Source organism: Lactuca virosa, chromosome 5, assembly GCF_052849685.1.
Source record: "Lactuca virosa cultivar CGN04683 chromosome 5, Lactuca_virosa_CGN04683_v6, whole genome shotgun sequence".
Lineage (NCBI taxonomy): Eukaryota > Viridiplantae > Streptophyta > Magnoliopsida > Asterales > Asteraceae > Lactuca > Lactuca virosa.
The window spans coordinates 162016500-162088588 of record NC_136430.1 but is presented as its reverse complement, the minus strand read 5'-3'; the positions used below and the strand labels follow the sequence as shown (position 1 = coordinate 162088588).

The 72089-nt window shown below is 38.1% G+C and overlaps 1 protein-coding gene across 2 annotated transcripts; it reads left to right on the top strand.

Annotated features, from left to right (window-relative positions):
* Window positions 1–26395: 26395 nt before the first annotated feature.
* LOC145117809 (beta-fructofuranosidase, insoluble isoenzyme CWINV1-like) lies at window positions 26396–58034 on the top strand. 2 transcript variants are annotated; one of them, XM_079054140.1, is made up of 7 exons: window positions 26396–26742; window positions 27762–27770; window positions 27865–28718; window positions 28977–29135; window positions 29210–29448; window positions 30287–30377; window positions 57915–58034. In XM_079054140.1, exons 1-7 carry the CDS (start codon window positions 26577–26579, stop codon window positions 58017–58019), a joined length of 1623 nt encoding a protein of 540 aa, XP_078910266.1. In that variant the 5' UTR covers window positions 26396–26576; the 3' UTR covers window positions 58020–58034. The 2 variants fall into 2 exon arrangements, with proteins under 2 accessions (XP_078910266.1, XP_078910265.1); XM_079054139.1 differs by lacking the exon at window positions 57915–58034 and adding an exon at window positions 35854–36121 and having other exon boundaries at window positions 26397–26742.
* The last annotated feature ends 14055 nt before the right edge of the window (window positions 58035–72089 follow it).

Below are 72089 nucleotides of genomic sequence, written 5' to 3'. Positions count from 1 at the left end.
CATTATGGAGTCTGTCGAGAACCCTTTTGTGTTAGGTGCAACATGAAGGGGCATACCGCTCGCAACTGCAGAACCCCGGTTGAGTTCATTACATCAACCACCAATGTTGGGACCAGTCCAATATGCCACCTATGTGGTGAAATTGGGCACCTCAAAAGGGACTGCCCAACTGAAAGAAATGACAAGGACGCAGGAGGAGTTTAACCCTAATACCTAGGGGAACATCAAGGAGCCCGGTAGAATTTTGGTACGCCTCTCAACCCTAAGTAGCTAATCGAAAACTTTAAATAATCAATTCTAATTGAAATTACTCCCTCGTTAAGGCAAAAGTCGCAGCACTGTTGTAAAAGTTAAAAAAAAAAACCATCAGGTAAAGCTATGATGGCTTAGTAAATACGTTAAGGCCATTTATAATTAGGATTGATAGACCTCGAGTGAGTGACGCGGTCTTATCTCCTGTTCCTTGTTTGGTTGTGGATTTAGGGCGGAGTCGCTCAGTCAAAAGTCCTTTTAATCTTAATTATACATGACTAGTGTATACTAGGCGATTATAGAGAGGCCTCGTGAGAAATCTATTCATGAAAAGTACATCTTTCCAAAGTATCAGGATCCCTAGCGTTCAGATTCAGTCATGTCGGTCCAGGTATTCGCGGTAGTAATACCATGGACGAACCCGAAACGCTAAGAACTTGTGTGCTCTGTTCAGCACATGGTCCTATCAATCTCCATTCTATATCGTGTCGATGTTCGTTAATTTCGACACTACCGTCAGCCATGGTTCGACTTGGTTCGACCATGCGAGGATTCCTAGTGCTGTGTAAAAAGAACTTTCATCTTATCCTAAGCGTCAAATAAAATTCATTTTGAACCTAATAGAAAACCTAATGCGAACCATCGGTCGTCTCTCTCATTCAACCTTCAGAAGTGCTCAGGAAAGGGGTACTACGCGCTGTTAACCAACCCCATTAGAAATTAAAAACCAGAAGCGAAAGGAACTGCAGATGTTCCGGAAGACAATAACCGCCCAAGGCCTACTCAGTAGATCCCCCAGAAAGACCACTTGCACCGCACGATCTAGTTCGTGAATCAAGAGAAAGAACTCATGGGATTAACTTACTACTACTGAGTATATGCATTAGAGTGGTATATAATTTAGGTCGATAAGATTTAAGATGTGTGCTTCCGCCCTACTCCCTGTTCCTAGTTTGGTTGTGGGTTTGGGGTAGGGCCACACATCTGAACATCCTGTCAGTCTTAATTTTACACGACTCATATACACTGGGTAATAGTGTTTGAGCCGAGTATGAGGTCTACCATGAACCTTAAAATAAAACCCTTCATCGTATACCCATAGGGAAGGAGTTGAAGTCAAGAAAACAATTGTGGGTTGAGCTACTAAAATGACTACATATTCGAAATTTGTTGTCATCCAGGTTAAGCCAACATAGTAGCTGACACCCTTAGTTAGGAAAAGTAACTCAAGTCGTGAGAGTCAAAAGCATTGACTACGACCATCCATTCACGCCTGATCCCACAAATTAAGCATCTTAGTAGTGAGCCAAGAAACCTAAAAAGTTGTGACAGGTTAAACTCTGAGAAGAATGGATGAGGAAATTAGAGGTTCTGAGTGGCAGAGTCTTATGCTATCTAGATTTAATCTAGATAGAGAAACTCGGTAACATCGGAAGAGTAGTTGCAAGGGATGCTCGCACTACTCAAGCACTTCGTTCATCCAGATGCAGACGAGAAACGCCTAGGTCGGAAAGAGTTGTGATAAATGCCTCGCCATGTGAGAAAGTTACCGTCGCCCTATAGATGATAGTCTGCATTCACCAAAGTTAATACTAGGATGCAAAGAACCGCATGATTTCCTCCGCGACCAGGAATACTTGAGTATAGTAGGCAGCAAGTTGCGTTAAGCTTTATAACCCAGGTTATAAAGAGATTGTGGACTAGACACCAGTCTAGGTGTTAGTCGACGGGTTATACAAGATCACGCGCTCCCTACAAACTTGAGGAAGCAGACACAATGGAAAAACTAATGGAGCATGTCATAGAGATTGCTAGATTTCTAGGTGTTCCAAGGAATACTATCTCTAAAGAGATAGTAGAACCACCTCCCGAAAAATTCAATCTCTTCAGAAAATATCTAAGGGCGAAGCTAGCCCTGATCAGAGACTGCTATCCATGAAACAGCAAACCGAGTGAGAGAATGACTCCTTCCGATTAGGGATCATACTGTGAAAGCATCTATTAGACGATGATGAAAATTGGAATTATCTAAGCATCCTCTGGTAAAACCCTCTATCATACTGACATTGAGAAATTTCGTTAGAAACACCTCATGAGTCGGAAGTGCAAGTCCTTTCTGCACTAGACTGAGGTAGATACCACGCAACCAATAGATGCCAGCATATATTCAGCACCTTCAATGATCCAGAAAACCTTCAAAAGCCGACCAGTAGGAAATACGAATCCGAAGACGACCTGAGCTTCCTAAGAACCAATCAAAAGGACTACACCTCCAGTAAGACAAAACTTTTGGAACTTCAGAATGGCGATCACGTCAAGTGATGATCTCACCATGGAAGTACGTTATGTTCTAGGTACTGAAACGTTCTATTTTCCCAAGAACTTAGGATCATCAGAAATTCTTGATAAGAATTGGTCCAGCATCCGTCAGACCTCAACTACTTTTGGTATTCCATAAATTCCACCCTAATCTATCCACATCTCAAACTTGAAAAAAAAAAGTGCTTGTCCGACGTGACTCTTGTAATCCCACTCGACGAGATCGAAATCAATGAGAGCCTCAACTTCGTGGAAGAACCTGTAGAGATCATGGATCGAGAGGTCACGCGAACAAAGCAAAGCCGTGTCCCGATAGTGAAGGTTCGCTGGAACGCCAAGCGAGGACCTGAATTCACTTGGGAGCGAGAGGATCAGATGAAACTGAAATATCCTCATCTTTTTGCTTAGTTAATTGTATCTACTTATTTGTTTAAACTCTAATTTCGGGACGAAATTCCCTCTAACGGGGGGATGATGTGACAACTCGAAATTTCTATCTTGTACAACCATTCACCTCATTAGAAGTCAGATTGGTTTTTTTTGCTAACTTTTAAGCCGTTTAGAGTCAGTTTGAGTGTTCTAAAGCCTAATACTTCAAGAGGTAATTATAGGAAGTATACTTTAGAGTTTGTTGTGCATCATTGTGTCTCAAAACTCCAAGAGTTTGGAGTTTACGGCCCCAAACATGGAGTTTACGGCCGTAAACTCTAAAGAGTATAAATATGACACTTAGTCATTTTTGGCTCATTCTTCACCTTCCAAGCTCAAGAACACCCACATTCTCTCTCAAGTATCATAAGATCTTCTTCCAAATTTTCCAAAAATGTAAGTGTTTCTTCTCTAGATTTGTTGATACAACACTTCATCTAGTAGTTATACATGATTTCATCCATGAAATCTTGTCTTTTTCATAGATCTTCAAGTGTTCTTCATTTCACCAAGAACACCAAGAACACATACTAGTGTTTTTGGACCTTAAACACCCTTGCAAGCTTCCTATAAGTAAGTACACCCCGCTTAACTAGTTATGTGCTTAGATTACTTGCTAAACCATTAAAAAACACCAAGAATCTCCAAGAACACATGGGTTTACGGCCAAGGCAATCTCCTTGGACCGTAAACACCATAAGGTGGTGCATATGTGCCACCATTACCTCCTAGGACTTGGATATTGGACTAGAACCTTTCATGCATGAGCTAAAGACCTTAAACCACGAAATGGTAGGAGTTACCATGGGTTTATGGCCGTAAACCCACTTGGACCGTAAACCCAAAACCGTAAACCCTAATAAGGGGGCCATATGAGCCCTAGTCCCTTCTAGAGCCTTGGAACCAAGTCTAGATCACTTCTTTGAGGAGTGTAGCACCTTAAACAAGCAAAAGAAGCAAGCACACATGAGTTTACGGTCGTAAACTCATGGGGTTATGACCATGGGGCGTAAACTCTAAGAGTTGGTGCAAATTGTGCCACTATTACTTCCTAAGGCTTGGACTTGATCATAGGATGCTTAACCTTGACTTGTAAGACCCTAAAACACACAATGGTACTAATTACCATGAGTTTACGGCCGTAAACTCATGGGGGAAATGACTATAAACCGTAAACTCATGTGGTGTTACCATATGGGCAGTAAACTCCAATGTGAGGCCATACTCTCTTTAGATTCAACCCTTTGGTACTCCTAGCACTTGAATCAAAGTGTTTTCCATGTCCTAGGGTGTCCTTACTTGATTAATTAGTTGTTAAATGATTAATTGGATACATATATGTGTCATTACATGTTAAATAGGATCCGTGTGTGTGTTCAAGTCTTCACTTGACACTTAGCATCCTATCCGGCACTTTCATCCAAATCACTCACTTCAGGTGAGTTCATACCCCTTTAATCAACCTTTGAAATGATTTTTAAATGCTTTTATAGGGGGGAATACAAGTTGAACTATTAAGTTATTATATCAATCACATGTGATTAATAACTGTCAACAAATAGATTTTTGCATGATTAACTGTTTTATCCAGCTTAAGGTTTTCATATATTACTTTCAAATCTCTTTTAAAGTGCTATAATCTCTTTTTAAATTACTAAACTTTTATCAAAGTCTTTTAAAACTTATATTCTTATTAGATTCATGTCTATATAGATATAGTTATATAAGTAGGATTTGAAGGACTTAGGACTGATAGCCCGCTTTATTTCTTGTTCCTTGTTTGGTTGTGGACTTAAAGTATCCGGTTATTTGTCCGAGTGTCGTTAAAGTCCTAGTTATATATTATCTATATCTGTTTAGATATTAAAACTCTTACTTCATTTCAGCACCTTTGAGTAGCAAAGGTACCTAGATAACCTCTCAAGTAAACTATAATAGGTATAGCTTAGAAATCTACAATAACTTTTGTGAGGAGAACCTAGCTATATCAATATTCTAAAACTTGTCTTTTAATAAAAAGAAATGTATATAGAAACCAAAACACGAGATACATCCTCATGACGCGGATTTCGCCGTTGTCAAGTTGGTAACCAGAGTCTCCTGGAGGGAGAGCGGGCATTGTGTGTATAGATCTATACGGGACAGACCATCCCACATCCTGACTGCTAGCTACAGTCCCGGCCGACCAAGCCAAGGGGTGACAAATGTCACGTTCATTTCGACGCCAGCAGATCGTCGTGTTTACATCCGTCAATCAGTATGGTTACGAGTATCTTTACATTTACCTTATAATTCATGGCTTTAAGGTAATTAGTATCACGGTAGTTTCTACATATAAAACTACGGTACTATAATATTTTCCCTAATACATTAAAGTTAGAACGTTTTTGATATGAAACGATAATGTAAAACTATATTTTTGATAATGATAGTAACATTGGGAAAAATGCTCTTTAAACACAAAACAGTCGGGTCTTGGTAGAAGATTGCTTTTAGAAGAGAAACTCATTCCTTTAAACACAAAACAGTCGGGTCTTGGTAGAAGACTGCTTTTAGTAGATAAACTCATTCCTTTAAACACAAAATAGTCGGGTCTTGGTAGAAGACTGCTTTCAGTAGAGGAACTCATTCTTTTAAACATGAAACATTTGGGTCTTGGTAGAAGACTACTTTTAGTAGAAAATATAGGATTTTCTGGAAGGAATTCAAATACTCTATAAACTTTTATCACCATCATCTAATGAGATTATTTTAAGGAAAAACAAGTATTTATATCAATGTCATTAAAATACTTATGAACTCACCAGCATTAAAATGTTGATACTCTCTTTCAAAATAACTTGTATTCTCAGGTCGTCAGTAGACAGGTACACTCCGGGAGCTTTTGCGAAGTCAGCCTTGTACCGAGCTGCATCTTATGTTATTCTCTATATCTACTTTTGATGTTATTGCTAAATGTAACCTATGTAAAAACTTATACTATTAATGCAATGGTTGTTGTACTTTGATTTCTATACTACATGTGTTGTGATACTTGACATGACGTCCTCCCATACTTGTTATATTATATTATATGGTTTATGATTCTGAGAACTGCATGCTAGATTAGGGCTAAGGATCTAGGAGGATGCCTGGTATGCCTGATATGTGATTCTGAGAACTGCATGCTAGAATAAGGCTAAGGATCTAGGAAGGGTGCCTTGAATGCCAGTTGTATGAGTTGTATGCTAGGACCGCTTAGCCAGCAGTAGGATAGCCTGATTAGGTTATGCTTAACGCGGTTACTCAATGCACGAATGCTGCTTGCTTTGTGTTATAGGGGTTCTGGCCAAATTTAACTAACTAGTGAGCGGATATGTAACAATATTCGCAAGCTAGTTAGGGGGAGATGGTAAGGACTCCTAATGCAGCTGATGGCGGAGAGTAGGTCGGAGAGTGCCCTAGGAAAGTCTGGGATGAGATTAGTGGAAATGAGTATCAGTAAAGGGACTTGGTGAAGTCGAAGCAATCCTTGAGGAAAGTACGGATAGATGTGGAAGGTAGTATGGGCCCGTACTACTAGAAACAGAGGATCCGTACTCGAGTCGAGGAGGGCCGAGATGGAAGCGGGGAACTTGGAGAGTGTGTGAGGCCTCTCTAGAATGTGTATGATCCTGACGTTTATGTGTTTGTTTCAGTATGGCTATCACGCGACATGGAGCGGGAGGTTCAGGATCTGGGTCAGGATCGGGATCAGGCTCGGGTGCAGGATCCGAGCGGGTTGATGATGGGCTACGCGAGTTCATCGCGTCTGAGATCACGAGAGGCATCCTTGAGGCGACCCCGGTCATTTTCGGTCCGATCAAGGAAGGGATCATTGAGCTGATAGAGGACCGCCTCCGGGCATTCAGGAGTGATCTGGTGTCCAGCCAGACGGGTACGCGCGCACTGTCCTTCAAGGACTTTAGGGGGAGTGGTGCGCCAGACTTTCACGGGGTGAAGGACCCCATTGCCTCCAGGAGATGGATCGCAGACATCGAGTATGCGCAGTTGACGAGCTTCTGCCCGGAAGGGTCGAAGGTCCGTTTTGCCGCGGGATGTTTGAGGGATAGAGCTAGAGATTGGTGGGAGTCAGTTGGTGACTCGCTGGGAGCCCCAGCAATCGAGGCTATGACCTGGTCAGACTTTGTGACCAGATTCAGGGCTGAGTTCGCGCCAGCTATGAAGCTTCAGCAGCTGGCCAGGGAGTTCTTGGATATGAGACAGACTACAGAGACTGTGGCGGAGATCACCGCCAAGTTCCAGGAGAGCGCTTTATTGGTGCCCCAGTACGCAGGAGATGAGGATATGAGGAGGACCCGCTATCACGGCATGTTGAGACCCGATATCAGGGAGCATGTCAGCTTCTCGGCATGTCCAACCCTGGACTCCATGATTGCTAGGGCGCGGGAGAGGGAGATAGATTTGGAGCACCTCAGGAAGAGGAACGCAGGGACTGAGCAGGTTACAGGGGTTTCGGGGAAGAAACCCACACGATTCGACTCTAGGTCGAAGGGCCAGCAGGGTCGGGACCGCTGTGGGAAATGCGGTCGGTCACATTAGGGAGTTTGCCGCACTGGGTCAGGTTCCGGCTGCTATAAGTGCGGCAAGACTGGGCATTTCGACAGGGATTGTACTGCCCATGTTTCCACGGTTCAGGCATCAGACCTGATTTGCTTTCATTGCAATCAGAGGGGCCATAAAAAGGCCAACTGCCCCAGATTGACAGCAGCAGCGGCGCCAACTCAGGCGACTGCGAGGGTTATGGATGGCCGGAAGGCCAAGCCAGAGGCTCCAGTGGTGCGGAGTCGAGCATTTCAGCTGACAGCCGAAGAGGCACGTGTCGCACCCGATGTGGTGACGGGTATGGTTCCTCCTCCTTATTACTTTTTTTATGATTGCTGTGATTTTGATATGTTATATGTATGCTCTGTTTAGGATCGTTCCATGTAAACGGTATCCCAGTTCAGGTATTATTTGATTCCGGCGCCACCCGATCGTTTGTCTCTCTTGCACTTAGCAAGAAGTTCCCTGAGTCTTCGGGCATGTTGGATTGCCCTTTAGAGGTTGAGATTGCCGATGACCGATCAGTGCGAGCATCAGCAGTTTTTAGAGATTGCGTCCTGAGGTTATTCGAGGAGCTCTACTTGGTAGACCTGGTTCCCATACCTTTGCAGGGGAACAAGGTTATTATTGGTATGGATTGGCTAAGCCCCAATGGGGCGGTGATCGACTGCGCGCAGCATTTGGTGTGGATCAGGACCCCAAGTGGGGGAGAGCTGGTGATCCAGGGCGAGAGGCCACAGCGAGGACCAGCTTTATGTTCAGCAGCGAGAGCGAGATGCTACCTACAGCAGGGCTACGCTGGGTATGTCGCCTATGTTATGGATACCCAGGAGGCGGGTACGACGACGGTGAGTGATGTTTCGGTGGTGCGAGACTACGCGGATGTGTTCCCAGAGGAGCTTCCTGGGATACCTCCGGAGCGACAGGTGGAGTTCAGGATCGACCTAGTCCCTGGTGCGGCTCCAATAGCCAAGGCACCATATCGGTTGGCTCCTCCCGAGATGCAGGAGTTGTCTACGCAGCTGCAGGAGCTTCTAGACAAGGAATTCATCAGGCCGAGTAGCTCGCCTTGGGGAGCCCCGATCCTGTTTGTCAAGAAGAAGGACGGGTCGCATCGCATGTGCATAGATTACCGGGAGCTGAACAAGGTAACGGTGAAGAACCGTTACCCACTCCCGAGGATTGATGACCTCTTTGACCAGCTACGGGGAACATCTTGGTTCTCCAAGATTGATTTGCGTTCAGTTTATCATCAGATGAGGGTCAGATAGGAGGATGTGCAGAAGAATGCTTTCCGGACACGTTATGGTCACTACGAGTTCGTGGTGATGCCCTTCGGGCTCACCAATGCTCCTACCGTGTTCATGGATCTTATGAACCGCGTGTGCAGACCGATGCTGGATCGGTTCGTGATAGTTTTCATTGATGATATCTTGGTCTACTCCAAGATGCAGGAGCAGCATGAGGAGCATCTGCGAGAGGTCTTGGACACTCTGAGGAGGGAGAGCTTGTACGCCAAGTTCTCCAAGTGTGAGTTATGGTTGCGCGAGGTGCAGTTTCTTGGGCACCTTGTCAACCAGAACGGTATTCTGGTCGATCCGGCCAAGGTAGAGGCCGTGATGAGATGGGAGGTTCCGAAGTCTCCATCTGAGATTCGGAGTTTCTTGGGGTTAGCCGGCTACTATCAGAGATTTATCCAGGATTTCTCCAAGATAGTCGTACCTTTGACTCGGCTAACGAAGAAGGCCGTAGTCTTTCGTTGGGGGCCTGAGCAGCAGGCAGCTTTCGAGACACTAAGACAGAGATTGTGCGAGGCGCCGATCTTAGCCCTGCCAGAGGGCGTAGAGGATTTTGTAGTGTACTGCGACGCGTCTATTTCGGGTTTGGGCGCAGTATTGATGCAGAAAGGGCATGTCATCGCCTACGCCTCGAGGTAGTTGAAGCCCCACGAGGCGAACTACCCGACGCACGATTTGGAGTTGGGGGCAGTTGTCTTCGCCCTCAAGATTTGGCGACACTATCTCTATGGGGTTCGATGTACCATTTACACGGACCATAAGAGTTTGAGATACCTCATTGATCAGCCGAATCTAAACATGAGGCAGCGTTGGTGGTTAGATGTGGTAAAGGATTATGATTGTGAGATCCTTTACCACCCGGGGAAGGCCAATGTGGTGGTCGATCCGCTTAGCCGTAAGGCAGCTCCGATCAGAGACATTTGCATGCGGATGACAGTAGTGACTCCACTGTTGGAGCAGATCCGAGAGGCCCAGCAGGAGGCTATGAAGGAGGAACATCGGAAGAGCGAGTGTATTCTGGATCAGGTTTCCTCCTTCGACTATGATAGCCGAGGGTTATTGACCCTTCATCGTAGGGTGTGGGTCCCCTATCACAGAGGCGTGCGCCAGATATTGATGGAGGAGGCGCACAAATCTAGGTTTTCTATCCATCCCGGGGCGACGAAGATGTATAGGGATCTTCGTCTTGACTATTGGTGGCCCTGCATGAAGTGGGATGTAGCATGGTATGTGGAGCGGTGCTTGACCTGCAGGAAGGTCAAGGCCGAGCACCAGAGGCCACACGGCAAGATGCAGCCGTTGGATATTCCCATGTGGAAATGGGAAGATATTACCATGGATTTCATCACCAAACTTCCCAGGACCGCGCGGGGAGTGGATTCCATATGGGTCATCGTGGATCGATTGACCAAGAGTGCCCATTTCATACCAATCTAGGAGAGTATATCGGCCGAGAAGCTGGCCGACATCTACATTAGAGAGGTGGTGGCTCGACACGGAGTGCCAGTCTCCGTGATTTGAGATAGGGATGTGCGGTTCACTTCCAGATTCTGGAAGAAATTCCATGACAAGTTGGGTACTCTTCTACACTTTAGCACCGCTTTTCACCCGCAAACGGATGGACAGAGTGAGCGGACCATCCAGAATCTGGAGGATATGTTGTGGTCATGTGTGTTAGACTTCGGTGGAAGTTGGGATACCTATCTCCCATTAGTTGAGTTCTCCTACAACAACAGCTACCACACGAGTATCGATCGTCCCCCCCTTTGAGATGTTATACGGGAGGAAGTGCAGGACCCCGATATGTTGGGGTGAGGTGGGCCAGAGGGTCATGGGGAGCACCGATGTGGTGCTCAAGACTACAGAGAGGATCCAGCAAGTTAGAAGCAGGCTTCAGACTGCACAGAGTCGGCAGAAGAGTTACGCCGACAAGGGCCGATCAGACCTGGAGTTCCAGGTCGGGGATATGGTCCTCCTGAAGGTATCGCCTTGGAAAGGCGTCATCCGATTCAGGAAGGGGGCAAGTTGGGCCCCACGTACATTGGACCTTTCAGGTATGTAGCCCGGGTGGGCAAGGTGGCGTATAGGCTGGACCTGCCAGCCGAACTCAGTCAGATTCACAGCACGTTCCACGTCTCCCAGTTACGGAAGTGCCTGGTGGACGACTCGGCGGTGGTACCTTTGGAGGACATTCAGGTGGATGACAGCCTGAATTACATCGAAGGACCTGGGGAACAAGAGGGTGGAGCTGGTGAAGGTGCAATGGCAGCACCGCAAAGGATCAGAATGGACTTGGGAGCTGGAGGAAGAGATGAGGGAGCACTACCCCGAGCTTTTTCCAGATTGAGCAGCAGACTTCGAGCACGAAGTCTAAAATAAGTGGGGGAGATTTGTAACATCGGGTTTCTGGTATGTATTTTATTTAAGAATTGGATGTATTTTCTCTGGGACTCGACGATTTGATGGCCCAACTCATCGAGTAGAGACGAGATCCACGGGAAGTTTAAGTGACCTACTCGACGAGTCGGAGACTGACTCGGCGAGTAGGCGCTGTTTGGGAAAAACCCTAAATCTGAGGGATTGCACCCTATTTAAATGACTTAATGCAGCCTCCATTGTCCCTTATGCTCCCAGAACACCTCCTACTGAAACCCTAATCGTTTTGTTAGATCTAAGGCCCTTTTTGGTGATTTTGGTGGTTTATAATCACAAGAAAGAAGGAAAAGCTTGAGGAGCGAAGAGGAAACCAGAAGATTTCGAGTTTGTGCAGCATCTACAGTTCCTTAGAGGTATAAAGCTTATACCTTGTTCATTCATGTTCTAGATCCCTTTTTGGAGTGAATTAGGGCATTTAGAAACCACTTTTGGTGACCAATCATGAGTGCAAGCATGGTTGGGGGTTAAGACTCCAGATCCAGGGTCCTTAGGGGACTACATGGAGTAAAGTGGCCAACTTTGTAGCCATAAAGAGCCACATGCACCTTTAGACCTCATTTTTGGGTCCATTAAGCTTACACTCCCATGCATGCACGTTAAGTTCGTAACTTTACGTGCTAGATCGATCTTAGAAGACCAGATCTATCTTTTGGATAAATGTTGTACATCAGAAATCGAGAAATAAGACTTGGACAATATCGACTCGGCGAGTTGTTCTAGGAACTCGACGAGTCCAGGGCTTGAGTCCCCAGTCTGTTGAGGTTCAAAAGGGCCCAGTTGAGCGTTAGAAGGGTCTTAGAGGGGTCCAGGGGAGTGACTCAACATATTAGATTTAACCATGGACCTGGGAATCATAGGACTCGGCGAGTGTATGACCAGACTCGGCGAGTCCAAGGCAATCTCCCAACTTTTGAAGATGAACTCGACGAGTTGTTCATACAACTCGGCGAGTCGCAGACTGGACATGTTCATAGGATGAAGGAGAACTCGACGAGTTGTTCATACAACTCGGCGAGTCGGATGATGGTTCATTCGATGATATTATAGAGGGGAACTCATCGAGTCTTTGCTAAACTCGACGAGTAGAGTCGGGAGGGGGTCAGATGAAAGGAAAGGGACTCGACGAGTTGCCGGCCCAACTCGGCGAGTCAGGTCAACTAGAAGTTGACTTTGACCAAGGCTTTGACCTTGTCCAGGGGTAAATTAGTCACTTTACCCAAAGATTAGTTAGCAGTGTTTGACTAAGTGTCTTTATGGGAATTGCAGCCCGGGAGTTACCGGAGCAGCAGTCAGACATTTCCCGATCAGCATTTCAGCAGTCAACCTTACGAGGTGAGTTACCTTCCAGTAGGGGTGGGTCTACGGCACCAATGTCGGCCCACCAGTAGGTGATTATGGTTGAGATGATTATCTTTGTGATAATTATATGGTTGATATGATCGTGCTGAGATATGTGCTAGTAGTAGTAGGGCGCACTAGTCCCTAGTTACCGGTTGAAAGGTACCGAAGACGGTTACCGGTTGAAAGATACCGAAGGGGTGGACAGAACCCACGCATGTATAGTAGTATGTTTATGATATGTTATTGTATGATTCAGTATGCTTATGTTATGATCATGAAACCAATATGTTTATGCTATGGATTATGTGATAGGGATAAGGGGGGGGGAATAGTCCTCAGATACCGGTTGTTAGATACCGAAGGGGAGGTTAGCTCCCGGGTACCGGTTGGAAGATACCGAAGGGGAGGGTAGCTCTTGGTTACCGGTTGAAAGATACTGAAGGGGAGGATAGTACCCAGTTATCGGTTGAAAGATACCGAAGGGGAGGGTAGCTCCCGGTTACCGGTTGAAAGATACCGAAGATTATGGGCTATGGGTATGATGGGGGAACTCACTAAGCTTCGTGCTTACAGTTTCAGTTTTGGTTTTAGGTACCTCTTCGTCTAAGGGGAAGGAGCCGGCGGTGTAGTAGCGCATCACACACATACATGGTTTCCGCACCGGATTTCTGGGATTGTACTCTGATTTACACTGTTCTTGATTATATGGTTTTGAGACATGACATTATGTTTTCATAAGTAATATGAGATTGATGATGTTTTGGCAAACTGATTTGTGAATTAAGTAATTTAAAAACAAAATTTTTGGCCTCGAAATTTGGGGTGTTACATGTTGCCTCATTGTATATGTCTGGCCAATATATTCCTAGGCGGAGTATTTTTCCCGTGAGTGCTCAATCCCGTTCGTGCGCTGCCGTGTCTCCGGAATGACTTTCCTTTAGGAGCGCCTGTCCTTCTGTCTTAAAGATGCACTTTAGCCATGGGCTTAAATACCCTCTTCGATACAGTTTGTTGTCTCTAATTGCGAAATGTGACGCCCTGAGCTTGACTTTTCTCGCTTATGCCGAGTCGTCTGGGAGTACACCATGGCGCAAGTAATCGACGTATGGTTTGATCCATTATGGGGTAGTCGAGACTATATTAACCTTTTGGTTATCAATGCTTCTCTCTGGGAGCACTTCGACTAACACTTTCTTTGTTAGGTGATCAAAGGAAGTTGAGGCTAGCTTGCTGAGAGCGTCCGCCCTCGCACTTTTTCCATGGGATATTTGCTTTATTGAAAAGTTTTTAAACGTGCTTGTTAAGCTGCAGACTGCATCTAGGTACTTCTGCATCCTTGGATCTTTGGCTTCATATTTTCCATTTATTTGGTTCGTGATGAGTAACGAATCACTGAGAGCTGCTAATCACTTTGCACCAACCTCCCTTGCTAACCTCAGGCCTGCTAGGAGTGCCTCATACTCTTCTTTGTTATCAGATACTTGGAAATCGAATCACAGTACATAAGTGATTTCTTCGCCTTTGGGGATTTGAATGATCAGGCCTGTGCCTAAGCCTTCCTTACTTGCTGCGCCGTTAGTGTATAATTTCCAAAGTTGTTTGCTGGCTTCAGGCTCCAACGGGTCGACAAAGATTGTCGTTGGTGTCCCCATCATAGTATTTGGGATTTCGACCAGGAAATCTGCGAGGGCCTGGGCCTTGATGCTAATCTGGGGGTGGTAATTGATATCGTGTTCGCCTAATTCTATGGCCCACTTGGCCAGGTGTCCAGACTTTTCCAGCCTTAGCAGAACTTGCTTTATCGGGTAGCAGCTGGTTAGGATATCCACCTTGTGAGCTTGGAAATACCGTCGTAGCTGCCTAGAAACGTATACTAGGGAGAGGACCAGTTTCTCTAAGACTGGGTAATTAACCTCTGGCCCTTGCAAGGCCCTACTTACAAAGTGGATGGGGACCTGTTTTCCTTCTCTTTCCACCGCCAATACGGAGGAGATAGCTTCTTCCGATGCTGCTAGGTACATCTGTAGCGTTTCTCCTGGTAGCGGGCAAGCGAGGGCCAGTAGCTGGTGTAAGGCATATTTCATTCGTTGTAATGCTTCGTCTGCTCTTTCTGTCCATTTGAATTGCTTTTTATCTAAGCACCCTTTGAGGGTTTGGTATAGGGGAAGCGCCTTTTCTGCTTATTTGGCAATAAATCTTCCTAATGTCGTTAGCCGACCATTGATCTCTTGTACACCTTTGAGGTTGTGGGGAGTTTTTGACTCGAGGAACTCTTGGATTTTGATGAGGTTGGGCAGAATCCCTTCCTTGAATATCTAATACCCTAGGAATTGACCTTCTTCTACGCAGAAAGTACACTTGGTTGGGTTTAACCTCATCTGCGCTTTAGCTAGCGTTTTAAGAGTCTCTTCCACATCATGGAGTAATGTTTCTTCGTTACGGCTCTTGATTACCATGTCATCAACGTAGACCTCGATGTTCCTACCAAATTGATCAACAGATATCTTGTCTATTAGTCTTTGATATGTAGCACCCGCGTTTTTGAGTCCAAACAACATTTTCTGGTAGCAGAAAGTGCCCTTCTCGGTGTGAAAAGTTGTTTTTTCCTCGTCCTCTCGTTTCATCTGTACTTGATGATAACCTTTGTACGCGTCAAGGAAACATTTGAACAGAAACCCTTCGAGCGATTGGACTTTCTGATCTATCTCTGGAAGGGGTAATGATCCTTTGGACAAGCGTTATTAAGGTCTGAGTAGTCAATGCACATTAGCCATGAACCATTGGATTTCTTTACCATAACGGGATTTGCTATCCATGTCACGAACATTGCTTCCCTAAGTATGTTGGCACTCACTAGGTCAGCTATTTCTGCATTTATAGCCCTGTTCCAGTCTTCTGCCTGGCCCCTCTTCTTTTGTATGATAGGATTGCTTCCGGGCGTGATGTTGAGACTGTGCTCTATAACCTGTCGGTCTACGCCTGTCAGATCTGTTGGCTTCCAGGTGAAAAAAAAACGGAATATTGCTTCATGAGCGCTACCAGTCGTTCCTTGGTCTCACCTGATAGGTGAGCACCGATGCGCACAAGCTGCTTTGGGTATTCTGTGTTTACTTAGTGTTGTTAAGTGGAACAATCCTCCTTCGACTTTTTTGGAGCTCGCACCAACTCAGGAGCAGCTATGATCTGATGGTAGTGTTGCACCCTAGTGTTTGTGGAAATAATTGTTGCTGATCCCTGTCGTGTGCAAAATTTAACTATGCCATGTATCGTTGATGGAACGAATTGTAGTAGGGAGATTGCTGATCGTCCGAGCAGAATATTGTGTTCTGCTGGAAACCGAATCACAGAAAATTCGATTGTTCTTGTGATTCTGTCCCTTTCGTCATGACCGACCAATGTTAAAGGCAGCTGGATAGTGCCTAATGGCCACAAGCTGTGACTGGTGAACTCCACCAATGGTCCTTGTGACAACCCGAACCTTTTTCCGTTACCGTTAGCTGATTTCCGTTAATAAAATTTGAATTTTATTGAGTTCCGTCAAATTCCTTTGGATTAGAAAAATCATTTAGTTATATAATTAAATTTTATATAAGAATCGGAATCAAAATCACGCGAAAAACCCGAGTTTCCTTTGAACAATCTATGGTTTTCGGCCTGAGAGGAGTTCACGGTCGTAAACCCATTTACGGCCGTAAACCCGTTTACGGCTAGTGCCTGGTGGCCCCCACCACCGACCATACCCCCGGCCTATATATACGGGACTCTCACCTTCATTTGAACTTTCCTAGCCGAAAACTCTCTTATTTTCTCTCTCTAACTCTCGACCGTAAACACCAAAACACCCTCTTTTCTTCCGAAAATCATCAAGAATCACCATTAGATGTTGTTCTGAAGCAGCAAAAACGTGTTTTTCATCGAATCCAACACCATTGTTCTTGATTTTACGGTCGTACACCCTTCGAATCTTCAAATCTTCAAGGGCCGCAAACTGTTTACGGCCGTACACCCTTCAAAGATTCATAAATCCTTCAAGAACATAGTTTACGGCCGTAAACCCTTCAAAGGACTGTTCACGGCCGAGAACAGTTCACGGCCGGAAACCCTTCACGGCCGCAAACTCCTTCACACCGTGAACCTTGGCCGTAAACCCGCTTTTCCGATACAATCGAGTCCCGGTAACATTCCTAAACCGAAAGCAAGTGTTATTCCATCACTATAACTAATGGGTTCGCTAATAAAATACATATATGCATTACTTGTTATTAGGATCCCGTTGAGTGCCGCGTACATCAACTCGAGGATCTTCATTCCCAGTTTCATTGTCCAACATTTTCACGCAACTAACAGTGAGTTCATACCCCTACGTTTTTACTATTTTCACGTTGTATGGGGGAATACAAGCGAAACACAAATGATTTTGTGAATTTATACAAAAATAATTCAATACCTTTAAAAATGATGCAATTAATACAATCATACGGTTTCCACATGTTTATAAAATATTTAGATATTTTATCCCATTTGTAACATGCTGAGTACAAGGGACTTTTTCAAACTACAGTCTAAAACTGCATAGTTTTTAGATTGATACATAAACCAAGTACATAACATACAAGCAAACTATAATAGGTATAGTTTGGGTTCTCAATACACAGTCTTACAAATTCAAAGTTTTACATGGAAAAAAACATAAACTATGACATATTTAGTTTATGATATACATTACTACATTTGGATTCCAAGAGTAAAACATTAAATAATTATTTAAGTATAATTATTTCCCTACAAAGTATACATAGGGGTACAAATACAGTTGATCAATACAGAACTACACGTAAACTAGTTAATACAGGATTGTGAGACGACACTTCAATTGTACCCTTCGGAGTACAGGTTAAATCCTATCATAGTATAACCAGAGTCTCCTGGAGGGAGAGCGTGAGATTTGTGAATAGATCTATTCGGGACTGACATCCCACACCTGAACTGCTAGCTACAGTTAGGCAGGCATGCCTGGGGTGACAAATGTCATTTAACCGACACTTGAAGAACGTCGAAAAGGGCACTAGGTCATATCAAGCATGGTTATACGACTCACAATAGTATAAACGAACCATATTGTTTACGGGATTTCATTCTTCTTTAGTTTTACTTTCATTAATAAAAATACTTCATAATACAACTAGAGGATTCCAGGGATTTCAACTCATAGTTTTATTTTAAGTAATGAAACTACTATACATACTGGTGGTAAGCAGGGTTTTCAAACTGAACATTTTATTCATTCCTGGTGATAGCTAGGGTTTTCATTCAAAACAACGATATACAATACAGCTGGTGGGAACCAGGCATACAAACTAATACATTATACACTACTACAGAATACAGTATTCAAACATATATGTTAGAAAATATTGGATTTTCTTGGGAAGCATACAAACATTTTACAGATTCAATGACAGGTTTTCATTACAAAACATGCTTATGAACTCACCAGCTTTATGTTGATACTCTTTTCAAAACCGCTTGTATTCTCAGGAAATCAATAGACATGTACCTCAACAGACTTTTGAGAAGACAGAGCATATAGAGTCTCGTCTTTATTTTTGCTACTTTTGATGTATACAAACTATGTATCAAACAGATGTAAATATTCATATCTTAATGTAATGGTTGTGTTTACTTTGAATACTATGATGCAATTGTTATGATACTACACATGACGTCCTCCATCCCCGAACGTTTCTGCCGTTCCGGTTTGGGGGTGTGACAGTCCTCCAGTTGGGGGCCTTAGCCCCTCCTTCCATGTCTCCGGCAGTTTCCTGAAACAATGCTCGTAGAGTATGTCACACCCCCAAACCGGAACGGCATAAATGTTCAAGGGCAGAGGACATCATGTATAGTATCACAACAATTGTATAATAGGAATCAAAGGAAACACAACCATTACATTGATAAAGTAAAGTATTTGCATCTGTTCAATACATAGTTTGTATGACATCAAAAGGTATATCAAAAGTAAAAAAGAAAAAAAGACGCTACTCTAAAAGCTCCGTCTTCTCAAAAACCTGCGGGTGTACCTGTCTTATCAGTTCCCTGAGAATACAAGTGATTTTGAAAGTGTATCAACATTTAAGTTGGTGAGTTCATAAGCATGTTTGTAATTGAAAGCCATCAATTTGTTTCTTGAAAATGTAAGTGTGTTTTTCCCAAAAAAATCCTATATTTTCTTATGTAAATTGTTGAACTCGAAAAGTGTAAGTGATATAATGCTCTATAATAGTAAAAAGGTAGTTTTAAATTCCACAAAACTATGAATGTATGTTTTATCTGTGCTGGAATAGTCTTTTGTATTCGTACCTTGTTAAAACCCCCTGGATTCACCAATGGTACTTGTAAAATAATGTTTTATAGTCTTATTATTTAAATAAAACTATGTGAAGTGGTTACTTATTCATACACTAATCGTGTTGTTCGATACCAAATTGTGAGTTCTCATAACTATACATAATACAACGGTTGGCCTGACTCGACGTTCTTCTGGTGTCGAAAAATCGCTCATGAAATTTGTCACCCCAGAACTTCCGTTCCAGTTGTAGCTAACAGTCGGGGTACGGGGTTGTCAATCCCGTATAGATCTATACACAAATTCACGCTCTCCCTCCAGGAGACTCTGGTTATTAAGGTCAGGACTTTTGTTGGCACTTAAATAAGTACTTGAAGACGTTATCTCACAAAGTTATCTCGACGGTTCAGTGTAGAATAATTGAAAATCCTTTGAAATGAATAATTGTGTATATATTCCATAAAATATACCTAATATAGTTTATATGTTCGTTACGGTGATAAAACCTGTATTTAGTAAGATAATACTTATGTTTCATAAACTATACCAATTATAGTTTACATATTCGTTTGTTTTGTATCTCGGTATCATGTAAATATGATATCGGTGTTCAATAAGTTATACCTATTATAGTTTATATGTTCGTTCCACTAGAATTATGATTATCCTGAAAATTTACCTTTGCTCAGCATGTTACAAAGGATTAAAGATCTATACTCGTATTTATATATAACATATATATATATATATATATATATATATATATATATATATATATATATATATATATATATATATATATATATATAACATGTTACCGTAAAAATAATGGTCTCAACTGATTGAAACAGTTTAAGGTCATTTGAAATTGTTTGAAACCGTTTGAAATCGTTTGACTGTTTACACAAATTTAATTATGTTGTACTTGTATTCCTCCCCTAAAAACATGGAAAAATATTGAAAACGTAGGGGTATGAACTCACCTTGAATGTGCGTTAACTGAAATTAGCGAGTTGTAGAGACGATCATCGAGTAAGCGTACGCGCGAATAACGTTATCCTAAAAATAATTATATTCGACGTCGTATTTAAATTAATAAAATATTAATTTAAATAATAGGTTAAATAATAATTTAATTATTCAGTTGGAAAATGGGGTTTACGGTTGAACAAAGGAGTTCACGGTTGGATCTTGAGGACTTATGAAGAGTTGAAGATGTTATGAATGTTCTTGGGGAAATGGTTGAAAATTTGAAGATTCTGGACGTAAACTCTTGAAGATTGAGAGAAAATGAGGTTGTTCACGGATGAAGATTGAGAGGATTTTGGAAGGGTGCACGGTTGAGAAATAGGGAAATGAATTAATTTAGGGTGAGAACACATATACATATATAGGGGGTGTTTATGCCCTTAGAGCTTCTAGAAGGGGGTGTTTACGGATTTGAGTAAAAAAGGTGAAGGGTTTTCGGAATTTGGTCAAAGTGAAAAGTGTTTTCGGATTAAAAGCAAGCGAAAAAACCAAATTGGAACAATTTCCAAACCGTAAACCCTCCATGCATTTATTACATTGGGCGTAAACTCCATTTCCTTTAATTACTTTGGGTGAAAACTCATTTAATGGTAATATTTATGTTTTAAACCCTTAGTCTTTTAACCTATGTTCATTTATACTACTCTAAATTAGCTTGGGTTTCAATCCATACTTCAACATGATTTTCCACATAAATTTGTATATAAGTTAAAGGAATCATGCACTCAAGGTATTTAAAGTTCTTATAACCACAAGTTAGGTTGTGAATTTACTTGTACAATGTTGTAGTTTAGACTTTTATTGACTTGAAATAACGGGTTGTCACAGAGTATATCGGAGCTACTACCATTGCCGATGTATATCCGATGGATTTTTGTATGGCGAATGAATCCAAATATGAAGATTGGATCTCGTGGATCCCAGTTCGACGGCCTGGATCGCTACTCGAAAAAGTGATATTGAGTAGATTTCTCGAGAGTACCTCTATCTCATCCTCCGTTTGGTGAGTTGCGTTTCTCTTACGTGATTTAGATATAGTGAGTACCTCGTTGGCATCATACGGAGGTTCCTGCAGCAAATCGAGATGTGTTATCGCCATTTGAGGCAGCAAACCTTCTGACGATAGTTGCCGAAAACTGCTCTTGCGTACTGGCTCTGCTATTTCTGTCGTAATTGGCAGGACCCGCGCCAATAGCACCTGGATTGCGGCTTGTGTTTTATGCTCACGGTGATGTTCCTCGTTTACTATCACCGGTGTTCTGAACAGATTTTCTTCTATCGTCCCGGTTACTGTTGGGTTTAGATCCCCCTTTTGGAGAGAATCAATGTTCTCTATTGGCTGTATCACTCTGAGGATACGTCCAGATGGCGCCAAATGTTGTGACAGGTTCTTCGGGGAATTGGTCGTTTGTTGACGAGTTGGTCTTAGAGGTTTACCTGAGAACACAACGCAGAACAATCGTTAAAGGACGACCGGGGGTTCTCCCAGGACGTCACTCCGACGATTAAGTTAGCTTTATTTCTAAGAGAGATTTAGGTAAAATTGTATAGGGAAGAAGATGATCCCCTTCCTTGGGTAGGGAGGGATCCTTTTATACTTGTTGCTAACGGAATGGGGTGACTCTCCCCATGTGGGAGTGAGACGTGACACTTTCCTACTGGGAGAAGTACGTTCACGCCGTCTAACAGCTAGGTGACGTCAGTTTTGGGCGTCATCAGGCCCTTTGCCATGACCTGATTGGTCATGAGAGAATGAGAGGATCACGAGGAATATTCTTCCTCGTGGGGGAAAGTGAGTTGTCATCCTGGCGTTGGCATGTCCGGGCTAAGAATGAGACTCGGCCAAGGCCCTAGCAAGATAACGTCCCGTCAGTGCTTTCCGTCAGATTTAACATGGTCGCATACGGTAACGTTTAACAAGGCTATAATTACATTTAAAACCAGTTATATATATATATATATATATATATATATATATATATATATATATATATATATATATATATATATATATATATATATATAGACACACACAGAGACAATTGTAACTTTAGGTTTGTGAGCGAATGTAGTGTAGTTAAAAATACATTGCATAAAATATAACTTTAATCGGCCAATTTTGTATAATCTGTCACTTACAACCCCTATATTTTACAAAATGATGTTTTTTTATCTCTTTACTTTTTAAAATATTACTTTCACCCTCTTTCACTTTCAACTTTGTAAAATGTCACTTTTTTTTTTAAACTTTCGTGTTTATCCCCCGTCCTTGTAGTTAGCCCTGTCAAAAATACCCGATACTCGAATTACCCGCCCAATTTTTTTGGTATCGGGTAAATCAGGTATCGGGTTAATTTTTTCGGGTATTCGGGTAACCCGATTTTTTTCAGGTCGGGTATAGGGTACATTTGTTGGGTTTCGGGTATACCCAAATTACCAAATTATTTTAAAAATTCCTTTTTTTTTCTTTCGTTGAGCTTGTAGTATGTAACCAATATTTGATCACGCTTAAACTAACTATCATTATTGTAAAAACATGAATCTCTTTTATCATGACAGTATGACACCAACAATATTAAAAACAATTGTTTAATGTCACCATATTCTTTAAAACTTAACTGCTTTTTAGATTATAGTTTTTATTACAACTAACAAACTCATTATTTTGACGAAACTTAATAACATGACAACACTTATGTCTACAATTATCTTAAATATTTTAAACTTTTAAACTAAGATCTTTAAATATATTTTTTTTAAATCTTATTACATTAGATTAAATTGTTAAAAGATTACTTGATATCTCAAGTATAATTGACTAAAAAATTTCAATGTTCAAAGTTTAAATAACTTTGTTTATGCCTCGTTTGTTTATATAAACAAGAATAATAGAACACGACATATTTATTTCATTAAATTTATTTTCAGGTGTCATTCAAATATATATATATATATATATATATATATATATATATATATATATATATATATATATATATATCGGGTAATACCCGAATTACCCAAACCCGACCCAATACCTAAATTACCTAAACCCGAATTATCCGATCCGAATTACCCGAAACCCTAAAAAATTACCCGATCAACACCCCCTGCCGTAGTATAATATGATTTTTCATCCTTTACTTTTCTAATAGGCAACAAAAAAGGTCAAAGTCACACTAGCTAATAGTACAATTATAAATCTACAATGTCCAGATATGTCAATGTCTAAAGTGCAACTTTAATCCCTCAACTTTGTATAATTCATCTCATTTTCGTTTTTATCTCTTGTCCCCATAATATATATATATATATATATATATATATATATATATATATATATATATATATATATATATATATATATAAAATATGATTTTTCATCGTCTACTTTCCTAATAAACTACAAAAACACATAAAAACAATTAAATATATTATGCAAATTGGACGTTGTAAAACCATTCTAGAGATGTGGTGAAATCATCCATATTAAAAAATGATGTAAGTTGGGCTCCACAAATCAAAAGGCAACTTGATTATTTTCACAATGTTTTTCCCCACCTCCGCACTAGCTCCGAGATGCCCGTGATGATCGACATGCATTATTTTTGTTTTTTAGTTCAGATAGTTTACAAAATATTTACTTCAAACGTCTTCAAATTTCACGCCTCAATCTGTTTTTCACTTACATCTGGACCCGACCCAACTGGACTCGGATCCAGAAACTGAAACTGATGGATTATATAAAACCCAAGAACTGGACCAGTATAAAACAAACATTTATGGGTATCGGATCGTATAAAGTGGATATAAAACCGGTCGGAATCAGAATTTGGTACTTGGGGCCGGTTTCAGGTTTTAGCCCTGTATGGACCCGAAAAACCAAGAATTTTGTTGTTTGAACTTTGGAATTGGTTTGGGTCTATCGCGTTCGACAACACATTTACTAGTATAGACAATCAAGAAGTCGTTGACCCTTGACATCACTATCGTCAAGTATGAATGAGAATGTGCATAATTTCCATTAAAGTCTATAGTACAAAAGATGCAGAACGTGCATTTGGGGTTTGCGCTTGATGAACCTTATTCGGTTAGAGAAATATAAATAATAAGCAAAGAGTAATGATGTAATTTTGTTAAAATAAAAATTGGTATCATTCATGTTGATTTTTATTTTATATAAATGTGTAAATATATATTAGGGGAGCTTCTACCATTATAAATAAATAAATACTAGTTTTTTTTTTTTTTTTTTTTTTTAAACGGCAAACTATCGTACTTCTAAGTTAATCCTAAACATTACATCTGTCTCCTAATGAGACTTGAACTCATGACCTCTTATTTGAGAGAGTCATTTCTTACTGCTAGACCAAAGCCCATTTGGTAAATAAATACTACTTAACGAAAGAATAAAATAAAATAAAATAAAATAAAGAGTAATTACTGAATTCGGCCCTATAGTTTGGTCAAAAATGCACGCTTAATCCCTAACATTAATTTTTGCATTCGGATCGTCATTATGGTTTGATTTTGTTGCATTTTTCGTCCCTTACATAAATAAAGTTAGAGACCAAACATATAATTTTTACCGAACCATGGGGACGAAAAGCACAACAAATCAAACCATAGTGACGATCCGAATGCAAAAAAATTAGGGAGCAAACGTGCAATTTTGACCAAACCATAAGATAATTTCAATAATTTATTCTAAAATAAAAGGGAAAGACTCTTAGGACACGTTAATGATTTAGTAGCCTGATTCAAGAAGTTTTTTTATTTTTTATTTATTTTTTATGAGGCCTTATGATACAATGTATCAAATATACATAGGTAAAAAATCAGCATCATAAAATCCCAACCCGGTATTAAACCAATTCTGTCTTAAAACTAGTTCCTATTCTTAAACCCGGTCTAACTGAACCCGAAATCTCCAAAAACAAATTACTTGAAAGCCAGAGAAGACCAATTAACAAACCCGATACGGGGACGGTTTTTTAGTTTTAACTCTCATACCTAGTGTAGCCACTAGTCACTGAAAAAGAAGGATAGTTTTTGAGGAAGAGTGAAAGCAAAACACAAAATTGAAACATGCTATAAAGAAGAATTCGTAATGGTATTTCATAAATTTTAAGTTAGAAGTTGTTCTTATACGAATCACTTTGGCGTACACAACTAAAATTTTACATATTTAAAATAAATGATAATCCTTTTTAATAAATGAATGATTTTTTTGCCATTTGTCACATTTTCATTCAATTTGTCAAATGTCATTTTGTTGTTATTTTAATTTAATTTTTTTCCACATGTCATTTTATGAGTTTTTTTATTTTATTAAATTTCACATAATATTTTAATATAATAATTGCAATAAATATAGTAATAAATAGATATCAATTTCATTAATGAATTACTTTTTAATTTCAAATTTCTCAAAATTAAAGCTTATTAGTTTTTTTTATTTAAATTATTTGTTTAAATTTAAAAGATAAAAAAACATTTCCATTATAACAATTCATTATTTAGCATTTTTTTTTTAAAAAAATTAACCCATAAAATAGATGGGTCTTACAACGAGTCATACCATACACATCATGTGACCATACACATCATGTGTTTGACGTATATCATCGAAATCACCCCAAAAATTGAAAATGTTGAATTTGAAGCTTTAAATGGAGGAAATTGTAGATGAGAAAATTAAATATTCTCCTATAATTTCTTCCTATTTATCTTCTTACCAATATAAAATGGTGACATGTGTCATATTTGGATAAGATTAATAATATTTTAGTATATTTGTCATCATTTTAAATGGATAGGAAGATATGTAGGAATAAAAGTAGAAGGATAATGTAGATTGTGTCTTACTAAGGGCGTGTTCGGCACAGAGCGTTTTGGAGCGTTTGAGAGCTTTTAGCTTCTAGCGTTTGAGAAAACGCTCCGCTTAAAACAGAAAGCCTCGTTTGACACTATAGATTTCTAACGTTTAGTTTAATCAAAACGTTCCAAATTCAAATGATACTTCATGTAGCATTTAATACCCGCTACCTGCCACAAGCTACCCGCTACCAGCTAGTTTTGCCGAACACACCCTAAGTCCCATTTTCGTGACCTGTTCATGCGGGCCGTAGTTTTTTATTGTGTAAAAGTTACAAAAATCAATTTAAAGTTTGACTGGTTTCAACATTCATTTAAATTTAATGGTGTCACTTATTTTAAACTTCTACACTATGAGTGTAAAAAGTCAGAAAGGGCTGAAGCATTGTTTTTTTATGCATTATGAGTGTGACCACCAAAGTATTTGACAACGACTGGTTCCTTCTTCCAATATAATTAAGATGAAGCGCATTCATTGTGGGTGATATTTGTCCATCTAGGGACTGGGAGTAATCAAAATTCTCTTTTACTTCTTCGTTTACTGATTATAAATACAAGTCATACATATATCGACACTAAACGACGTAACCACATAATTCTCCGTTCTTTTTCTCATCAATGATCATTTGGAAGAGTTATTGAAATTGCCATTTTAATACTGAGCAATGTGCTTGAAAATATGGGTAAAAGAACTTCTTTGCGTTTGGGTCCTTTCTCTTTGTTTAGTTTGGGTTCTGAATGGTGTTGGAGTTCATGCATATTCACCTACAGACGAGTTGCAGCCTTACAGGACTGGTTTCCATTTCCAGCCTCCCAAAAACTGGATCAACGGTATATATTTTCTGATTTTCTCTAACGTTACCTCTGGAATTGTATTACCAAGTAGAGACGTATAAAACATCATTTCAAAATTTACTATATGTAGTCAATTTTTAAAGACAGTATATGCTATTATATATATATATATATATATATATATATATATATATATATATAAATCCTGATATTTTTATTAGGAAAAGTTCTGAAAAAACACAACGTATTTTAGTAATCAAATCATTACTCCTTTTTTTTTTTAATTATTATTTATTTATTTATTTATATGTTTAAAGATATGTAAGTTAATATTTCTTAGTAACTAAACCCTTATAACTGGTTCTATCGGTATATAATATAACAGCTCAATGAATTGTATGTAGTCTACAACTTCAAAGTGTGTAGCATCATATGCTTGGATGAAGAAATGTATGGTGATAAATTATTTATAAATCTTCACACTTAATAAACATGAAAAGAAAAGCTAGTTGAACTAGAGTTTTTATTTTATTTTATTTTATTGTTTTTTTAACAAATAGGCATGTTTTAAAATTTTATTTACCAAATAGGTATAGTTTTAAAAATATTTACCAAATTACTTCATGGGCTATATAATTTATGGATATATTGTGTATGTGAGGTTTTGAACCATAAATTTTATTTTATAGAAATTTCACAACTCTACTAGCTAAGGTAGTCGAAATATTAATTGTTGTATTAAAACATAAAGCATTGGATTTAACTAATAGAATTTTGTTTATATTATTTAAGATAATTAATTGATAAAGCGTTACCGTGCCAGACATAACTTTAGTATATATGCAAAAAATGTTTCACATTGATACCGATTAATGTTAGTTTCATCTTCTGGTTTCTAGATTGAAACGTAGTTGCTTGTTAGCTAGATACATTATGAAAAAAGATGAAATAATAAGATAAATAAATATTTAACCTTTTGATATGTACTGATCATTTGTTCATCTTGAATACATTCATGATATATCAATCTGGACCGCTTGCTGTTGAATTTACAGATCCTAATGGTAAGTCTTATACTTTCATCGAAGAAAAAAAGTCATACTTTGATCACCATACATTTTCTAAATACTTTTGTATTTCTATTCATGCATATTGAAGGTCCAATGTACTTCAATGGAGTTTATCATCTATTCTACCAATACAACCCATATGGTCCACTCTGGGGTAATATATCATGGGGTCATTCCATTTCATATGATCTTCTGAACTGGTTTCTTCTTGAACCCGCTCTAAGTCCAAAAGAACCATATGACATCAATGGCTGTTTGTCGGGTTCAACCACTATCCTACCTGGGCCTCAGCCCATAATTCTATACACCGGACAAGACCTAAACAACAGTCAGGTTCAGAACCTGGCCATCCCCAAAAACCTCTCCGACCCTCTTTTAAAAGACTGGATAAAATGGTCGGGTAACCCTTTGCTAACCCCAATTGATGACATTAAACCGGGACAATTTCGAGATCCATCAACGGCTTGGATCGGCCCTGATGGAAAATGGAGGATTGTGATCGGAAGTGAGATCAATGGGCATGGAACCGCACTATTGTACCATAGTAGAAATGGTACAAGCTGGACTCGATCCAAAAATCCTTTATATTTTTCTAGTAAAACGGGTATGTGGGAATGTCCCGACTTTTATCCCGTTAGTAGTGGTGACAAAAAGGGTCTTGACACATCTTTTGAAGGGAATAACACAATTCATGTTCTCAAAGCAAGCTTCAATAACCGAGAGTATTATGTAATCGGGAATTATGATCCAATAAAAGATCAATTTTTTGTCATTGGTAATGACTTCATGGTTAGTAACACGCAGTTTCAGTATGATTATGGAAGGTTTTATGCTTCAAAATCATTTTATGATAGTGCGAATCAGAGAAGGGTGTTATGGGGATGGGTTAATGAAGGTGATAGTCAATCAGATGATGTCAAGAAAGGGTGGTCTGGCCTTCAGGTAAATATTTTCAGCCCATTCTACTTTTTTCATACACTGGATTCCGACTCGCACAATGTTACCCAACACAAAAAGTTGGAATTGATGAAAGTGACACTCACTAGATCTCTATCTTGCATAGTCTATGCAAAAGATGTCCTAATATCACAAAAAAACTTCTCCAATGCTATCTATTATAGTTATGTTCCCATGTAATAAAAGTATGGTCAATTCGGACATGCATACAATAAAGTCTCTATAACATTTTTATTTTTTCAGTCATTTCCTAGGAGCATTTGGATTAGCAGTAATCGGAAACAGTTGGTACAGTGGCCGGTGGATGAAATACATAAACTACGTACAAAACGATTTAATATCACAAACAGAGAACTTCCGGGCAGTGTGCTACTCAAAATACCAAGCATCACTGCATCACAGGTGCGTGAATGAAGTCCTTTAATATTACGACATATCGTTTTACTAATCATCATGTAATGGAACTTGTCTTTCAGGCTGATGTTGAAGTGTCTTTTAGTTTGACGAATTTGAGCGAAATTGAACTGATAGATTCAGAAGCTATCGATCCCCAAATTCTTTGTTCACAAAAGAATGCGTCTATCAGTGGGAGGTTTGGCCCATTCGGTTTGCTAATTTTGGCTTCAAAGAACTTGACTGAACAAACTGCCGTTTTTTTTCGAGTTTTTAAAGGTCCTAACAAGTTCCTTGTACTAATGTGCAGTGATCAAAGCAGGTTAGCCCCTAATCTTTTAACCGATTAACATATTAATACATTAATTAATACAGTATATTTATAAAAAAAAAAACATAAGGTTAAACATGTACTGTATTTTAAACTAGAGTAAGTTACACTAATGATCCCTATGGTTTCGATAATTTGCACGTTTGATCCCTAACTTATTTTTTTAACTCAAAAGGTCCCTACAGTTTGTTTTTGTTGCGCGCTTGGTCTCTGTCTTACCTAAAAAGACTATTTTGCCGTTGATTTTTTAATTTATTTAAATAAGATGGGGTAGGTAAGGTATGGTGAGGTGAAAGTGAGATTGGGGTGTGTTTATTTAAATAAATTAAAAAATCAATGGCAAAATAGTCTTTTTAGGTAAGACAAGGACCAAGTGCGCAACAAAAACAAACAGTATAAACCTTACGAGTTAAAAAATAAGTTAGAGACCAAACATACAAATTACCCCAAACCATAGGGACCATTCGTGTAATTTACTCTTGAACCTATTACATGATGTATGTAACAAAGTGGTTTTTTATACATAATATGCAATGATACTTCATAGTTGCATAATTTGTAAATTATACATGATGAAATAATGAAAAATTGGTATGCAGATTGGTAAAAGCTGATAACTATTATATGCACTATTACAAAAACTTCTGAAAATAAATGTGTTTGTTACTTTTGTTATCTTAAAAATGTTGTATACTTTAGTCCTAGAGAGGGACACAACACTATATGTTTTTTTGGAATATCATTTCTACATAAATTAGGTCAAATGTGAAATATGAAATAATTTGTCATGTCAAAATCATTAGAAAGCTTACTTATGCTATGAAAACAGGTCTTCAATTGCACAGGATGTAGACAAAAGCATCTATGGAGCTTTCCTTGATTTGGACCCCCTCCATGAGAAGATCCGACTAAGAAGTTTGGTACGTTATATACCCCTTGGTTCCAAAAATATATATATAATGCTTGATTTGTATAATAGCATCTACATTGGTGGCTATTTTGCCTTTCAATATCTCATTGCAAATGACACAGAGGGAATGTCATTATTTTTGGCCAAAAGACTTTCAACTGCAGCAAGTTCATTTGCAATTTCCTTTTTCTTATTTTATATTACTTTATTAAATGGCTCTATAACTCGATCTTAGAATAATATATTGATTATATTGGGTATTGAATAAAGCAAGTTAAGCACTTTAGACCAACGATAAACGAATTCGATAAAACACAAAAAATAATCTAAAAAACTACAAAAACTAAACAAAAAATTTAACGTGGTTCAGTCAATCTGACCTACATCCACAAACAAACAAGGGAGTGTATTTTGTTAACTTCTAAGAACAATTACAATCACTCACAAAAGGTTACAACTCACTTGAGCTCTCAAACAAAAGAATTTATCTTGCTTATAAACAACTCCATAGGATATGCTCTCAACCTGACAGTGATTGATCTCTTGAACACACTCACAAAAATTGGCACAAGGAATAATGAAGGGGCATGTGCCTATTTATGGGAAAAGATGGGAAACCCTAATTCTGATGGCTATGCCCATCCATAATTAACCCATGAAGTGGATGCCCTAATTCTCAACCAATCACATGATACCATGCAAGTTCTTCTAGAATCTTCAACCTTCAAAGATGTGCATGGCCACATGCCATGCACATAGGAGTGCAACATGTCTACCCCAACGCATCATAGGAGCACATGTAAATAGATACTAGGATCACATTCTCATTGAGTACTTCACTAACAACGCATTCTTGAATCACTAACAGAGCATATTTTCTTACCAAGAGCACCTTTGCTCACCAATACCATATTTTCTCACCAAGAGCACATTTTAACACTAATAACACCTTTATGCACCAAGAGCACATTTGCGCACCAAGAGCATATTTTCTCACCAAGAGCACCCTTGCGCACCAAGAGCAACTTTGTGCACCAAGAGCACCTTTGCATACCAAGAGAAACTTTGTTCAAGTCTTCACATCTCAAAAATCTCCACTTAAAGGATTAAGAAACTTAGTTTTCATCTTCCATTCAATTCTCCATCATTCTTTAATCATTCTCTTAACTGCCAAACACATTCCTTAAAATCCTTGAAGTACAGTTGAAGACATGCACAAATTCAACTTCTTAGTGGTAACTACCTTGGTATATTCATGTGCTGAGATCACCGTACTAAGGACTTTCATCAAGTTAGTAGCCCCTTGGTTCACCATCTTGAACGCTCTGCACAAATGTATCTTAAGCTTTTTGATATTCAGCATGTCGGAACCAACAGTTAACATGACATCAACATTCAACATGAGGATTATGTTGGAGGAGCTAAAATTTTCTAGGTAATAACAATGATCCACCTGAAATCTCCAATGCCCGCTCCTCTTCATGAAATTATCAAACTTGAAGTACTAATTCTTACATGTCATACAAACGTTTCTTTTCTTCGACACAGACGTTTTATTATCAACTGTAAGAGCACTTTCTAGCTTTTCCTTGTAGATGTCATCTGCTAGGTTATCAAGGAGCATATGTTTATTCATATCTATCTCCCTTATATTGAGATCTTTAAAGGCTATTATATATAAGATTGATCTGATTGTTGTCATCTTTGCAATTGTAGAATCAACCTCTACCTTACGTGTCTTACTATCATCTATCTCATCCTTAACCCAAAATCTCTGTCCATTATGTAGTGTGCTCAAATCGTCTTCCATGGTCTTCTCCTACTATGTGGAATCTTTCATCCTTAAGGCCTCTGGTTTTGACTCGTGTACATAATTCTCAAACATCAACAAGTAAATAGCTTATGGATAGTACCTAGTTGGAGTACTTCATTCTCTAGTGGATCTTTGGATAGTAGGAGGTTCGATCTTTGCATCATCTACAACTTCACCCTCTAAACCGCTATCACCTATGTTGCCACTATCTCAAGGTTTATCGGAGTTCCCACTGCTTTCAGAACTTATGTCTATATCTTGAGAAGTGATAGGTCTTGTATGATATTGAGATCCTCTCCTTAAAAAGATTAAAGTGGGACCATAAACACCTAAATAAGTTAAATCCAACTTCCCAGACTTCAGTTGATTGCCTCTATTTTCAAAAGTAACTTTTTTCTGTTTGCCAAGAACACATGGCTTAGAAACAACTGTCACCATCTTCAGATCATAATTTTTTCCTTTCGAGACTAGTATCTTGACATCCCTCTCAGTCGTCTCAACATTTAGTTGATTGGTTGCGTAAGTTTAGTGATGTATCAACATATTCGTCTCTATTCGTAAAACAAATTGAATGTAATGTCTAATTGCTTAAGACATGGGATACAAGTTCATTGAGGAATTCCATAAAAAATGTTATGTGTAATCTAACAAACATTAACTCCCACATCCTTGTTATCATGATCTATTACCAGGTACAAAGTAATGAAATATTCACATGTTATAGATCAATATCCATGTAGCCTTTGAGATGTAAAAATGTCTTAAACAATAGAAAAAATGGGAGATCCATTGACAACTTTTATTGTCAATAGGCATTCTCCCTTAATAGAATAAACTCTTAGCGATTGAGAAATTGGTACATGCGATATGACTATTTAATCTAATGTTGAATCCCTTTAGTTTTAAGAATGCTTTAGAGGTTGTTCTCAAACTCTTTAGTTTCTCCAATGACGAAGAGGGACAAAGAATATGAGAAGACAAAGAGGAAGAAACCAATTGCACTAATATGATGATGCTATATCAAAATTGATTAGTAAAGGAGTAGCCAAAAATCACAACAGGGAGAGGGTAGGATGGAGATGATACAAGACGTATCGTTTTCCATTTCTCCGCCCTTTTTTGCATTTCTCCAAGTTTTCTTAATTGAGAAATGTTATGCTTAAATTTTCAATCCTCTCATTCTATCTATTTTAAGTAGAGAATAAAAAAGGTGGAATTGGAAGTATTTTATTTCTCAAGGTTTCATTTCTAATGATAAACAAACAAAAGAAATGGATCACTTCCATTTCTCTGTACCAAACACACCCGTAGACTCTTTGCTCAAAGCCCTTAACTTTTCTAGTTTATAAATTGCTTTCAGATAGGGAATTCTTAATGTGACCAATATTATTATATGTGTACTTAGGGGATGTTGTAGATGGTATTAGAGCTAGGGAACATGTTGATGTGTTTGACAAGGACGTCGAATCCTATAAATCATGGTGAACGTGGATATCTACTTTCATCGGACCCCACATCGATTGGGAATGAGAACTAAATATTCCTTATAATGATGTGGGTACCTTCCCTAACACTATATGTTTTATAGTCGTGTGGACAACATATCCCATAAGAACTCTATGGTAAAGCGTGATCGAGCGAGAGAAATTTTGAAATGGGTGACCCTCTGGGAAGTTTTCATGTTGGGGTGAAGAATAAGACTTCAGGAGTGTTGTATGTATAGTCATGAAAACCCTAGAAGGCTGCCAAAAACATGGTCGTAGAAAACCTAAGGCTGCCAAAAAACATGGACCGGTGAAGGCTATTATTTCGGAAAGCTCAAGTCCATAAGGCGACTAAGCTTATATGTGAGCATGGTCAATCCCTTAACCTCCACTAAAGCAATTAAAGGACTAAGCCTAAATAAACCATTTAAATCCGCTTTTAGTTCTTCCACCGATCAATATAGGACAAAGAAAATATTGCAATTTATCCTGTTAATTTCCGACAATCTACTTCTTATCTTCCATTGATAAGTCGAATCTCATTAATTAACTATATATGTTCTTACATAAAAACTCACTTCTTTAGAAATTGTTTAATACTTTTATTTCCAAACATTTAATTTAATATACAAAATTTTAAACGTCTCCAAATAATACATGTTATTATACCAAAACCATTATTCTTCAATCCATTGCACCCCATATATTACATATCATCGTTTTAAGCATCTTACTATCCTATATTCTTAAAACCCTCATTTTTCTGAAAAACTATTTATTCAAAAGAACTATCAAGATGCTAGAGAAAAAGGAGATTTCATGGAAAGTAAAGGGTTTTGAATCCAACCCGTCCAAGAAATATGAAAATTACGATTTCTACCAGAAAATCACAAAAAGGAATAATCTATCCAAAAATCAAAAATAATCTCCTTACGAATGCTCACACTACCAAACGCTAAGTCATTCCAATATCTCCATAAAACCCACCATGTTGTTTGAATTACCACCTGACATCTTCACCTCGACAAAGACAACGAGTCCGACCAAACCAACAAAACCAAATGCGAGAGGGTCGACGAGACCTGAATCCCCAGGAATCGACAAGCAAAAGTCCACGTACGAGCAACAATATCACAAGCCCCAAATAAATGCTCTAAATTTTCGGTATCCATCTGACTTAAAAACATAATTTTGAAGGAATAATCACTCATTTCGCAACCAAATTCATTCTTAGGGGCAAATGATCCATAATGATTCCTCACTAACCTTCCTAGGAAGCTAAAGATTCCATACCATGCCATTATCACTATCTAGTAAACTGCTCTAAATACATTCGGGTGGTCTTCAATAGAAAAATGCCATCATCTGCCAATTCCCACCACCATCTATCCACCTCAGTCAATAATTGAACCCCCTCTAGTAACAAATGAAACTCATTGAATTGAGACTTATCCACTTAATCATTAAGATCTGTAATCTAGCCCATACCTATTGACCATCATAGTAGCTACCTTTAACCAATATAAGAGTTGAAACCCTCGTTATAGTACATTACACTTATGTATATGAAAATATAGACTTTGTAAATCCTACGTTGTGTATTTTCCTAGGTGATATATATATATATATATATATATATATATATATATATATATATATATCTTTCTTAGATACTATAATGTTCTTTACATAATTTAATTTAATATTGGCTATATTTTATTCCGGGGAAGCAAACTTTCAAGTTTCTTTTTAACATATTGTAGAAATCGTTATTTAATAACTAAAGTAAAGGAAATGAAGCTTTTCCTCATTAAGTCAAAATTTATTAAAAAAATGACCTCATTTGATTCATGAGAAATTAAATATTTTTCTACTTTTCTTCCCATTTATCTTCTTACCCATATAAAAATAATAACAAATGTCTTAAAAATATTATTAATTTTATCAAAATGTGACATTTGTCATTATTTCACATGGATTGAAGATAAATTGAAAGAAAAAGTACGAGGACATTTAATTCTTCTTCACGTGTATCATTTTCCAAATATTATTTAAATAAAATTTAGACAAAGAAGTATCTATATAACGCTTAATGAAAGAAAAAATAAATGCGACCTATAACATATATTCATGTTTTTTTTTACTATATTATGTGGGTCTAATATATATTTTTTTTAATAAACTTACAGATAGACCATTCGATTGTTGAGAGTTTTGGTGGAAAAGGACTTTCTTGTATCACCGCTAGAGTTTATCCGAAGCTAGCGATTAACGAACAAGCTGAGCTCTATGTATTTAACAATGGCACGCAAAGTGTGACTATCTCTACTTTAAATGCCTGGAGCATGAAAGAGGCTCAGATAGTTCCTATATGATAATAAACATGTTATGTTCAAGTATTTATAACACATTTTGACACTTGTAATACGTTCTTCAATAAAATCCAATCTTATATCATATTATATTATTGACAAAATAAATGTATTCTAATTGCACATAGATTGTGTCATTCATGAAAACAATGTCACTAAGAGTCTATGTTTCCCTATACATGATGAAAAACTCACCATAGGTGCTAACAGAAATGGCACAACATAATTAATGTGTAACATCCACAAAATGAGGATTTGTAGGTGAAATCATTATAGTTAAGGTTGCCAAAGATGTTTGATTAATTATACAAAAGTTAAACCAATAAAACCTTTAAACTACATTATTGAAAATTAATTATTTTTAATTATTAAATATTATGTTGGAGTAGGCCAAAGTTTGCGAAAAATTTAAGGCAGTAATTACATGTATAAATTTTCTAATTAAGTACCTTGAATTGACTTGTAAAGGCTATTTAATATTGGTTTATAAAGTAGGAACTAAAACTATTATGGGTTTCCTTTGAGTTTTGCAAATTAGAGAGATGAATGGTTATGGATATGATTTTGTTTTAGAGGGAAGACTAAACTATTCTTCAAAGATTTTGAATTTGGAAGTTATAAGTTTTTTTTGAACACCAATAAAATTTTATTCATTAAAAGATAGCAAAATGCTAGAATTACAAAGAGGATAAGCATTTTCTTATGCGACAAATACATCAATTTTCCAATTCATAGAAACACCTTTTTCTGTATTTAATTTTTAACCGATTGTAAGCTATATTTTTCGTGTAACGTCCCAAAACACTAGCAAAAATTTTCATTTTTAAACCACCAAAACCATACGATCATTTGCTAAAAAACCGACCAAAATATTATGTATTTCTCAAACATCAGAGTAAACCAAAATAGATTATGCGGAAATAAACTTCGGGGGACGCAGTGCGATCAGACCGGACCCTTCCCCTTGGAACCAGAAGTACCTGAAACATTTAAAAACGAAACCATAAACACAAAGCTTAATGAGTTACCTAAAATACCACATATTGTATATAACATCCGGTCTCGCCCACACGACTAATCTGCCCCGCCCTCATAGTGGGCCCCACCCACATATCATGCCCCGCTCACATAACAGGCCCTTCCAAACATAACGGGCCTGCCCAACATGCATTAAAGAGTCACAAAGACAATTTATCATCCTACGCAGTATAGTGAGAAACTCACATCACTCACGAAATCAGATATACCATATCTTGTATAGTCGTGAAACCAGTGCTACAACCCACATAACGAAACACCCAAGGTCAGACCTTAGTCAACACTCTAAAACTAACAATTTGAGAAAAAGTCGACCAGGTAAAAAAAATCAATGGTCAAAAGTCTCCAAGCGGTGGCTAACCCATGGCCACGTCGTGGCTATCCAAATCATTCACCATCAAAATTCACTACTACGTCGTGGCAGAGTCTAGACGCCGTGGCAGGCATGCCACCACGCTGTGGAAGAGTCCATAAAAAACAGTTGTGAAGCCTTCATTTACCACGTCTTGGCACCCTCTCGCCACGTCGTGGTCACTACACTTGGACAACTGAATGGATTGAGTCCTTAATCCGTTAAGCCCTTTTTTTTATAGTTTCCAGTAAGCTTCTTGGGACCCTAATGGTCCATAAAACTTTAAAATTTATGGACATGCATGACCCATGCATGTCCTTCATCCAACTTGGTCAAAAAAAATGAGAAAATGATATACAACTCATACATGGCTCCAAAACTCATCAAACTTCTAGATCGAGAAGATATAATGACAAAGGGACCAAGGTGAGCCATAAAGTTGCAAACTTTATTTCATCTAACCATCCAAATCTCACTTATAAGACAAAACATGCTAAATAACCTAGATCTATGAAAAGGGAACCAAAAATATGGAAACTTAAGGTCTTACAAGGAGTCCAAGAGATGCATACAAGGAGTGGAACCGATTTGCTTGCTTGATATATGCACAAGAGTTCCTTCTTCTTCCTTCCAAAATCGCACAATCATAAAAAATGAGTCAAGAACTTTAAAGGGAAGCTAGGGTTGATCAAGGTTTCTTTGGAAGTGATGGAGGATGAAGGTGGGGGAAACCCTAGCCATTACTTCTATTAAATAGGGCTCAAAGCCCGAAAATTTAGGGTTTTCCATAATGTCGTCACCACATTGTGGTGACCCAAAGATCTGCATGTTTTCCTCAAGTGATACCACATCTTGGCAATCCTTCTACCATGTCGTGCCCACCCGAATTTAACAAAATATTAATAAAGAACTCGTACTAGAATCTAAGTGTTACAACTCTACCCCACTTGAATTAGAGTGCGTCTACGAAATCCGTTGCTGCAAACAATTAAAGGTAATGCTCCTTTATCTCTTCCTTGAGTTCCCAAGTCCATTCGGAACCCTTCCGGTGTTGCCACTGCACCTTTACCAAACCTACCACCTTGTTGCGCAAGGTCTTCTTCCTTATGTCAAGAATCGCAAGTGGTCTCTCCATATAGATCAGATGCTCATCAACCTGAATATCATCCGACAGAACCACTGCGGAGTCACCGGCCTAGCATTTCCGTAACTGAGAAACATGAAATGTGTTAGTGATCTGACTAAGCTCGGCGGGTAGATCCAATCGATACGCAACCTTGCCCATACGGGAGATAATTCTAAACAAGCCACTGAAACTGGGGCCCACCTTGCCATGCTTCCGGAACTGAATAACACCCTTCCAAGGCGAAACTTTTAAAATCTCGTAATCCCCAGCCTGAAACTCAAGGTTGGAACGACATCGGTCGACATAACTCTTTTGTCTGATCTGCATGGTCTGAAGCCTACCACGCACCTGCTGAAATAACTATGTAGTCTTGAGCACTACCTCAGTGCTCCCCATCACTTGCTGACCAACCTCACCCCAACAAATTGGGGTCCGATATTTCCTCCCATACAACAACTCAAAGGGAGGCATGCCAATGCTGGCGTGATAGCTATTATTGTGGGAGAACTTAGCTAAAAACGGTAAGTATCCCGGCTCCCACCGAAATCCAATACAAATGCACGAAGCATATATTGAAGAGTCTATATGGTCTGGTCACTCTTTCCATCAGTTTGTTGATGATAAGCAATACTGAAAATCAATCGAATAACCCACTCCTCAAGAAACTTACTCTAGAACCTAGAAGCAAAACAGACATATCGGCCGAAAACAACTGAAACTGGCACTCCATAAACCCATGTGACAACTGTCAATTCTGGGTCAAACAAAGTCAACAAAAGTCAACCGGGTCAACTCAACTTGTATTAGAACTTTAGGTGAATTGTGATATTCCCTAATGCGTCCAATGTACGATTGACAAGTTATAATACAAAGCACCACTCTTATATGAAATTATAGAACATAAACCCTAAATAAGGTTAGTATCGTAACAATTCGGTAATTCAATTTTATATTGTTTTAGTATAAATAATATTCATAACACGATGTAGTCGAATTCATAATCCTTACACTACATGACAAATTAATAACAAATGCTACAAATACAAAATTTTGGTGAATTTGTCACCAAATACGACAAATTCCATACCCGGCCTAAATCGCCCAACTTTTAACGAAAAAAATTTAGGGATCAACCTAATTTTCGTGTAACATATTATTATTTTTGATAATAATGATTTTATTAACGATTTGAATTTTTATAATTCAAATTAAATATTTATACATCATTTATACCATATTTTCTTTATAAAAATACCACACTTTTTATAAAGAATATCATCTTTTTATAAAAGTTACCCCACTTTTATAAATTACCTAGATTTTTAAGAAGAGTTGACTTAGTGACATGATTGTTACATCTTTTCCCAACATAAAACATTAACCATCATGTATTAAGACCATTACCCAACATATAACAATGCAAACATCACCTCACCCCACCCCTTACCCCCTACCCACCCCACCACCCTACCTTCGCTATAAATTCCGTTCACCTCTCCCCCTCTCTCTTCATCTTCATCTCTCACTTCATCTTCTTCATTCCTCCATAATACTCTCAAGAACAAGTTCAAGTCTTCCAAAGATCCATCCCTCCAAGTTGGTTCCTAGGATTTTTAGTAAGCATTCCTTGTTAATCTAGTGTTTTTATACACATTCATACTAGTTTTGTTACATTTACACACATTTATATGTGTTATTATCCATAGGGTAATACCATCTTCAAGTGTTCTTCAACAATCTTCAAGTGTTCTAAGCTTGAGGATCTTCATCTTCATCTCTTTATCCACTAATAAGTCCACTCAAGGTGAGTTCATAACCCTACATTTTCATGTTTTCTTCAATTTTTAGGGGGGGAATACAAGTTATAACACCAAAACATAATCTAAACTTAAACATCAGCTTTCAGCAGAAAAGTTATGGTCTATTCGAGGACTGTTTTGACCATCTTAAACTTAATATTTTTCAAAACTGTTCAATATGAAAATAGTTTAGGTTTATACCTTTCTAAAGACTACTCACAAGAATCCATACGATTTTTCTACATGTTATGGCGATTTTTACAAAACTGCCTATCATTTCAGAAATGATTTCAGACCAGTCTGTGATGATGAACATTTTCACACCGGTTTGAACCACTAAAAATTATAATAAAAATTATGAACAAAGTAGACTCAATTTCTAAACTCTCAAAGTTTACGGATCCAAATTTCGACTTACGGTGATTTTGCTATAATTTTTCTAAAAACATGGACAAAAAAGTCAAAAACTAGAAATTGTCTTTATCATACTAAAAGTTCTTATACTTGTGTTAGATGTAAGTTTATATGATATATTCTTTTAAAACATCTAGACATGTTAACTTATATATATATATATATATATATATATATATATATATATATATATATATATATATGATTATATAAATTGTCTTGACAAACAAACATAATAAACTATAATCGGTATAGTTTGGAGGTCACAAACCACACTTTTCAAAAGTACACATAATTATTTAAAGGCATAATTATCTTATTTTGCAAGTAAAAGGGAGTCATAGTTCACGTAAATCTGTTAATGCTCTTGTGAGACTTTCCTTCACCGTACCTACCTAACGTACACCTTAAGTCCTGCGTTATAACCAGAGTCTCCTGGAGGGAGAGAGAAACTGTTGTGTATAGATCTATAAGGGATTGACAACCCCACATCTCAGTTGTTCGCTACAGTTAGACCAACAAGTCTAGGGTGACAAAAGTCTACCAACTCCGACGCCTGAAGAACATCGTTCAGGCATAACAGTCATATCAAGCATGGTTCTAAGAACTCACATAGAGATTAGTGAAACTATTTGGTTTACGGGAAGCATACACTTCATTAGTTTTATTGAAAGAAATGAAACTATATACTATTTTCTGTACGATATTCACTTCCATCGTGGTCTTAGGGTTTAAGACCACAGTTCACCTTTAAGAAAATACTGCATTTTTCTAGAAATATACATTATTACTTTACAACGAAAAGATACAAACGAATTACTTTCAATTTTAGTTCATATTAAAGAAAATATCAGATTTTATTGAAATATACGAAACCATCTTTCGCGAAACACTTACAAACCTTTTTTATGCAAAAATGCTTATGAACTCACCAACTTAATTGTTGACACTTTTCAAAATCACTTGTATTCTCAAGAAACCAGTAGACAGGTACTCAACCCTTCTTGAGGGTCGGCGTCGTCACCTTATGTTTTTTTTTCTACTTTTCAGTTATTTGTATTCAACTTTTGAACAACTAAGTTTTGTAAACAATGTAATACTTGAAATCTCAATGTATGAATGTTTGTGTTGCTATTTTTCATTACTATTCAATTGTTATGATACTGTACATGAAGTCACTCCATCCGCCCCCAGACGTTTCTGTCGTTTTGGTTTGGGGGTGTGACACCCCATGAGGTGAAACCACCTCTTTGATGTAGATCTCGACTAACTTCTCAACAGATGAACTCTCCTGAATCAGGATGAAGTGGGCGCTCTTGGTCAACATGTCGACAATAACCCAAATAGAGTCAACCCCACATGCCATCCTTGGCAACTTCGTGATGAAATCAATGGCGATCTCATCCCATTTTTGTATGGGAATGGCCAACGGCTGCATCTTGTTGTGGGGTCTCTAATGTTCGGTCTTGGCTTTCCATAAAGTCAAGTACCACTCCACATACCAAGCTATCTCCCTATTCATGCAGGGCGACCGATAGCTAAGTATCAAATCCATGTACATATTTTTACCATTGGGGTTTGAAAACTTTGAATTGTGCAGTTCCTCCAGCAATGCTTGCCTAACCCTACCAGAAACGGGAACCCAAACCCTGCCACATTGAGTCAACAAACCCCGACTATCTTTGAAAATGTAGAACCCTATCCCATGATCTTTTTTTTTCATTTCTCATCATTTATCCCTTGAATTTGTGCTTACTTGATCAAATCCAACAATTCTGAAGTAATAATCATTCTTAAGCATAGGTCTTTGATTGGAGCACTAGTCTCCTTGCGGCTCAAGGAATCAGCAACTACATTGGGCTTTCTAGGATGATACAAAATCTCGCATACATAATTCTTCACTACATCCAACCTTCTGTGTTGCCTTATATTCAGGTTCGGCTGTCCATCAAATATTTCAAACTCTTGTGTTTCGTATAGATGGTACATCAGACCCTATACAAGTATTGTCGCCTAATCTTGAGGGCGAAAACCATAGCCCCCAACTCTAGATCAAGAGTAGGATAATTCGTCGTGTGATGCTTCAAATGCCTCAAAGAATACACAATCACATGGCTCCTCTGCATAAGTACTACACCCAAACCCATAATCGACGTATCGCAATAAACCGTAAAATCATCGAAACCCTTGGGAGGGTCAGTATCGGAGCCTTACACAATATTTATCTTAAAATCTCAAATGTCGCCTGCTTCTCAGGCCTCACTAAAAAGTAACGTTTTTCTTCATCAATCGGGTCAAAGGAACAACCATCTTGGAGAAATCCTGGATGAATCTCCGGTAATATCCTGCTAACCAAAGGAAACTCTGAATCTTAGATGGAGACCTCGAAATCTCCCACTCCATTGTTGCCTCAATCTTGGCCGGATCGACCAATATGCCATCCTGGTTGACCAGGTGACCCAAGAATTGCACCTTGTGCAACCAAAATCACATTTGGAGAACTTTGCAAAAAGTCTCTCCCTCATCAAGGTCTCAAGAATCTCTCTTATATGCTCCTCATGTTGCTACTTGGTCTTAGAATAGACCAAGATATCATCAATAAATACAATAATTAATCGGTCCAACATCATCCTACACGCCTAGTTCATGAGATCCATGAACGTTGTCGGTGCGTTGGTGTGCCCAAACGGAATCACCACAAACTCGTAATGACCATAACGAGTTCTGAAAGACATATTTGGTACATCCTCGTCCCTGACCCTCATCTGATGATAACCCGACCTTAAATCAAAATCGGAGAACCAAGATGCACAATGAAGCTGATCAAACAAACTATAGATCATCGAAAGTGAATAACGGTTCTTCACCGTTAATTTGTTTAGCTTATGGTAATCGATGCACAAACGGTGAGACGCATCACACATCCTTTTTCTTCACAAATAGAATCAATGATCCCCACGGTGAACTGCACGGTCTGATAAATCTCTTGTCCAACAGCTCAGGCAACTGTGTTGACAACTTCTATCTTTCCCTCATCCTGTGTGTCAACAAAATAAGCTAGAAACCATGAACACCCCTACTGTAAGTATCTCCTAGCTCTCAAAGCTGAATAAATGGTTGGACTGACCCATATTCCCTCTCCATTAACAGTCAATACTCCTCCACTTGGGTTTCAAACTCGCACTAGCTGATACTCACAGTCTATCATAGCCCTAAACCGACTCAACCAATCCACACCCACAATGATCCTCGCCCTTCTCATAGAAAAAGGGACGAGATCAATAGGAAACTAGACCTGAAACATCTCCAATACCTAATCCTAATGAACCCTCGAAGCACTCACAGTGTGGTCGTCGGTGATCTCTACCTCTAGAGGAAAATCCAGTGCCCCTGGGTCAACATCAAACTTCTTGCTAAAAGCAAGATACACATGTGATCGGGTAGCACCTGAATAAAAAAGAACAAGAGTAGGTATACCATTGACTTGGAACATCCCTAATCACAAGCACAAGAAGCATTATGTCACACCCCCGAACCGGAACGACGGAAACGTCCGGGGGCGGATGACGTCATAGTGCAGTATCATAACAATTGAATATAAATGAAACATAGCAAATCCAAACATCATACATTGAGATAACAAACTTACATTGTTTTTATATTATGTATTTGTTCTCAAATTACACAAAAAGACATTAGTAAGTAACTTCCAAATTACAGCAAAATAATCCAGAATCCGTGATCCATAACCTCCTTACTGAATTCCTGAGAATACAAGTCGTTTGAAAAGCGTCAACATATAATATGTTGGTGACTTCATAAACACTTTTGTATAAATTTTTTTGATAGTTTAGAAACCCAGAAAATCCAATATTTTCTTGTATAAAATAGTTGTAGGTCTTGTTTCCAATTAAGTATAATTACGTGTGTGTTTTAGTCATAACTTTTTGAAAATTTTATGAAATTCGTTTTTCCCCAGAAAATCCTATATTTCTGATATACAAAAATAGCAGTCTTAAAACCCTAAGACTTGTGTGATAAAGTTTCATTCAAGATATTCAAAATCAAAATTGATTACAAACAAAAGATGTGATCAGCGTAAATTGTATAATTGTTTGTGTTCTTAAAAACCCAAGGTCGGGGAGGTATGTGAAATCAACATGTGTTTGTGGACAATCCGCACAATGCATGTGGACGATCAACACAACGAATGTGGACAATTAATACCATGCATGGGGACGATCAACACAATGTGCAAACTGTTCGTAATGTGTTCCCACGTAAATTTCCAAATAATACTGTTATATTCTTAGTGAGTCGTTATAACCATACTAATATGACGGAGTGCCTGTCTAGACGTTCTTCAGGCGTTGGTTTTGTTGAAGACATTTGTCACCCTAGACTAGCCTGTCTAGCTGTAGCGAATAGCGAATGTGTGGGGGTGTCAACCCTGTATAGATCTATACACAAATTCCCGCTCTCCCTCCAGGAGACTCTGGTTATAACTCTTACAGGACTTTAAACGTACACTATTATTTAGGTACGGTGAAGATGCGTCTGACTAGAATACTAACAAATATTTACGCAAATAGTTGGAATCCGTTATTGATTTAATAAATAACAATAGTTGTACTTGTTGACTAGATGTTTTGTTTCGTTTCATAGCCTTAGTTGTGTTCGTTGACTAGGTGTTTCGTTTCGTTTCATACCCTTAGTTGTGCTCGTTGACTAGGTGTTTTGTTTCGTTTCATACCTTTAGTTGTGCTCGTTGACTAGGTGTTTCGTTTCGTTTTGTTTAATGAAATAATTCACTTTAAATCATATTTGTCAAACTGACTCAATATTATCAATGTGTCAAAAGATGCCCTTCCTTTTTATAAATTATCAAATAAGACCCACAATTGTCAAAAAGTGTAATGAGTGATCCAAAAATACAAGGGTTGTTGAAAATATCACATTTCTTCTAAAATAATCATTTTAGGCTCATATTTATGGAAAATTTCCAAAATGTCTCTTATTTATCAAACAATTCCATTTTTGGTCCATTTTAAATCGAAATGTTCAAAAATTACTCAAATTTATCCCATGTCCCAAAAATGATCCTGATATATATATATTTGGCCGAAAATGGTCGAAGATATTAATATTTTCATAATTTAACATCTTCAAAATATTATGTCCAACAACTTGTTTAGGAAATTTCCTTGAAAAAATCCTTGTGATTCTTGACATTAGGTTTTATGAATTATAGTTCATATAAACACTAGTTTTTATTTCTAAGCAACAAATATTATGTGAAATATAGTCCAAACTCTTGAGACTTAACCAAAATCTCGAGTTTTTGGACTATTCATATGGAGTTTCATAATATTAAATACACACAACATAACATACATGTATAGACAAGCAATTATACTAAGATATCAAGACCTTTGACTTGTATACTCCCCCAAAATAGTGAAAACTCAAAAATAGGGGTATGAAGCTCACCTTAGTTGATTTGGTGGATGATTTCGAGAGATGATGAGGAGTTCAAATCCTAAAACTTGAAGAGTTTGATAAAATCTTTGAACCTTGGAATATCCTAAGAATATTAACACATAACTTTATGTGTAAATATGATGAATTAAATAAGATAATATGTAGAATCACAAACCAAAACTTGAAATACTTACTAGGAACTAGGGAATGCTTTGAAGAATTAAGACTTGAATCTGGAATATGTTTGAGTGTGATTTAGGAGTTCACAGAAAGTGAAATGAGTTTGTGAATTTAGAAATGGGGTTTACGCTTCTAGTAAGGAGGTGGAGGTTGAGAAGATGTTTGCTTAGTTATCTGGTAGATAATATGTGTTTACCCGTGAAAGCCTTGAAAATGGTTGAAATGTTGCATCATAAAGTCAAATGTATTTTTCTTATTCACATCTTATGGCCATAAACCCCATGGAATGGAGTTTTTTACGGCCTAAAAGCCTCCTAGATTTGAGTTCACGGTCATAATGCCTTCTAGAATTGAGTTTACGCCCAAGATGCTTCCTAGGGAAGTGTTCATGGCCAAGTTTTGGAGTCCTTATTGTGTTTACGCCCTAGGTGCTTCCTAGGGAAGTGTTTACTCTCAAGATACTTTCTAGGGAAGTGTTTACGCCCCAAATGTGTTTTCATTTAGTGTTTACGGCCAAATGAAGGTCCACCAAGGTGGTCCACGGCCAAAAGCTCCCTAGGATGGTGTTCATGGCCATTTCTTAGGCTCTAGGGTAGTTCACGGCCACACATGGCTTAATGAAAAGGATTTATGGTCTTAGATGATTTTTATAAATAGGAATATGTTTCTTGTGCTTAGAAAGCTAAAAATGATGGCCCTAAGGTTCAAGCATTCAAGGTAGAAACATAATACAAGTTCTTATATCTATCTTCTGTGATTCTTAATCAAATCGATTCGTCTAGTTTTTGCTTTGATAAACTTGTTTACTTTCAAGTGGTTGCCTTGTTTGTGGTTTCCAAAGTGTATACTTCCATATACATGCACTTATGCTCTCATGGTTTTCAAGGTTCTCATTGTAATAGGGTTACAATTTAGACCCTGCTTGACCCTATTATTTCGGGTTGTCACACATTAGCATAAAATAATGAAAGTAGTAAAAGAATAAATATGTACATACCAATGACCACATTTGGCACTGCTTGAGCCACCTCGTCTTTCAACTGGAACGCTCGACTCCTCACTATGTGAGCTTCCGCCTTGCCCTCACGACCGTCAGTAATCCTCAATGTAGCTGGAGTGGGTACCCTCACCGATCCACCTAACAATCTCGGACAATATACCTTCTTGTGGCCTGTCTAATTGTAGTGAAAGCATATTAATACTCCTCACGTGTAATCTCTAATGTAGTGCCCAACCTGGCCGTAATGGAAGCAGCCTCCTCCCTTCTCATGAAAACTCCCCTCATGCGTTCTCCCATACTTTCCATATCGGCAACAACCTTGTTGGCCTCTAGATCAAGAATCAAAGTCTTGGCCTCTTTGATGGACCCTTTATTGTCTAAACCTAATTTGGCTTGTTCTTCGACCGAAGCTCCAACTCGATCTCCTACTCCCGGGTTTTGTCGATCATATCCTCCAGGATCTTGTAGCTCGAAATACTGACAAACTCCCTGATGTCATCCTTCAGCATATCATGGTACCTAGTCTTCTTCACCATAGTCTTTGTCGTTTGAAGAAGGTCATGAAACTCCCTCGCCAACTATTGCACCTCAATCATAGGTACAGACTTCAATCTGAACCTAGTAACAAAATCAGTCTGGGTCATAGCCTTGATGACCTCTGCTCACAGAGCATGGCGTACCTCCTACCACCAGTCTCGTTCCCTATCTGTCAGAAGGCATGCTGCAAACATGACCTTCGATCCCTCATCGTAGAATCTTGTCTAAAAGGCACTCACCATGTGCATGATCCATCGTTGGCTAGCAACGGGGTCCTTCTTTCCAAAGAACTCAGGAGCCCAATAAGCACGAAACTCCCGATAAGTGAGAGTGTGTGCCCCAAACTGACTAGATACTATCTCTACGTGAAAGGTACCTAAGTGCTCATCAAGTAACTCCATAATCCCTTGATAGTACTGAACATCACAAGTGTCGAATCCATGATACCGTGTGTGATCTCCGGTGTGATAAACTCGTGTATTCTCTCATCAATCGTTTCAACGCTATAGCCTAAGCTGGAACCCAAAACTAGAACCTCCTCGAATAATCACCAACATACTAAAGGGCAACAATACAAAAGATCAGAACATACCCGAAGAATCTCTCACACTACAAGCTTCTTAGAATATTTGTGACTCTCCTTGATTTGAGTATGGATTCTATGATTTCGGTGGTACGAGCCCAATACTACCTTCCATACCTATTCACAATTTCCTCAAGAATCATCCTAAATCCTCTAAGTAACTCCCTATGACTACACTCATATGTCCTTGCGATAAACAAAACGCACAAAGTACTAAGGTACTTCCAAGGCTCTCGTAGGAACTCTCTTCTTACACGTGCCAGAAAGGTCTCTACCGATACCGAAAACCGCTCATTGAATGTGGGTCGCACATAATCACAATAAAATAGACCTTTGAATAGATGTATCTACCATAAGGCCTTCATCAAACAAGAACGGACAATGTGACAACCCGACAATTTTATTCTTATAAAAGTCAACTTTGGTCAACAAAAGTCAAACTTAATCCTTTAATTATCTTATTATAATATACTGTGTTAAGGAGGAAAAGCCTTAGGAACCGAGAGCCTTCGCATGGACCACAAACCCTCGCAACCTTATACATCGGAGCCGTGAACATCCGAGCCGTGAAACTTCAGAGCCGTGAACACCTCGTCCGTAAACCCTCGGTAGTGAACTCTTCGGACCGTGAACTCTCCGACCGTGAACCCTTACCCTATATATATATATATATATATATATATATATATATATATATATATATATATATATATATATATATATATAAGTGAGATTGATTTTTCCTCATTCTTTCACTCATGGCCGCAAACTCCAACAATTCTCTCTCAAGTATCATCTTCAAGCCTTCAACTTTTCTTAGAATATTGCTTCGATATTTAAGGTGTTCATCATTTCATCATCATTCTAGGGATTTCTAGGCCGAAAACACTTGCATCTTCATCATTCTTCAAGCTTGTTGGGTCGTGAACTCAAGAGCACCAAGTGTTCTTGGGCCGTGAACTCGAAGAGTGGGCCGTGAACTACATTCAGCCTTCCATTCTTGCTTCTAACACCCTATTTTGTAAGTTAAGCTTGCAACTCGATCCGTTTCCTTGCTATATTTATGGTTAAATTCACTAAATATATACATATATATGTCATAATATACTAAATAGGACTCGTTTGTGCTTCGGGACGTCACTCGTAGAACTTATCATCCTATATCGAATCTTCAGTTGAATCACCCACATAAGGTGAGTTCATACCCCTATAATCTACCTTTTTAAATGGTTTTAAATGCTTTTAAGGGGGGTAATACAATTTGAACATAATTAAATTGTGTTAATATTTGCCTGTGATATCAATCACACAAAAGGCTTTCTTATGCTTATAAATATGGTGTTTTAAAATATAAATTGCTCATTATGTCTTTCTTACCATTAAAATGTATTTAAAACATGAAACTTGTTAAAACATGGAAATAAGCTTATAAACTATAATAAGTATAGTTTATGGAACAAAAATGATCTTTTTATGAACTTATCCGTTATTTATAAAAAGGTTTTCGCATTATTACTTGTAAAGTCGTTAATCTAGTGTGTGAGACACGTCTTCGTGTACCTACATAAGTACCAGTGGAAGTCTACCTTTTAAGACCGCTGCCGTACACGATTTAGACACATAAAAATAATAAATAAACTGCTTTATTGCATTAACAGGTAGTACATGTAAGCAGGGTCGGATCCTCAGGGACACGTCCTAATGTTTACACCTCTTGCGTAAGGTGTGGTCTAATTCTTGATGAATGCAATAAACATAAAAGGGGGGGGGGTTATTTCTGAAAATTAAACTAATAGAAATCGAAAATGAAAAAATAATAACTAAATTTAAAGTGGTGAAAAAAGAGAAAGCAATTCCAGTTTCGCGGTGACTCCCCTAATCATATAATTAACCTTCAACACAATATTTGACTATGCACTTGTTTAAACTGGTACTAAAGTTCATTAACAAGCTCTAATGACCTTTATTACAAAAATTCATTTAATCAAAATAAGTTCTTTGAGTAAATATAACTTTTGACTAAATTAACCAAACAAGCTCTTGATTAACAAAGAAAAGTTGCATTAGACACAGTGTAATTCCCAGTAAAGTTCAATACCTCTCATAAGCTCGAAGGCGTTAAAACTTCTTTGATCATTTCATATTAGATTTAATCCTAAACTCAGAATTAATCTAATACTTCTCACTTTTTACTAATTAATGTAGACAATTACGGATCTAAACAACCAGATGACTAGAATGATTCACAAACAATTTAAGTGGCCAACAGAAATTGAAATCAAAATCAAACACTCAATTTAACACAGAATTGATCAAACTAAAAAGTAATCATAGTCAAACATAGTGCTTAATGATTAATCATATGAAAAGGTTACGTCTTGCGAAACTGAAATCTAAGTTTTTAGCCTGACATGGCTAAAAACGGATTACAAACAATGGAAATAGAATCTAAACGATAAATCTTACTAAACTATGAATAGGAATCGAATCGTCTCCTTTAGATCTGCGTTCTTCAATCTGGGGGCTGAATGATGGGGGCAAAAGTAAGAAGATTTTTCAGCACATCAAAAGCTTTCTTGAAATCTTCATTGAAGTCGAATTCAACATATTTTTGCAATAACTGGCACATGGGAACTGATATCTTTGAAAAATCTTTTATAAACCTCCTGTAAAACCCTGCATGGCCAAGAAAGGAACGCACTTCCCGAACATTCTTCGGGTAGGGTAAGCTCTTTATAACATCTATTTTGCTTTATCGACTTCCAAACCTCTTTTTGAAACAATATGTCCAAGAATCAGACCTTTGTCAACCATAAAGTGACATTTTTCAAAATTTAAGACCAGGTCTGTTTCTATACATCTTTGTAAAATTTTTGTGAGGTTTTTAAAAAAAATATCAAAGGAGTCTCCATAGACGGTAAAATCATCCATGAAGACTTCTATGGTATTTTCGACATACTCAGAAAATATACTAACCATACACATTTGAAAGGTAGCAGGTGCGTTGCAGAGTCCGAATGGCATACGCCTATACGCGAATGTCCCGAAAGGGCAGGTGAAAGTCGTTTTCTCCTAGTCTTCTGGAGCAACTCGAATCTGATGGAAACCTGAAAATCCATCCAAGCAGCTGTAGTGGGATTTTCCAGCAAGCCTCTCTAGCATCTGATCTATGAATGGGAGAGGAAAATGATCTTTCCGGGTGGCTGCGTTTAATTTTCCGTAGTCAATACAAATGCGCCATCCGTTCCGAACCCGAGTTGGAACCAGCTCTCCTTCCTTGTTCTCTACCACTGTCACTCCAGCCTTCTTAGGAACAACTTGAACTGGGCTGACCCACTTGCTGTCAAAAAGTGGGTATATCATCCCAACATCCAGTAACTTCATAATTTCTTTTTTAACCACCTCCATCATTGGTGGGTTTAATATGCGTTGGGCTTCTCGCGATGGCTTATAATCTTCTTCCATCAAAATTTTGTGCATGCATAGAGATGGGCTGAGTCCTTTGATGTCTACAATAGTCCACCCAATTGCACTTTTATACTTCTTCAAAATTCTGATCAACTCTAACTCTTCTTTTTCTAATAGCTTGTTGGATATGATAACTGGTAATGTTTCTTTTTCTCCAAGATATGCATATTTTAGGTGTTCTGGAAGTGTCTTCAGCTCCAAGATGGGGGCTTGCACTACAGAAGGAAAAAGCTTGGAGTTAGAAACTGGTAATTTAAGAATTTGGGTACCATACCTCAACTTTCTCTGCTGGTCCATATGAGCTGCCATCTCTTGAACTTCTCTATCAACCACATAATTTTCTGATATAACCTGAGTTGCATTAATAGACAAATTTCTGTGGAGCACTAATGCTAGTGACTCACGGTTAGCAATCTCAAAATATTCTACAGATAATGGTTCAATTACATCAATGAAATTAAGGGCTAAAACATCATCAGGGTAACGCATGGCATAATAAATATTGAAGTTGATAACTTCACCATCAAATTCCATTGAAAGGGTACCATCATAAACATCTATTTTGGTTCTGGCAGTTTTTAAAAATGGTCTCCCCAAAAGACTAGAACCTGAATTTGGTGAGTCGTCATCTCCCATATCCAAAACATAGAAATCAGCTGGAAATATGAGTTCATTCACTTGAACCAAAACGTCTTCCAGCACACCTTTTGGGTGCACCAGAGAACGATCAGCTAACTGAATGATGACTCCTGTTCTTTTTAATGGCCATACCCCAATAGTTTTAAAAAGTGAATATGGCAAAACATTTATAGAAGCTCCTAAGTCCAACATAGCTCTTGGCACTAAAAGGTTCCCCAACTTGCAAGGAACAGTAAATACTCCTGGATCCTTACACTTTGGGGGTAGCCTTTTTTGTAAAACAGCTGAAACATTCTCGCTTACTTTAACTGTTTCGTTTCCTTTTAATTTTCTTTTTGAAGTACACAACTCTTTTAAAAATTTAGCATATCGGGGTAGTTGTTTAATTGCATCAAGAAGGGGAATATTTACCTCAACCTTTCTAAAGAAATCCATAATCTCTTTATCTTCCTTTTCTTTTTTCGTGTTTTTCAGTCTTGAGGGAAAAGGAGGAGGGGTAATTTTTACTTCAGCTTCAGCAGGTCCATCTTTTTTCTGCACCTCTTCAGTTGCCTCATATTCTTGCTCAACCACGATCTCTTCTTCCTCATCTTCTTGCTGATCTGGTCCTTTATAGTTTTTACCACTTCTGAGGGTGACAGCACAAGCATTGTGCTTCGGGTTTTTCTCAGTCTGAGATGGGAATTTTCCTTGGGTTTGTGCTTCTAATTTGCTCATGGAGTTCGCGAGTTGTGATACCTGCTGCTCCGGATTTTTGATGCTATACTTTGTTTCATTCTGGAAAGCTTGGGTACTGGTGGCAAGACTTTTAACTATGTCTTCCAAAGACATGTTAGAACTACTAGCTTGTGACTGAACAGGTGGTTGCTGAAAATTGCTTTGGTGTTGATTCTGCTGAAAAGATTGCTGAAACCCAGGTGGAGCTTGGTATTGGTTTCTTTGCTGAAAATTGTTATTTTGAGGCCCTCCCCAAGCTTGGTTGTTGCGATGTTGATCAAATGCCTTTGCTGAAATCCTCCCATAGCCTGCACAGCTTCAGTATCTTCTTGAAGTAATAGGCACATATCAGTTGGGTGCCCGGTTTTGCAGCAGATCCCGTAAGGTTTGACCTTTAGCTCTATACCTTTTTCTTTTGTCAACAAAAGGACAGCTTTAGTTAATTTTGAAATCTGGGATTCTAGGTGGGCATTTCTCATCTCCTTAACTCCTCTTGGATGGTCTGGGTACCACTCTTCCTCGGTTGCTGAATGTTTTGATTCATTGGCGAATTTCTCTATTAATGCCCTGATCTCTGTTGGTGTCATGTCTGAAAGTGACCCTCCACTTGATGCATTTATAAGTCGCATCTCCATAGGTATCAATCCTTCACAGAAACACTGATACAACTGATAATCACTAATGCCATGTTGTGGGCATCGGACTAACAACTTCTTGAATCACTCCCAATAAGTATGGAGAGCCTCTCTTTTGCCTTGCTTTATACTTAGAATCTCTCTGCGTAGATTTGACACCTTCGCCTCAGGAAAATATTTTTCTAGAAAAAGTTTGGTGAGTTCGTTCCAGCTTGTTATTGAACCAGACAGGAGGTCATATAGCCATTCCTTTGCTGCATCTTGAACTGAGAAGGGAAATGCCCTTAATTTGATCTGGTCTTCAGTAACCGTATGGGGCTTCATTCCAGAACAGACGACATGGAATTCTTTGAGAAATTTATGATGATCTTCATTCTCAAGGCCTCGGAATGGGGGCAGCAAATGGATTAAACCGGATTTGAGCTCAAAGTTTTGTGCCTCTGGAAAGGTGATACATAAAGGTTGTTGGGTAACCTCTTGTGTTGCCCATTCTCATAGAGTCTGTTCAGTATCGTCTCCGTTGTCACTCATGGTGAATTCTGTTTTAGTTTAAGAAGAGTCTGTGAGTTTGGGTTTGTCTGAAGATGATGAGGAGTAGGTTTTGAACGGGCTGTTAACTGGTGAGGTAGGTGGTGCTTTTGGAAAAGGTTGAAATGAGGTTTCAGATTCGTTCCACAAGGGAGTGCCTTGTGGTGTGGGTGTTTTGGAATGTGAGGGGGGGGGGGAGGAGGAGGTTCTTGTGCTTCCGGAGTTTTGCCTCCTTCTTTAGTTTCCTAGCAGTCTTCTCAATCTCTGGATCAAAAATCAAATCACATGTACGTGAAGATCTTGGCATAAAACTATTAGTGTTTTACCGTGTCCCCGGCAACGACGCCAATTTGTTAAGGCCGCCGTCGTACACGATTTAAACAAATAAAAATAATAAATAAACTGCTTTATTGCATTAACAGGTAGTACATGTAAGCAGGGTCGGATCCTCAGGGACACGTCCTAATGTTTACACCTCTTGCGTAAGGTGTGGTCTAATTCTTGATGAATGCAATAAACATAAAAACGGGGGGGGGGGGGGGGGTTATTTCTGAAAATTAAACTAATAGAAATCGAAAATGACAAAAGAATAACTAAATTTAAAGCGGTGAAAATTCAAATAAGAGAAAGCAATTCCAGTTTCGCGGTGACTCCCCTAATCATATAATTAACCTTCAACACAATATTTGACTATGCACTTGTTTAAACTGGTACTAAAGTTCATTAACAAGCTCTAATGACCTTTATTACAAAAATTCATTTAATCAAAATAAGTTCTTTGAGTAAATCTAACTTTTTACTAAATTAACCAAACAAGCTATTGATTAACTAAGAAAAGTTGCATTAGACACAGTGTAATTCCCAATAAAGCTCAATACCTCTAATAAGCTCGGAGGCGTTAAAACTTGTTTGATCATTTCATATTAGAGTTAACCCTAAACTCAGAATTAATCTAATACTTGTCACTTTTTACTAATTAATGTAGACAATTACGGATCTAAACAACCAGATGACTAGAATGATTCACAAACAATTTAAGTGGCCAACAGAAATTGAAATCAAAATCAAACACTCAATTTAACACAGAATTGATCAAACTAAACAGTAATCATAGTTAAACATAGTGCTTAATGATTAATCATATGAAAAGGTTACGTCTTGCGAAACTGAAATCTGAGTTTTTAGCCTGACATGGCTAAAAACGGATTACAAACAATGGAAATAGAATCTAAACGATAAATCTTACTAAACTATGAATAGGAATCGAATCGTCTCCTTTAGATCTGCATTCTTCACTTGAAAACCTCTGAACATCGCCTCTGAATCGCCAAGAATCGCCAGTTAGGGTTACTGGAAGACTATCAGGCTGTATTTATACGTCTAGCTGTCAAAACGCCGTACCTGTGATCACAAAGGGCATACCTGCGATCGCATGTATCACCCAAAAACGTGTCACGGGATTTTTTAATGAAGTACATTGCCATTTCGACGCAAATGGACCAATCTGCGATCGCAAGGGCGCAACCTGCGATCGCAAGTTTCTTTTTTCCTCAGCTGATGAATTTTTTGGCTCAACAAAACCTCGACGGCAACCTGCGATCGCAAAGGCATACCTGCGATCGGAAGGAGACTAGATGCGATCGCATGTTACTTTTTTTTGGCTCTTTTGATCGTCGTTCCTCCTTCCAAGCAGTTCTTGATCATTTCCCGGCATCCCTCCCTGGTCTAGACTCCATTTAAGCTCCAAAGCATCCACAAACGCATCCCGAACTTGCGCAATCATGATGTGCTCCAAATGGCACTGAAAAGTCATAACAAACGTGATCAGTACAGGCATTCTTCAAAATAATCATGAAACACGAAATACATAATAATAATCGGGAATTAATTAGCTTTTTATAATGAAATACGTAGGAAATTGTGCTAAAAGATGCATATAAAATGCATCTAACACTACCCTTATGAACCAGAGTCTCTTGGAGGGAGAGCGTGAGTTTGTGTATAGATCTATATAGGACTGACAATCCCACATCCCAACTGTTAGCTACAGTCCGGAAGGCAAGCCAAGGGGTGACAAATGTCATATTCTTTATCGACGCCTACAAAATGTCGTGTTTAACCGGTCCAATTAGTATGGTCATAAAACTCACAAATAGATAAAAACGATATATTTACGTAGTAATATACTTTTTCTTCAACAAATCTCAAGGGGTATTAACTATGGGATTACAATGTATAGACCATAGGGTTAGATAAAACTGAAGTTCGGTAGACAGTGGAATGTGTGACTTTCGCCTTACTTCTTGTTCCTTGTTTGGTTGTGGGCTTAGGACAGATTCACCCATTCAACTGTATGTTCGATCTCGGTTATATACAACTCGTATGTATTAAGTCATCATAGGTGGGTAGTATCGCCGTACCAGGTATTTAGGGTAAACAAGTCTTGATTCAGTTTAACTTATCAACAAAAGTAGATATCATCAAAGTAAATATATTAATTATATTTGTGCTTTTCGATCTTGGAACGATTAAGACTACCAGTCGGTTTTATAGAAAATATAGGATTTTCTATGGTAAACATCATTATCTTAAAGGTAAACATTTTTCGTTAGAACATTCTGAAAACACTAACAATCATTACTGAAACCAATGTTTCACAGTAGAGTAAGTGAAACTAGAAACTTATCTACAAAAGGTTTAATACTTATTATTAAACTAGTATAACATAAAGGACCTTAAATGGTTAATTCTATAATTTCTTAGTTTATACATCAGAGTTATATATAAATAATATCCAATAGGCAGTGGAATGTGTGATTTCCGCCTTACTTCCCGTTCCTTGTTTGGTTGTGGGCTTAGGGCAGATTCACACATTTAACTGTCCGTTCGATATTAGGTTATATATAGCTAGTATAAACTAAGTAATTGCAGAAGGAACTATTGTGGTTAACATTTTACTAAAGAAAATATAGGATTTTCTTAAGGAATACTTTTATCATATCTTAAAGAACTATTACAGTTAACTCCGTAAGCACCTAGTGAATACGTTAGGGTTATATACAATGAATATCTAACAAACAATGGGATGTGTGACCTCCACCTCATTTCTTGTTCTTTGTTTGGTTGTGGGCTTAGGGCAGATTCACACAATCGATTGTCTGTTTGATCTGGATTGTATATAGCTTGTATCCATTAAGTGCTCATAGAAGGAATTGTAAGTGTCATTTTTACTTATCATTCATCACATCAGAAAATATAGGATTTTCTGGACGAACAGACGAACTTTTCTAAAGAATTAAGAGTATACTCTTTATAATGAAAATACTTATGAACTCACCAACTTAAATGTTGATACACTTTCAAAATCACTTGTATTCTCAGGAAACTAGTAGACATGTACACGCAACGGGATTCAGAAGATGGAACATAGTAGCTTCATGTCCTTGTTTTGTTATTTACTTTTGGAGTCAATCTTATGTGAATTGAATATAATGTAAACACTTTAATAGTAATGCAATGGATGTTGTTGCTTGTTTTACTACGATGCATATGTTGTGATACTTAACATGAAGTCATCCACCCCCGGACGTTTCTGCCGTTCCGGTTTGGGGGTGTGACAGATTGGTATCAGAGCATTATTTATAGTGAACTAAGTATATCAACCTATAAAAGATATACAACTATAAATACAATGGGGCCGAAGTGCTCTGACTAAAAGTATATTTTTAAAATATAACAATATTTTTATAAAAATATACATACATGCATATATATATATATATATATATATATATATATATATATATATATATATATATATATATATATATATATATATATATATATATATATATATATATATATATATATATATATATACTAGAACAAGTATCACAAAAAGAACGAAACAAAAGTATTTAAAGGTTGGACACTACGGTCAAACCTCGACAATTATGTAATCATATCTGGGATCAATATAGTCTGATCAACTATATTTATTTGACATATGACCAACATGTGTTTGGGAGTGATGTGGTGTCGCAACATACTTAAAACTTGCCTAACTCTTTGTGCAAATGATTTCTAGAACAGAACATAAAGTTAAAGTACTATAGGAGTATTTTATGATGCTATAAGATAACAAAAAGTTTAAAACTTACCAAGTTCATACCATTAAAATACTATAGGAGTATTTTAGGCACTATAAATAACTTATGTGAAAATTAAAAGACCCTTATTGGTAGGTCTATAATTTCGGAGTGTATACTCCCAAGGTTTTATATAATTGAGATTTTATTGACTTAGAATTGGTGATCTGTGTTGTACTTCCTGTTCCTTGTTTGGTTGTGTTTTTAGAGTAGGATCACTTATTCGAAGGTCTATTCAATCTGAAATTATATACAACTTGTATACACTGCGCAATTATAGGAGGACCCGGTAAGGATCACCCCATAATGTTTCACTTAATCTCATAGATTCTTTAGACACTCACATTCTCGCACGACAAACCTAGATAGATGTAACCACTCCATCATAGTAGTCAACAGAGGAGTCAAGGAGGAACAAGAAGAGATTCATGAGGAGGATTCCGAGAACGGATCAGCCAAAGAAACAAAACGTCTTATGCGTCGCACTAATAACTAATAAACTAAAATAACCTAGTGAGTTAGTCAATACACTACTCACACTATGTGTTAGGATTATATCTTCTTTCGTAACAACTTGTATCAGTTATTAAAGTCACAGAGATTCATTCGAGGGTAGTTACTACTGATTCATAAAGCTTATTTTATATAGACTTCCGTTATGAATTGCTTCAGAACCCTATGAAAGTCGGAACATGATACACTCAGAACTAGGATAACTTAGTTAATCAGCATTCGACTTATAACCACTGCTATAGACTTATCACCGTTTCATCTTGTATTCATTATAGAAAAAAGATGCCTCGCGGTAGACCTATAAGGCGCGTAGTCAATACCACAACAGAGAATGCACCACCGCCTCCACCACCACAACACGATCCTGCTGCTTTCCAAGCAGCGGTAACAGCCGCAACAACAGCTGCAATAAATCAAATCCGCACAAGTGGTACCAGTGGATCTAGTAGCGGTACCCACCTAACTAACCCTAGAGTTATTCACGGACACCCACGGGAGTGTTCGTACAAGGACTTCATGAACTACAAACCCAAATCCTTTAATGGAGATGGGGGAGTCCTTGCTCTAATGAAATGGTTCGAGAAAATAGAATCAGTTTTCGAAATCTGCCTTTGCCCAGAAGGGAGCAAAGTGAAGTTTGATGCCTGCACCTTCTCCGACAGAGCCCTAACATGGTGGAATGACCATGTTAAGTCACTGACCCTATCAATGGCTAACTCAATGGGCTGGAAGAACCTGAAAGAGATGATGATGGAAGAATACTGCCCAAGAGGTGAAGTGCAAAAGCTGGAGCAAGAGCTGTGGGATCTTACCATGGCCGGCTCAGATATAGTAGCCTACACTGACAGGTTTAGCGACCTGGCAGCACTATGCCCCGACATGGTTACCCCGGAGAGTAAAAAGATAGAGAAGTACATCTGCGGTTTATCTACCCCGATTTAAGGGGATGTACTGGCTTCCAACCCAACTACCTTTAATAGCGCCAAACGCCTGGCCTAGCGACTCGTTGACCATGGAGTCCGCCATGGCGTGGTGGCCCTCGTTCCCGAGCCAACAAAGGGAGGGGACTATAAACGAAAGTCGGGGAACAAGAGGAAGGGACGAACAACATAGGAAACCCCGCAGGAGCAACAAGTAGTTACTGTACACGCCGCCACAACACCTGTCACTCCAGTGTTTGTCAGTCGATATGCTGGAACCCTTCCAAAGTGTAGTAAGTGTAACTACCACCACACTAAAGCTTTCCAGGAGATGCAGTGCATGAATTGTCGTAGGAAGGGGCACACTGCCCGTTTCTGCAGAGCGCCAGCACAACCAATCTCCCAAGTCCCCGAAGTAGAAGTAAACCAGGCCTGCTATGGGTGTGGTGAGACTGGGAACTACAAAAGGGACTGCCCAATAACGAAAAACTCGGGCGGGGAAGGGCGGATACTGATGATCACCGCAAGAGAGACTGCCCTGGAACCACCAGCGAACAACAATATGTCTTCCAAATAAAATTACTTTAAAGATTTAATTTATATTTTATATTAAGATTAAAAATTGGGGAAATTAAAAACGAGTTATAAATTATTTACTCGAACAAGTAACAAAATTCATAGGGGAACTAAAGATCCGTTCAGGTGAGCTAAGATGGCTTAGTATGTACATCAGGGTTATACATAACTAAGATTTTGCAGCCTTAGAGTGAGTGATTCTGCCTCATTTCCTGTTCCTTTTCTGGTTGTAGATTTTGGGCAGAGTCACTCAGTCGACCGTCTTATTCATCTTAATTATACACAACTTGTATATGCCAAGCGATCATAGAAGTACCGAGAAGGATCATAATATAAAGTAGAGTCACTAGTTATCAAAGCACTTTCACTGCTAGTACTCGCTTATCGCGGTACGATATCTGGCAGTGGTAATATCAAGAAAGCACTAGAAAGCCTACACAGAATACACTGTTGAGCACAATCGGAATACACCATCGTTATATTAGACGTTTCTTTCAAATCGACTTAACACTTGTTTCTATAAAGAGTACAGCGTCGTCATTCGAAGTGGATTGGCGTGGTCCTCACCATACCAAGTTCATCTGTTACGAAAACCCACCGCCTTAACCGACCGATTAACGAAACCCTCGTCACTCGTAACGACAACCCAACCCAGACCTTAGAATCGTCTCTCTTATACTCCAGACCCTGAAGTACTCATGCGAGGAGTACTTTACCTTCTGAAGCCTTTCCGATGTATACCCAACAGACCTTCCAGAACTACCACTCGTCCAACAGGTCAAGTTCAAGCACAGAGGCTAAGGACGAATACGCTTAACCTATCACAAGTAAGTGTATGCGCGAGGGTAGTATATAATTAACATTCTGCGGACTAAGAATGTGTGCTTCCACCCTATCTCCTATTCCTTGTTTGGTTGTGGACCTGGGGCAGAGTCGCACATCCGACCATCTTACTAATCTTAATTATATACGACTTGTATACACGAGGTAATGATAGATGGACCAGGTATGAGTCCTATCATGAACTTCAGGGCAAAGTTGCCCAGGTCTACGAGTGGATATTTTACCATTCAGAGGAGCATGCTGCTAATGTACCTGCTGTTGTTCCTGCTAACCCTGCACCAGCTAATCCTTATGATGGTAATCTCCCCAAATGCAACAAATGCAATTTTCACCATAACGGAAATGGCCGGGAAATGCAGGGAAATGCAGTGTCGTAACTGCAACAGAAAGGGGCATAATGCCCGATTCTATAGATCACCACCCCAACCGATGAACCAAGTACCTTCCGATGGAGTAGGTCAAGCATGCTATCAATGCTGTGATGTGGGGCATTTCAATAGAGATTGTCCGAAAGCTGGAAATGCCGGTGGAGTTAGGAGGATTCTAGCACTGGGTCATGAAGAAGCGGTGACATTTCCGTTATGGTGAAAATTGCATTTGTTGCATTTGGGGAGATTACCATCATAAGGATTAGCTGGTGCAGGGTTAGCAGGAACAACAGCAGGTACATTAGCAGCATGCACTACCACTAATTCTTGTTTCTTTGAGGGTTCCTGAGAAGATTTTCCCTTCCTCTTATTCCAACCTTTCTTCTTGCTGTTGTTGTTGTTGTTTCCCTTGGGTTGTTCTGGAGCAGCTACCACAAAGTTTTGACGAGCTCCATGGTCAATGAGCAACTGTCTCAGCTCCTTGGCACTGTCAAAGGTAACAGGCCTGGAAGCAATGACACTTTCCTGAATCTGGGGCGACAGTCGCCAAATATACCTCTCGATCTTTTTGCTCTCCAGAGCAACCATTTCTGGAAAAAGTATCGCTAAGTCACAGAATCTATTTGTGTAGGTTGTTATGTCTGAACCAACCATAGTAAGACCCCAGAGCTCTTGCTCAAGTTTCTGAATTTCACCCCGCAGACAGTATTCCCGCATCAGCATGGTCTTTAAGTTCTCCCAACTTATAGAGTTAGCCACTACCAGGGTCAGTGACTTAACATGGCCGTTCCAACATGTAAGGGCTCTATCATCAAAGGTACAAACAACGAATTTCACCTTGCTACTCTCCGTATAGGAGAAGATTTCGAAGATTGCTTATGTCTTCTCAATCCATTGTCTTAACGCCATCACTCCTCCAGTCCCGTTAAAGGTCCTGGGTTTGGCGTTCGAGAAATCCTTATAGGTACATTCTCGTGAGTGTCCGTGACTCTTGCCGTGGTTATAGGGATGCGCACCAGCTCCTGATCCACTTGCACCAGGGGTGTTTATATGAGACATAGCAGCTGCAACAGCTGCCGTGACTGCCGCCTGAAACATGGCAGCGTCGAATTGAGGGGGTGATGGCGGAGGTGGTGTCGGCGCTTCATTAACATTGACACGCCTTGGGTTTCTACGAGGAGGCATCTTTTACTATAAAAGTTAAAAGATGAAAAGATGGTAAGATATCAAGAGTGAACATGAATATGATATCTCTGAATTAAAACATTTAGTTCAATATGAATCTTGTAATGAATTGGAAATAGAAGTCTACTACAAGTACAACTTGCAACAGGATAATATGAAATTGAGTGGTTATTTTTCAAAGAGTATGAAAATACAATGTCGATTATATTGGCATATTGAATACATAGAGTCTGGAAAACTTGACCCTAAACAGGTCTACAATACACCAAATTACTGGAAAAACATCGACGTCAAACCGACCTATCGAAAATGAAATTTTTGTGGTCGTACTGAAAAACATGAAAAATAACGCTAGAACATATCCACAGACTTAACTATAACCAAAAGAGTAAATAGAGAGCGAGTAGAGTATAATCTATTTCTTAAACCAAAAGAAAGGATGAGTAGAGCGTCTCCTACTGGCGACGGGCACCAATCGGATGAACCCTTTATTCGGCCAGCTGACGCTCCACATCAAGCAGGTGTCTTTCATACACTGTTTGGCATGCTCAGAGCTCTATGACTTCAGCTCGAGTTGCAGCTAACTCTTGCTGCAGAGCCTCATTGTCTCTCATAGCTCTCCCATGAGTAAATTCAAGATTACAAATACGATCCGTATTAGCGTTCGTGTCTGCATCAAGCTCCACGGTTTGTCGAATGGCTGTCATTCCAAGCTCAACATTTCGAGCCACTCGGCGAACCAAGATGGGAAGAATTCTGTCTGCAGAGCCTCCCTCACTTAGGTTGTATAAGCTTCGGTCTCCGTTGTAGGGTAAGGGTTGACCCTGCTCCCGGCTCCACCTACCCAAGTTCTCATCCCATGAAGGCATCGGGCCTTGAAAATCCAGACGAGGGTTAGGATTTGGGATTGGAGCCACCAGGGGTAGATCATTGACTTCTGGCTCGGAGTCGGAATTCTATGGAAGATTTTTTGCAAAATCATCGTCTAAGGGAATTTCATGATTCTCTTCTGGTTCTGCATCGAGCCATCCACCTTGACCTTGATCGGGAAAGTATGGGTCTCCGGGTAGATGAAATCCAGCCATTGATATCTAAGTGAGAATAGGGATAAGAGATATATAATATAATTAGTAACGATAGATTTCAGATACAAGTTTCTACGAGAGAAACTTACAGTTAACAAGTAATGTATTATGTATGACTTGTTTTAGGTATTACTATAACTACAAAGTGTATACTAATTATATATAACTTGGGTATAATCGACCTTCGATTAAATGATCCGACTCTAAATCCACAACCAAACAAGGAATAGGAAATGAAGCTAGATCACATATTCTAAGTCTACGTAACTTTAATTATATATAACTATAATATACCCTTAATATTTATAGTTCTACCCACAATGGTTCTTTTGTTTTCACATATTTGTTTTTAGTATATAGTGCCTAAAATACTCCTATAGTATTTTAACTTTATGTTCTGTTCTAGATTTCTTCTGCATATGTATAGTTGGTATGTTTTAGACATGTCGCAACACTACCATCACTCCCAAACACATGTTGGTCATATCTCAAACCAATATAGTTGATCAGGCTATATTAATCCCAGATATGATTACATAACTGCCCAGGTTTGACTGCAATGTCCAACATCCAAATACTTTTAAGTTCTAATGACTGTGATACTGTAGTTGTAGGTATGAGTGTTAGTATACTTCTTGTAAAAATACTTAAATTTTTAAAAATTATACTTGTAGTCAGAGCTCTCAGCCCCAATGTATTTATAGTTTGTATATCTTTTATGGATTGATATACTGAGTTCACTATAAACAGTGCTCTGATACCAATCTGTCACACCCCCAAACCGGACGGCGGAAACATCCGGGGGTGGATGACTTCATTTGTAGTATCACAACACATGAATCATAGTAATCAACTACAAGCAACCATTGTATTTAAAAAGTATAAGTATTTACATGTGTTCAAATACTGTATATTGAAACCAAAATAGTTATACAAAAGAAGAAGATATGACTCAAAATAGCTCCATCTTCTCAAAAGCTCGGGGAGTACCTGTCTACTGATTCCCTGAGAATACAAGTAATTTGAAAAGAGAGTATCAACATAAAGTTTAGTGAGTGCATAAGTATTTATGTTTGAAAGAATGTTTTCTGTTTCTTGAATATGTAAACTGTTCCAGAAAATCCTATATTTTCTGCTGTATATGAAAAGTAGTTTTAGTCTCATAAAACCGTTCTGTGTGTTAACCAATGTTCTGTATTTGTATTCCTTTATGTAAAACTTGTAACTGTGAGTGTGCCTGGTTCCACCAACTGTTATTGTAAACTGTAATGTAATACTGTAAATTGTATCTTGTAAACTAGTACTTTGAAGATGTACTTATGTTTAGTTAATTATACACTAACGTATTGTTTAATATCTTTTAATGAGTTATTATAACCATACTGACTAGATGGCCTGACCCAACGCTTTGAAGGCATCAAAAACAATTGATAACAACTGTCACTCGTGGGCGTGTATGCCTGATTGTAGCTAGCAGTCTGAGTGCGGGGTTGTCAATCCCAATATAGATCTACACACACATTGTTTCGATCCCCGACTGGAGATTCTAGTTATAATGTCATGACTTTAACTATGTTGTTTAAATGAACTAAAGAACCTAAATCAATTGACTCATAAAAAGCATATAGACGTTACATGTATAATAGTTATGAAAACCCAATCATTCTGAAATGAACGATTGATAGTATGCCCCTGAATTAGTATATGAAAGATGTATACTCTTGATTAGTTTTGAAATAAAATCCTTGTTCTTGTAAAACAGTGTACTTTAATATACTTGAATCGTGAATTAATGTTCTATGAATCATAAATTATACCTATTATAATTTATATGTACTTTCTGAATTGATACTAACTATTCATGAATGCACCCCCTTGCTCAACATGTTACAAAGGGTATCTAAACTGAATGAAATAACTTTTATATTTATATACATATACAAATATATATAAGTAAAATTTAAACGACATTCAGACAAATAACTGATACTATAAGCCCACATCCAAACAAGGAAAAGGAACCAAAGTGCGTTATCAGTCCTAAGCATTTTAAACCTTATTTATATAAATATGTATAAATAAATATGAATTCTGGGGAAAAATATAAGTTTATGAAATCATTTAAAAGAGGTTTAATATTTTAAAATACTTTTGGTGACTTGATGTCATTTTAACACAATGTTTGAAACCATTTGATGATAACTGAAATCCATTTTGATAAGATATTTTGAAATCATTTGTTTGTAACACAAAACCTTTGTGTTAGACTTGTATTCCCCCCCCCCCCCATAAAATAGTAAAAACTATGAAAATACGGGGGTATGAACTCACCTTTTAGAGGGTGATTCAAATGATGATTCGGTATACGATGTTTAGTTCTACAAGTGTAATCACCTAGCAAAATAGGTCCTATAAAGCAATTTGTATAGCATATATGTACCTAATTAGCTATTATAATCATAGGAATGATTGGAAATTGGGTTAATTTGTAAGTATAACTTACAAATTGGAGTGTTAGAAGCTAAATTGGAAACTGATAGGTGTTCATGATGGATGAAGAACACTTGATGAATGAAGAACACTTGATGATTTTAAGAAATTTGTTAAGAAGATTCAAAGTTTTTCAGATGGTTGTTCTTCGTGTTCTTCACGTGTTCTTCGCGTTCTTCGTGAAAACTAGAAAAATCAATGGATTTTAGCCTAGTATATGAAGATGGAAGGGTGTTCTTGAAGTGATAATAAGATCAAGAATTGATACCTGTTAGATTTTGTGAAGAACTAGTGTTTAACACTTGAATGAGATGAAGAAGGATGATCTTGGTGTGTTCTTGAGGAGATATGATGTTCTTGGTGGATGATACTTGAGAGAAAAAGGCTTAGAATTGTGTTTGGAAGTGTAAGAAATGAAGAAAAGTCGGCTGAACCATATATATACACGAGGGTTCACGGTCCGAGGGGTTCACAGCCGTGAACCTCGTTTACGGTCCGAGGTCGGCTGGTGTTTACGATCGAGAACGTGCCCCAATACGATAAGGTTCAGTTTCTGAGGCGATAAGATCCGATGAGTTTGCGGCTGCGAGGGTTCACGGTCCGAGGAGTGTACAGCCGTGAACCTTTTGCGGCCCGAAGTGTTTGCGGTCCGAAGCGAAGGAATAAGATGCGAAGTTTCTCAGTTTTTAACCATTTTCTTTCCTATTTCAACCACAATTATTTTAAGGATTTTTAATAAACAAAGGTTATTATTTTAAGCTTAATAAAAACCCAAAACAATAAGGAAGACTTTAGTTGACCCAAGTTTGACCTTCGTTGACTAGGGTTGACTTTACAAAACAGAAAATAACGGGATGTTACACATGACCCCTGCAATCCTGCTACGAAAGCTAATTTCTGGACGAAATTCTCTCTAACGGGGGGATGATGTGACAACCCAAAAATTTTATTCTTATAAAAGTCAATTTTGGTGAACAAAAGTCAAACTTAATCCTTTGATTATCTTATTATAATATAGTGTGTTAAAGAGGAAAAGACTTAAGAACCAAGAGCCTTCGCATGGATCATAAACCCTCGCAGCCTTGTATATCCGAGCCGTGAACATCCGAGTCGTGAACCTTCGGAGCCGTGAACACCTCGGCCGTGAACCGTCGACAATGAACTCTTCAGACCGTGAACTCTCCGGCCGTGAACCCTTACCCTATATGTATAAGTGAGACTGATTTTCCTCATTCTTTCACTCCTGGCCGCAAACTCCAACAATTCTCTCTCAAGTATCATCTTGGAATATTGCTTGGATCTTCAAGGTGTTCATCATTTCATCATCATTCTAGGGATTTCTAGGCTGAAAACAGTTGCATCTTCATCATTCTTCAAGCTTGTTGGTCCGTGAACTCAAGAACACCAAGTGTTCTTGGGCCGTGAACTCCATTCAGCCTTCCATTCTTGCTTCTAACACCCTCTTTTGTAAGTTAAGCTTGCAACTCGATCTGTTTCCTTGCTATATTTATGGTTAAATTCAATAAATATAGTCATATATATATGTCATAATATACTAAATAGGACTCGTTTGTTCTTCGGGACATCACTCGTGGAGCTTATCATTCTATATCGAATCTTCAGTTGAATCACCCACATAAGGTGAGTTCATACTCCTATAATCTACCTTTTTAAATGGTTTTAAATGATTTTAAGGGGGGGAATACAAGTTGAACACAATTAAATTGTGTTAATATTTTCCTGTGATATCAATCACACAAAAGGCTTTCTTATGCTTATAAATATGGTGTTTTAAAATATAAATTGCTCATTATGTCTTTCTTACCATTAAATTGTATTTAAAACATGAAACTTGTTAAAACATGGAAATAAGCTTATAAACTATAATAAGTATTGTTTATGGAACAAAAGGATCTTTTTATAAACTTATCTGTTATTTATAAAAAGGTTTTCGCATTATTACTTGTAAAGTCGTTAATCTAGTTTGTGAGACACGTCTTCGAGTACCTACATAAGTACCATTGGAAGTCTACCCTTATGAACCAGAGTATCCTGGAGGGAGAGCGTGAGTTTGTGTATAGATCTATACGGGACTGACAATCCCACATCCTAACTGTTAGCTACAGTCCGGCAGGCAAGCCAAGGGGTGACAAATGTCATATTCTTTATCGACGCCTACAAAACGTCGTGTGGCTTATAGACTGTAACTACCTGCGGTACATTGGACCATTCGATATTCTTGCCCGAATCGGTCCAATGGCTTATAGACTGCAACTACCTGCTGAACTCAGCAGTGTACACCCCGTGTTCCATGTTTCCAATTTGAAGAAGTGCTTATCCGACGAAACTCTCGTCATCCCATTGGAAGAAATCGAAATCAACGAGAACCTCCTGTTCATCGAGGAACCAGTTGAAATCATGGACAGGGAAGTGAAGCGTACTAAGCAAAGTCGCATTCCGATTGTGAAAGTTTGGTGGAACGCGAAACATGGACCGAAATTCACGTGGGAACGCGAAGACCAGATGAAGCAAAAGTACCGTCACCTATTCTCGTATTCTCAAATCTAGCTTCAAAAATAATTTCGGGACGAAACTCCCTCTATCGGGGGGATGATGTCACAACTAGGAATTCTAATTCTTTGTAAACATTTAACAAGGATAACATTGTAACTAAAACTTGATAGCATGTATGATGCTTATTCAATGACAAAAAATTCCATCAAACACTCTATACAAACACTCAAATAGTCAACAAAAGGTTGGAAACCCTAAAAATCCCGGTTAATTTCCAATATGGACTAGGATTTCCTTATTGGGCCTAATGGGCCAATAAACTTCCAATTTGACTATTTTGGGCTTTGAACTCTTAAATGGGCTCTCATTGGACCCACTCTCATGAGACTTAACCTTTTTGGGCCTTATAAGTCTAAAATGGACTAGTTTACCTTTAATGGGCCTTATTGGGCCATAACAAATCCAATTAGCCTTAATGGACTCAAATCCATTCTTTTATGCAAGATTTGGGCCGTGTACTACTCTAAAGGACCAATGGGCTGAAAACCATCAAATTAGGCCTCATATTATGGACTCAAGCACAAAAGACCCAAACCATTCTTTTCCTTTACCCCCTCTCGGCCCAAGTAGAAAAAAAATAAAAGGGAAAAGAAATGAATAAATGGCCATGACACCTCATTGTTATTTAGGGGTTAATTATGGGATTATCCAACAAACAACTAGAAAAATCTCATGTTCCCATGCACTGATCTCTCTCTTTTCCTTCTTCTTATTACTCACGGCCGAAGATCGCAACACACACACACACACATTTCATCAACTTCTTTCATACACACTCTCTCTAGAAAATCTTCTTCTTTTCCATTCAAATTTTTGAGATCTTGGAATATTTCAAGGAGGTTCTTCCATAAGAATCATCATCCTAGGTAAGTTGATGCTTGGATCCATAATCTAGTCTCTTTATTTCATCAAGAATCTCTTCTAAACTCACACAAACTCATGATCATACTCCTAGAAAACTCTAAGTTCGAGATCCACCCAAGAAGGCTTACTAGGATCAAACTCTTCCATTTCTTTCTTCAAAACCGAAAACAACAAGCAAAGGTGAGTTCATACCCCCTTGTTTTCGGTTTTTACTTGTTTTTTGGGGGAGAATACAAGTATTATGTGATGATCTATGTGTGTTTGCATGCTACATGTGATTTCTTTAGTTTATTGGTTGTGATAATATGTAATATTTGTTATATTTCGAGATCTATAGCAAAAGGGGTGAAAGAATCATAAACAAAAACATAATAAACAACATACATCATGGATCTAAGGTTCTTTAAGTTTAAAAAGTGAAAAACAAAACCAAAAGAACCTTACAAGTGTCATTTTTGCAAAAATAACAAAGATTGGGTATAAATTGTAATTTGTCGGTTTTATGAGGGTTATAAGTTGTTTATTTGTTTAAAAGCTGATTTGTATGAAAATAACACTTTTCAAAGGGTCAAAAACATAAATTTTAGCTTAATGGGCTTAAAAGTGGGCCAAATGGCTTTTGGGCCAAAAGTTGCGAAAAAAATGAGATTTAGAGGGGCTGAATTGGAAAACTTAACAACCTATGGGTCCAAAATGTAAATAAACTTTTTCAGGGGTTAAAAATGAGTTTATTACCAAATTTAGACTAAAAATGCAAAGTTTTTGATTTTGGGGTCAAAATTGTAAAACTTACGGAATTTGGGCCAAAAATGTAAACTTTTTACAAATAAAGGCTGGAAATGAAAAATGCAATAGTTTTGGGCAAAAATTTCTATTCAAATAAAGTTTGGGTGGAAAATGTCAATAAAAATGATTTAAGGACCAAAAATGTTAATTTTTATAAAAAGGGACTAAAACTGTCGTTTTATAGAAAAAGGTGTCACAATGGTTAATCTAAATGTTTTTGGGCCAAATTAAAACAACCATAACTTTTGGGGTTAAAAATAGCAAGTTTATAAAACATAGTTTTTAAAATATACATATATATATATATATATATATATATATATATATATATATATATATATATATATATATATATATATATATATATATATATATATATATATATATATATATATATATATAATAAAAACTTCGTTATAAATTAAACGTTAAAATATTTCGTTATTGCGAATAAACATTTAACATACCACGAATACCAACAATACGAACTCAAACTCGATAAAACATACGCGATTCAAAAGTTGGGCTCAAATACCTTCTTTAAGTGCTATTGGGCCTTTGTGGCCCAATATCATGTTTATTGGGCCCGATATATTCACACATGTTTATTGGGCCTCCTGTGACCCAATTACATGCCTAAGGGACCCTCAATGGCTTTTACATGCTATTGGGCCTCAGTGGCCCATTAGCATTGCTAGTAAGGTCCAAATAAATCATATGCGAAATGGGCTAACGCGTCCTTCGTATACTCGACAACCTTAAATAACATACATGATTAGTAGGGCCTCGTAGTCCTCTTCTCTTCGTCTGTTAGGCTTACCTTCTATTCAAGTAAACAAAAATCAGGTAGTTAATCAAGGTTATTCAAATTCGTTTGGATTAAGTGAGTAATAACGGGCGACACCAATAAGTGTCGGTCGTAGTCTGTAGTTATAATCAAAGTCTCGTGGAGGGAGAGCGAGAGTTTGTGTATAGATCTATACGGGGGTGATTCCCCCACACCTAAGCTGTTCGCTACAGTTAGACTCGGCCAGTCTAGGGTGACAAAATCTTAAAATCAATTCCGGCGTTCGCTAGAATGCTAAGACCGACGAACTAGTCATTATTATGCATGGTTATAACGACTCACATAGAGATCCAATACCATCTAAGTAATCATGGGAAATCATATTCATTCGTTGTGACGATACAATAATACAAAACG

Coding starts and splice junctions, on each gene's coding strand:
- LOC145117809 (XM_079054139.1), top strand. CDS start 26,577: ATGTGCTTGAAAATATGGGTAAAAGAACTTCTTTGCGTTTGGGTCCTT. Junction 29,136..29,209: donor CAAGCATCACTGCATCACAG/GTGCGTGAATGA, acceptor CTTGTCTTTCAG/GCTGATGTTGAAGTGTCTTT. Junction 29,449..30,286: donor ATGTGCAGTGATCAAAGCAG/GTTAGCCCCTAA, acceptor CTATGAAAACAG/GTCTTCAATTGCACAGGATG.